At 52.5% G+C, this 69,960-nt stretch overlaps 2 protein-coding genes across 3 annotated transcripts in view; one reads left to right on the top strand and one right to left on the bottom strand.

The window, feature by feature from the left end:
• Positions 1 to 16,453: 16,453 nt before the first annotated feature.
• PDXK (pyridoxal kinase) lies at positions 16,454 to 46,876 on the top strand. Its single transcript, XM_040266986.1, has 11 exons — positions 16,454 to 16,687; positions 29,878 to 29,932; positions 33,494 to 33,598; positions 34,197 to 34,280; positions 34,990 to 35,036; positions 35,859 to 35,944; positions 37,017 to 37,062; positions 39,047 to 39,158; positions 40,050 to 40,186; positions 41,233 to 41,299; positions 41,563 to 46,876. The coding sequence occupies exons 1-11, from the start codon at positions 16,601 to 16,603 to the stop codon at positions 41,673 to 41,675; spliced, it is 939 nt and encodes a 312-aa protein (XP_040122920.1). The 5' UTR covers positions 16,454 to 16,600; the 3' UTR covers positions 41,676 to 46,876.
• Positions 46,877 to 52,970: 6,094 nt separating this feature from the next.
• CSTB (cystatin B) overlaps positions 52,971 to 69,960 on the bottom strand; it is a 26,574-nt gene continuing 9,584 nt past the window's right edge. The window contains exons 1-3 of one of the 2 annotated variants that reach the window (XM_040266972.1): positions 57,088 to 57,350; positions 53,748 to 53,849; positions 52,971 to 53,311 (exon numbers count right to left, since the gene is read on the bottom strand). In XM_040266972.1, the coding sequence (XP_040122906.1) occupies positions 53,183 to 53,311; positions 53,748 to 53,849; positions 57,088 to 57,162 (306 nt within the window). In that variant the 5' untranslated portion in view covers positions 57,163 to 57,350 and the 3' untranslated portion in view covers positions 52,971 to 53,182. Of the gene's footprint in view, positions 53,312 to 53,747; positions 53,850 to 57,087; positions 57,351 to 69,960 lie in introns of those variants that run through there. The other variant, XM_040266962.1, reaches the window with a different exon arrangement.

Below are 69,960 nucleotides of genomic sequence, written 5' to 3'. Positions count from 1 at the left end.
CCCCTCCTCCTGGCTTGTGGATAGGCATCCTCTCCTGGTAGAGGGAGCAGGGATAAGAACACTAATCCATAGGATCAGGGGCTCCACCTTATGATCTCATTTAATCTTACTGTCTCAGTCCGAATACAGAACACTGGGGTTTCAGCACCTCCACATATGGATCTGAGGGACACCGTTCAGTCCACAGCTGTGCTTAGATATAAAACACATTTAGGATCTAGGTTGCGCATGTGTGTGTCCTAAGTCACTTCAGCTGTGTCCAACTCTTTGTGATCCTATGGCTGTAGCCCACCAGGCTCCTCTGTCCATGGGATCTCCAGGCAAGAGTACTGGAGTGGGTTGCCATTTCCGTCTCCAGGGGATCTTCCTGACCCAGGGATTGAACCCAGGTCTCCCACATTGCAGGCGGATTCTTTACCAACTGAGCCACAAGGGAAGCCCAAGAATACTGGAGTGGTAGTCTATCCCTTCTCCAGCGGATCTTCCTGACCCAGGAATTGAGCTGGGGACTCCCACATTGCAGGGGGATTCTTACTGGCTAAGGCACCAGGGAAGTCCTAGGATCTAGGTTATGGTCAAAAGTAAAAGGAATTTGCAGACTTGAAAACATGCCAGGGTCTTGTGTGTGTGTGAGACTACCCTTCATTTTACTAGGTGGAAGCCCTCGAGATGGGGCTGAGCACCACTGTCCACAGGAAGTCAAAGAAGACCCTCTGTTGGGTGGCTGGGATGGGGAGGATTTTTCTAGGGGGGAACCTAGGGATAGTTCCTATTTGTTCTGCCTGGGGATCACCGTGTTTCTTCACTTGATCAGTTGTTGTCTTTTGGAAGCTTCTCAGCTGTTCCCTCCTCTCCAAGTGGGACTCTTAACTCATGCACTAGGCTTCTTACTACCTTCCAAATGTCATTTAACCTCCTCCTTTTTAAAAGCTCTATTTTCTCTGTATGCTTGGCTTGGACATTTCTTGCTAATCTGCCCTTCAGTTCATTCATCCTACCCATGTCTAATCCCGCAACAAACCCATTGCTGAATTCATTTCAGATGTTGCCTTTTTTGCATGATTGTCAGACATAGCTGGTAGGGATTTCCTTGGCACACATTTATACAAGTGTGGTGTGGCAATATCCATCCAGAATCTCAGACATATGCATGCCGTCTAACCCCAAAATCTTACTGCCAGAAATTTGATATCAGATAATACTTAGGAGTATGTGCAAAGTCTGTGCAAGTTTGCCCTCCTAGAGGTGTTCTCATGCAGAGGCTGAGTCTACAGCTTAAACAAAGCTACATGAGTTCAACTACAAGTGCTTAAACAATGACTGAGCAACTTCACTCTCACTTTTCACTTTCATGCATTGGAGAAGGAAATGGCAACCCACTCCAGGGTTCTTGCCTGGAGAATTCCAGGGACGGCGGAGCCTGGTGGGCTGCCGTCTGTGGGGTCGCACAGAGTCGGACACGACTGAAGCGACTTGCAGCAGCAGCTTAAACAAAACCATTCTTGTGAAACAGTAACAACTTAAACTTGTGAAACAGTAACAACTTAAACATTCATTAATTGAGACTAGGATGTGCTGAAGAAAAAAACGAAATATCCATCCATTCAAGTAAAATATAGTCATAAGAAATGATGATATAAAATAATTATTGATATAGAAAGATGCACACCACCAGACATGAGTTTGAGCAGTGTCCGGGAGTTGGTGATGGACAAGAAAGCCTGGCATGCTGCAGTCCATGGGGTTGCAAAGAGTTGAACACGACTGAGTGACTGAACTGAACTGATACATTAGTGAAAATGGCAGGGTATAAAATAGCCTGAGATGGACTTCCCTGGTGGTTCAGTGGCTAAGAAGACTCTGCACTCCCAGTGCTAGAGGCCCAGGTTGGATCCCTGGTCAGGGAACTGGATCCCACATGCCACAGCTAAGGGTTCACATGCTGCAGCTAAATATCCCACATGCCAAAACTAAGACCCGGCACAGCCAGAAATAATAAATAAATATTTAAATAATAGCACAAGAGATCTGACTCTTCTACCCTCTTTATTTTATTTATTTATTTATTTGCCACACCACAAGGCATTTGGGATTTTAGTTCTTGACCAGGGATTGAACCCAGGCCCCTGGCTGTGGGAGAGCAGAGTCCTAACCACTTAGTCCACCAGGGAATCCCCCGACTCTTCTACTCTTAAAAAAAAAAAAAGGAAAAAAACCCATAAAAATTCTAGATTTACATCAAAATATCATCAATGGGTCATAGAACTGCACACAATTTTTATTTATAAGCTTGTTATTTTAATTCATAGAGCTTGCTTGTTTAGAATAGTTCTGACAGTAGAGAGAATTTCTCCGCACTCCCTTGCACATCCAGTTCAGTTCAGTTCAGTTCACTCACTCAGTTGTGTCCCACTCTTTGCGACCCCATGAATCGCAGCACGCCAGGCCTCCCTGTCCATCATCAACTCCCGGAGTTCACCCAGACTCATGTGCATCGAGTCAGTGATGCCATCCAGCCATCTCATCCTCTGTCGTCCCCTTCTCCTCCTGCCCCAGATTCCTCCCATCATCAGGGTCTTTTCTAATGAGTCAATTCTTCGCATGAGATGGCGAAAGTACTGGAGTTTCAGCTTTAGCTTCAGTCCTTCCAATGAACACCCAGGACTGGTCTCCTTTAGGATAGACTGGTTGGATCTCCTTGCAGTCCAAGGGACTCGCAAGAGTCTTCTCCAGCACCACAGTTCAAAAGCATCAATTCTTCGGCGCTCAGCTTTCTTCACAGTCCAACTCTCACATGCATACATGACCACTGCAAAAACCAAGGGTTCCCCTATTATTAACCTCTGGAATTAGTGTAGCACTTTGTTACAATTAATGAACCAGGGTTATAACATTGTTATTAACTAAGTTCTTGGTTTACAATAGGGTTCACTCTTGGCCTTGGACATTCTGTGGATTGCAACAAATTTGTGATGATACACCACTGATAGTCTCATACAGAGTAGTTTCCCTGCCCTAAAACCTCCCTGTATTCTGCCTATTCATCCCTCCCCCTTCCCACCCTTGGTCACCACCAACTTTCTCTTATCACCCTATAGTTTTACCATTGCCAGAACATCATTTAGTTAGAATCATACAGTTTGTAGATTTTCAGATTGGCTCCTTCCACTTAGCAACGTGCATTTAAGTTTCCTCCACGTTTTTTGACTTCTGAATAACAGCCCACTTTGTGGACTGACCTCACTTTGTTTACCCATTCACCTACTGTGGGTGTCTTGGTTGTTCCCATTGCTGACAACTGAAATAATAATTGGAATAAAGCTGTTATGAATGTCTGTGTACAAGTTTTTGTGTGAATGTAAGTTTTCCACTTACTAGGACACGACTGAGTGACTTCACTTTCACTTTTCACTTTCATGCATTGGAGAAGGAAATGGCAACCCACTCTAGTGTTCTTGCCTGGAGAATCCTAGGGATGAGGGAGCCTGGTGGGCTGCCGTCTATGGGGTCGCACAGAGTTGGACACGACTGAAGTGACTTAGCAGCAGCAGCAGCAGCAGCAGGTAAGTATCAAGGAATGCGATTACTACATTATATGGTAAAACTATATGTAGCTTTATTAAGGTTTATTAGCCAAACTGTGTTCCAAAGTGAGTATACCATTTTAATTCCCACCCGCAATGAGTGAGTTCCTATTCTCCACACCCTCATCAGCACTTGGTATTGTCAAGTTTCCGGGCTTTAGCTGTCTTAATAGGTGATATTGTTTTCATTTGTGTTCCCTGATGATGTACAATGTTGAGAAATTTTCACATGCTTATCTGCATATTTTCTTTGGTGAGGTGTCTGTTCAGATCTTTGACCCATTTTTAATTGGAGTGTTTATTTTCTTATTGAGTTTCAAAAACTCTTTGTGTACTTTGGACGCTGGTTCTTTATCTTTGGACGCTGGTGTTTTATAAGGTGTAAAGATTTTATTTGGTGGTGGGACACAACACAGTGACACTCAGACAAATGAAAGACAGGACTCTGTTACTCAGAGCTGCAAACAAGAGACAGCTGCCCTGCAGGGCACACAGATGATGCTCCTGTCTTCATTTCAAGAGGTTGTTTTCAATAGTGCTAGCCACATCAGGAGACTGATGTGACCAAGGAGGGACTCAGTGAACTTGAAGATATGTCAGCAGAGACCGACTCAAATGCATAGAGAAAAAAGAATGAAAAACACTGAACAGAAGAGCCAAGAACTGTAGGACAATTGGATACCTATTGTGGAAATTGTTGGTTTAGTCATGTCCAACTGTTGCGGCCCCATGGACTGTAGCCTGCCAGGCTCCTCTGTCTATGGGATTCTCCAGAAAAGAATACTGGAGTGGGCTGCCATTTCCTCCTCCAGGGGATCATCCTGACCCAGAAATTGAATCCAGGTCTCCTGCATTGCAGGCAGATTCTTTATGGACTGAGCTATGAGGAAAGCCTATATATGGAAATACCAGGAGATGAAAGAAACAGATGAAATGACTGAAATAATGGTGGCTGATAACTTTATAAAATCAATAAGACATCAAACCATAGATCCAAGAAGCTAAGAGAACACCAAACAGTTTAAATGCCAAGAAACCTCTATACCCAGGCATCTCATATTCAAACTGCAGGAGATCAAAGACAGAGAAAACCTTAAAAGAGGACAGAGGAAAAAACCACCTTGCCTAGAGAGGCACAAGGACCGGGATTACATCTGAGTGTCCTCAGGAACCATGGGAACAGGAGAGTGGAATGAAATGTTATTTATTTGTGCATGCATTTCTTTTTGGCTGTGCTGGGTCTTCTTTGCTGTGAGAGCTTCTCTCTAGCTGCAACGAACCAGGAGCTACTGTCCAGTTGCGGCCCACGGGCTTCTCACTGAGGTGGCTTCTCTTGGGGCACACAGGCTCTAGAGCACAGGCTCAGCAGTCGTGATCCATCGGCTTAGTTGCACCTCAGCATGTGGGATCTTCCCGGATCAAGGATCGAACCCGTGTCTCCTGCACTGGCAGGTGGATTCTTTACCACTGAGCCACCAGGGAAGCCCAAGAAATGTTAAGGGAATCAGCTTAGAAGCATTTCTGGATCTTTTCTTCCTCTTCTCACCTGAGACAGCAAGTTGGGGGGCTGCCCTCCCTGTCAGTCAGGCAGGCTCAAGGAAAAAAAAAAGAGAAAGAAAACGTTGTTTTAAAAGAATGACCACCCCTGTGTATCTATTTTCTTCTGTATTTCTCTTTGAAGCATTCAGTTTTCTTCTTTTTGTTTTGCTTTGAATGTCATTTTCTTAAAATTTTTAAAAACCAACTTTATTCACTAAAAAAAAATATTTATTTATTTATTTGGCTGCTGTGGGTCTTAGCTGTGGCATGCAGGATCTTCTCAGTTGCAGCATGTGGGATCTAGTTCCTTGATCAAGGATTGAATCTGGCCCCTTGCACTGGGAGCACAGAATCTTAGCCATTGGACCACTGGTAAAGTCTCTAAAAACAATTATTGAAATATTCACATGATAGAGTTCACCCATTTAAAATGCACATTTTGATAATTTTTAGTGCATTCATAGAACTGGGCAATCCTAGAATAACTCAATTTTAGAAATTTTTGGCATAACCCTCTAAAATCCTGTCCTTATTTGTCATCACTCCCATTCTCCACCCAAACCCCAGCTGTGAGCAACCACTCATCTGCTTGGTGTCTCTAAGGACCTGTAGATTTGCCCATTCTGGATGTTTCACAGGACTGCAGTCCCATAGTGACAGGCACCAGTGCTGTCTGGGGAACAAAACCATCTGCTTCCTGCTTGCTCGGTCTTCTCTGAGGGGCAGGACCTACCTACTCTCAGTCTGCTCGGAGGGGCAGGGCCTGGCTGGCCCAGCTCTGTCTTGGCGTGATGCTCACCCAGAGGCATGATGGCTTGCACACGGCTGCTGAGCTCCTGGTTCCTCCTGGATGGTGTCCAGCCAAACCCGAGAGTCCTGCTCACAGACATGTGGGGCACAGGGGCAACACCAGGTGCTGCCTGCTAATGAGAACAGCCTGCCCAGGAAGCTGTGAGGGTTCCCTGGAGAGCTGGACAGCAAGAGAGTCAGCAGAGGTCAGAGGAGGAAGGTGGAAGGCCGGCGGAGGCCAGGCTGAAGCATCCTCTGAGAGAGGCGGGAAGAGGGTGGGGAAGCCGAAGGGAGGGAGGTTGGGGATGCAGCCCCCATGATGACATCTGGGTGCCCCTCCATCCTGGGGCCTCACAGCAGAGAGACCCTCTGGGGACTAGCTGCCCAAGAGGAGCAGGCACGGCTTTGCGTGGTCCAAGCACCAGGCCACCCCAACTGGGAGCTTCTGGTTGGCGTGGTGTCCTGGCCCCGCTCCACCTGTCCAGCATGTGAGTGAGCCAGAACGCTGGCCACACCTCTTGTTGTGTGTTTTGTTCTCAGTGAACATTATGTTTTACCACCCTTGGCTTGTCACTGTATTTGTTTCGCTAAAATCTGATGTGTCAGCTCCTAGAGTAGGGAATTTGCCTTCATGCTGTTTGATAACACATTGAGTTTGCTTGCCCATTTTTTCCTATGGTAAAATATACAAAATATAAATTTGCCACTTGTAAGTGTCCAACTCAGTGGTATTAAATACAGTCATAATGCTGTGCAGACATCACCACAGTTCCTCTCCATACCTCTTTTCATCTTTTGTTTTTCAATGTTTAATTTTTGGCTGCAGAGTCTCATTTGCAGCATGGGGGATCTCTTCGTTGAGGTGGGAGGGCTTTGCTCTAGGTGTGGCACACTGGCTTATTTGCTCTGAGGCATGTGGGATCTTGGTTCCCCAACCAAGGATCAAACCCAGGTCCTCTGCCTTGGAAGGCAGATTCTTAATCCAGGGGCCACTAGGGAAGTCCCAATTCTTTTCACTTTGTAAACTGGAAACTCTACACCCATTAAATACTAGCTCTCCATTCCCATCCACATAGGTCCTGGCACCCACCGATCCACTTTCTGTCTCTATGATTTTGACTAATCTCAGTACCTCATGTAAGTGGACTCATATAGTATTTGTCCTTTTGTGACAAATACTGAGCATAATGTTCTCGAGTTTCATCCATGTTGTAAATGTCAGGATTTCCTTCCTTTTTAAGGCTGAATAACATTGCATTCTATGTATACACCACATTCAGTTTATACAGTCATGCTTTCATGGATCTTTCCACTGTTTCCACTGTTTTGTTTTTGTTCGGTCACTAAGTCCTGTCTGATTCTTTGCGACCCATGGACTGCAGCATGCCAGGCTTCCCTGTCCATCACCATCTCACAGAGTTTTCTCAAACTCATGTCCAGAGTCAGTGATACCATCCAACCATCTCATCCTTTGTTGCCCTCTTCTCCTCCTGCTCTCAATCTTTCCCAGCATCAGGGTCTTTTCTAATAAGTTGGCTCTTCACATCAGGTGGCCAGAGTATTGGAGCTTCAGCTTCAGCATCAGTCCTTCCAATGAATATTCAGGGTTGATTTCCTATAGGGTGGACTTCCCTGGTGGCTCAGCTGGGAAAGACTCTGCCTGCAATGCGGGAGACCTGGGTTTGATCCCTGGGTTGGGAAGATTCCCTAGAGAAGAGAACGGCTACCCATTCCAGTAATCTGGCCTGGAGAATTCCATGGACTATTCATGGTGTTGCAAAGAGTCAGACATGAATGAGTGACTTTCGCTTTCTTTTCCTTTAGGATTGACTAGTTTGATCTCCTTGCAGTCCAAGGGACTCTCAAGAGTCTTCTCCAGCATCAATTCTTTGGCGCTCATCCTTCTTTATGGTCCAACTCTCACATCTGTACATGACAACTGGAAAAACCATAGCTTTGGCTATACGGACCTTTGTCGGACCTTTTCCACTTTTTGGCTTGCAAATACCTGTTTGAGTCTCTGCTTTTAGTTCTTTGGGGCATGTACCCAGACATGGATTTGCGGGTCATCTGGTAATCCTATGTTTAATTTTTTGAGATTTGCATTTGTTATTACCAGCTGATTGATTTGCCCACCCTTCCCTCCATCTAACACCTGACTACCACTGGCCAGGCACAGTACAGATGCCAGGGTATAGGCTAGCCCTGGCCTCTGCCCTAATGGAGTTACAGTCTAGTGGGAAGAGCTGATTTTACAAACCAGCAGCGTTTATTGTGCCCCATGTGTATAATCTCATGTGCTTGCATGCATCCAGTCACTTCCGTCATGTCCAACTCTGTGCGACCCCATGGACTGTAGCCCACCAGGCTCCTCTGTCCATAGGATTCTCCAGGGAAGAGTACTGGAGTGGGTTGCCATTCCTTTCTCTAGAAGATCGTCCCAGGGATTGAACCTGAGTCCCTTACATCTCCTGTTATATTGGCAGGCGGGTTCTTTACCACTAGTGCCACCTGGGAAGCCAGTCAATATGTTGTGTTAGCTGCTTCCGTTGTGTCCCACTCTTTGTGACACCATGGACTGTATCCCACCAGCCTCCTGTCCATGGGATTCTCCAGGCAAGAATACTGGAGTGAGTAGCTGTTCCCTTCCTCAGGGGATCTTCCAGACCCAGGGATCGAACCCAGGTCTCCTGCATTGCAGGCAGATTGTTTACTGTCTGAGATACCAGGGAGGCTCGGGTGAATGTGATTCCCCTGGAAATATGCCCTCGGGATGCTATTACCCGTGTTTTCCACATGAGGCGCTGCTGAGCTGAGGGTGCACCTTGGCCAGCACAGTCCTTAATAAGCACCGTTAAGTGGGTGTGCCAGCAGCTCTCAGTGGCCTCTCCTCCTGCATGACCAGGTCTGCGTGAGCCCTGGGCTGAGCAGCACTGGCTCGTTTAGTGTGATTATCAGAAGCACCCAGAAGACCAATACATCTTTTTTAAAATTAATTAATTTTTATACACTCAGTTTTGGGTGTGCCCTAGCTTCCTTTACTTGCGGCAAGCAGAGGCCACTCTAGTTGTGGTGCACCAGCTTCTGACTTTCCTGGCTTCTTGGTCATGGAGCAGGGCTCCAGGGCACTCACGCTCAGTACTTGTAGCACACAGGCTTAGTTGCCCTTCAGCATGCGGAATCTTCCCAGACCAGGGATTGAACCCACGTCCTCTGCATTGGCAGGCGGTCCAGTAGTTACTTATAAGGTTATAAGTCCCCTTATACCTCTTGATGACACATTCAAAATCATTAAAAAGCCAAAATGGGTAACTTGATTCAGGCATGCAGGATGGAGCCGGGTGGCCGTGGTGGATGTGACTTCAGACACATTCCTGCATCACCAAGAACCTGTATCTTCTGAACGGTGTCAGACTTGGGGACACTGCAAACCATTTCCAAAACAGTATTTCCCAGCAGCTGCCAATGGCAACCTTGGGGTTTCAAAGCTCCCGCCCCCACTTCTCAACTATATAATCCTTTCGAACCCCAACCAGTTCTTATTTAACAAGCACCCTTAGTTTCACCAGCTCCAGTCCCAGTTCTTGGCAAACAATTTTTGTAATCTTGCAATTTTTTTTTTTTTTGACTTTTCTAAGTCTCCCATTGTACAGTCAGTCCTGCAGGACACAATTCAAGTGCTTCTTGAATCTGGGTCTCCCAGGCTGCAGTCCTAACATGCCCAAAGAAACGCCTCCTCATTTCAACCACGCATCCATTCTTGGAATACTTGGTTAGCACTCTAAAAATTCAGCTTCTACAATAGATCAATTCCTTTTATTTGCATATATAGCTTCTATAAAACTCTAGGGAGAAGTTACACAAGTTCTTATCTAAAAATGTCTCCTGTGGGAATTCCTGGTGGTCCAGTGATTAGAATTCCAGGTTTCCATTGCAGGGGGCATAGATTTGGTCCCTGACCAGGGAACTAAGATCCTGCATGTCATGCAATGCACCCAGAAAAAATCTGGTTTTTTGTTTTCCAGTTTTCAAGCATCTTTTAAAAAGATACTTAGTCCTGACAAGTCTGTGCTAAAAATATTAGTCACTAACAGGAGTGCCAATTACACAATTTCCTAGAGTATACTTTGGCAATATATGTTAGGAATCTAAGATAAACTATCTTTTTGTCTGTCATTCCACTTCAAAGAATCTATGATAAGAAAGGAACGAGACAACAAGTTTCTACTGTAGAGCACAGGTGCCTATATTCAATACTCCGTGACAAACTATAATGGAAAAGAATATGAAAAAGAATATATATACAGGTAGAGCGGGTTCTTAATTTTAATTAAAAGATGCTTGCTCTTGGGAAGGAAACCTATGACAAACCTGGACAGCATATTAAAAAAGCAGAGACATTACTTTGCTAACAAAGGTCCATACAGTCAAAGCTATGGTTTTTTCAGTAGTTATGTATGGATGTGAGAGTTGGACCATAAAGAAAGCTGAGCACCAAAGAATCAAAGCTTTCAAACTGTGCTGCTGGAGAAGACTCCTGAGAGTCCCTTGGACTGCAAGGAAGTCAAACCAGTCTATCCTAAAGGAAATCAACCCTGAATATTCATTGGAAGGACTGATGCTGAAGCTGAAGCTCCAATACTTTGGCCACCTGATGCGAAGAACTGACTTATTGGAAAAGACCCTGATGCTGGGAAAGACTGAAGGCAGGAGGAGAAGGGGACAACAGAGAATGAGATGGTTGGATGGCATCACCAACTAGATGGACATGAGTTTGAGCAAGTTCCAGGAGATGGTGAAGGATGAGGGAGACTGGCATGCTGCAGTCTGTGGGGTAGCAAGGAGTTGGACATGACTTGGGACCTGAACAAGGACAAAAACAAGTCCAGTGAAATATTTTTCACACTGAGAAGCTGGAGACAGACTGATTATCAAATAATAGATGATTAAACAAATTCTTGTAACTCCATGTGATGAAAATACTGTTGTCATGAAATACCACAGAGAAATACTGGAGACAACCTTGAACGTAGGAAAATACAATATTATGTGTACACATAGTACATTAAATCCCAATGTTTAATGTGTCAAACATTAGTACATTTCGTGAGCACTGACCATGTATCAGATACCTTCCAGGTATGGTGTAAAACCAGACAGATGTGCATAGAGTGAAGAAAGCCTCACACTCTCGAGACACTGGGACTCTGATCAGTTTCTGCTTTCTTCTTCCCAATGTTTGTAACCTCCCCCAGCTTTCCACAACACTTGTTTCTCTTACAACTAGAGACTTGGTGAAGGATGTTTAAGAACCTCTGTGGGGCGCTGGGCAGGGAAAGAAAAGCAGTCTACGGCGAAGTCAGACCACTGAGGACGGCAAATCCTGCTCCCAGTTAGACGCCAGGGTGATCCACACGCCCCACGGAAGATAGATTCAGTGAAAGAGAATGCCCTCACGTTTTCTCTTCTCTTTCTTAGTAAATCCTTCGCCCCCAAGAGCCCCCTTGAGGGTCTAAAATTCCTGGCTGTTGGCCCAGATTGTGAATCTGTTCTTAATCCGAGTATCACTGGAGAGAGAGGAAACACTGGCGTGGAGGTGAGCTGGGAACAGAGGGTGAGGCTCGAGGTTATTTCTGTGGGTGGGGACGCCGAGCGGCGATGGCCCCTTGGGGACATGCACTGGAGGTCAGCACACACGTCCATGAACGCTTGCCTGAAAACTCTCCGATGGCCTGCAGCTGTTTTGAGCAGAGCCTCAGAGGCTATCACAAGGATCAGCTCGGTGACCCAAAGACAGCAAAGTGAGTTTCAAACCAGACAAGGGTGTTTGAGGATTAAAATGTCAACTGACACCGACAGCCCAGGAAAGAATCTAGGGCATTTTCTGGTGGGCCAAATTGTTTATCTGTGTGTGTGTGTGTGAAGTCGCTCAGTCGTGTCCGACTCTTTGCAACCCCATGGACTGTAGCCCACCAGGCTCCTCCCTCCATGGGATTCTCCAGGCAAGAGTACTGGAGTGGGTTGCCATTTCCTTCTCCAGGGGATCTTCCCGACCCAGGGATCGAACCCAGGTCTCCAGCATTCCAGGCAAATGCTTTAACCTCTGAGCCACCAGGGAACCCCCAAGGTTCAGAAAATCTTGGCTGTTCCCAAGATTAGGGCTTCCCAGGTGGCACGCTGCTAAAGAATCCACCTGCAAATGCAGCAGACACAGGAGACTCAGGTTCAACCCCCGGGTCAGGAAGATCCTCTGGAGGAGGAAATAGCAATCTACTTCAGTATTCTTGCCTGGGAAATCCCATGGACAGAGAAGACTGGTGGGCTACAGCCCAGAGGGGTGCAAAGGCTCGGACACGACTGAGTGACTGAGCACACACACATTTCCAAGATAAAGCAAAAATAAATAACCTACTTAATTTAAAAAACAAAACAAAATTGGTAATCCAAGTTTCAGGTTTGACTGTTGTCTCTTAAGAAAGACGTTCTGGAACTGGAAAACATCCCAAGCCTGTTCCTCAACAATGGAGCAACTTCTTAAGCATGGAAGGATTCCAAACTAGATTCTTCGTTCATAAAAATGGCACCTGGAGTCCAGTAGTCACGAGAAAAGAGGAATTTTCCACCAACCTCTGTTTCAGCGGGGCAGGGGAACTGGGATTAGTGTCAGAGAAGAGGAAACTCATACTGAACACTCACTCATGCCAGGGGATGTCTTCAGCTGGTGACTCAGCTCAATTCGTTGAATGCCCTTAAACATTTTGAATTTCGATACTAAGATTACATCTCTGCCTGAGGAAATGGGGACACTGAGTCCAAGGGTTGATCTGACTTGCACGGAGAAATGCTGCGGCCATCAGTGAAGCTGGAATCCAACCCAGACTGTGTGACTCTGAAACCACACAATCCAGATTGGGGCTTGAACCCACTGTCCTGGGATTGGATTCACCTGGTGTTAGGATTCAATAAAGTTCAGGTTCTTTATGTCATGTCCCAGAAAGAATTCGGGGAGACAAAGTGAGAGGTAAGAAGTGGTTTAGTTAGAGAAATACATATTCCACACATCAGTCAGTCAGTTCAGTCGCTCAGTTGTGTCCAACTCCTTGCGACCCCATGAATCGCAGCACGCCAGGCCTCCCTGTCCATCACCAACTCCCGGAGTTCACTCAAACTCACATCCATTGAGTCGGTGATGCCATCTAGCCATCTCATCCTCTGTTGTCCCCTTCTCGTGCCCCCAATCCCTCCCAGCATCAGAGTCTTTTCTAATGAGTCAACTCTTTGCATGAGGTGGCCAAAGTATTGGAGCTTCAGCTTTAGCATCATTCCCTTCAAAGAACACCCAGGACTAATCTCCTTTAGAATGGACTGGTTGGATCTCCTTGCAGTCCAGGGGACTCTCAAGAGTCTTCTCCAACACCACAGTTCAAAAGCATCAATTCTTCGGCACTCAGCTTTCTTCACAGTCCAACTCTCACATCCATGCATGATCACAGGAAAAACCATAGCCTTGACTAGACGGACCTTTGTTGGCAAAGTAATGTCTCTGCTTTTGAATATGCTGTCTAGGTTGGTCATAACTTTTCTTCCAAGGAGTAAGCGTCTTTTAATTTCATGGCTGCAGTCACCATCTGCAGTGATTTTGGAGCCCCCAAAAATAAAGTCAGCCACTGTTTCCACTGTTTCCCCATCTACTTGCCATGAAGTGATGGGACCAGATGCCATGATCTTCGTTTTCTGAATGTTGAGCTTTAAGCCAACTTTTTCACTCTCCACTTTCACTTTCCCCAAGAGGCTTTTTAGTTCTTCCTCACTTTCTGCCATAAGAGTGGTGTCATCTGGATATCTGAGGTTATTGATATTTCTCCCAGCAATTTTGATTCCAGCTTGTGCTTCTTCCAGCCCAGTGTTTCTCATGATGTACTCTGCATTCCATACATAGCCATCTCAAAAAGCAAGAAAGACCTTGCGAGAAACATACTCCACAGAGTGTGAGCCATTTCAGAAGGTGAGCAGCCATGAAATATGGGTGTTTAGCTCTTCAGTTCATTTCATTTCAGTCGCTTAGTCATGTCTGACTCTTTTCGACCCCATGGACTGCTGCACACCAGGCTTCCCTGTCCATCACCAGCTCCCAGAGCTTGCTCAACTCATGTCCATCGAGTCAGTGATGCCATCCAACCATCTCATCCTCTGTTGTCCCCTTCTCCTCCCACCTTCCATCTTTCCCAGCATCAGGGTCTTTTCCAATGAGTCACTTCTTTCCATCACGTGGCCAAAGCATTGGAGTTTCAGCTTCAGCATCAGTTCTTCCAAAGAATATTCAGCACTGTTTTCCTTTAGGATTGACTGGTTTGATCTCCTTGCAGTCCAAGAGTCTTGGACAACACCACAGTTCAAAAGCATAAATTCTTCAGTGCTCAGCTTTCTTTACACTCCAACTCTCACATCCATACATGACTACTGGAAAAACCATAGCTTTGACTAGATGGACCTTTGTTGGCAAAATAATGTCTCTGCTTTTTAATATGCTGTCTAAGTTGGTCATAGCTTTTCTTCCAAGGGGCAAGCATCTTTTAATTTCATGGCTGCAGGCACCATCTGCAGTGACTTTGGAGCCCAAAAAAGTAAAGTCTGTCACTGTTTCCACTGTTTCCCCATCTATTTGCCATGAAGTGATGGGACTGGATGCCACGATATTAGTTTTCTGAATGTTGAGTTTTAGGCCAGCTTTTTCACTCTCTTCTTTTACTTTCATCAAGAGGCTCTTTAGCTCCTCTTCGTTTTCTGCCAAAAGGGTGGTGTCATCTGCATATCTGAGGTTATTGGTATTTCTCCTGGCAATCTTGATTCCAGCTTGTCATTTCGCATGATGTACTCTTAAGTTAAATAAGCAGGGTGACAATCTTTGTGCTGCAGTCCGTGGGGTCACAAAGGGTCGGACCCAACTGAAAGACTGAGCTGGATTCTGTGGCGACTGAACCATGTGCTGCTGCAGCTGCTAACCTTCAACACCCTCTGAGGGAGATCAGGGTGGAGAGAGGCACTCTGTGCTCCAGAGAACATGCTGGGACAGGTCTTTAGATAGTTGGGTATTTTCAGGAACAGATTTTGTGATCCCATACCTTGCATCTCCTCGTATCTAGAAAGAACTGAATCCCTTCATGGTGACAGCAGCTCCTCCTGATTAGTGGAAAACTCTTGTAAAGTAAGCACTTAATTGTATTGAACTCCTTCACCAAAATCTTATACATTGACCTTCTCCCACTGCCTCTTTGGAACAGTCTCTCAGAGCTATCTGAGGTGCTGTCTCCTGGGCTGCAGTCCCATTTTGTCCCAAATAAAAGTTGTGAGTTCACTCACAACTCTCAAGTTGTGCATCTTTTTTTAGTCGAAAAAACCATGGAGGAGTTGAGAGTTTTGGGTACCAGAAATGGCAACCCTCTCCAGTATTCTTGCCTGGAGAATCCCATGAACAGAGGAACCTGGTGGGCTATAGTCCATGCGGTTGCAAGAGTCACATAGGACTTAGCAATTAAACCACCACCACCACTCTGTTCTCCTGACTCCGCCCAGCAGTCAACCTTCCTCTGGCCCAAACTAGGACAGGTTTGTTTGACCTCCCTGTGTGTGGCACACATGATCTTACTTGCCTTGGGTAACAGACTAGGCCCCTCACCACATGGTTTTGCCCCTGCCAATAGGTTCTGATGGGGGACATTGCCCAGGGTGGGTGGGGTGGGCACTGGCCATGTGGCTTGGCTCAGCACACCCTGAGGAGAAGGTCAGTCATGTGTCCAAGGTGGGGGAACTGGGCCCTTGGGTCTCCAAAGTTCTCATGATAGTGAAGGCGTCTGCTCCCCAGGCCTCTGCAGGGTAACTTGGCTGTGGATCAGGCGTGCATGCCCTAGGTAGGGGCGCCTGGTTAGCAAGGTGGGCCTGGATCCTTGGTCCTGCCAGAGGGTCGCAGGGCCCGTGCGTCCTGGCGCCGGTCCGCGCGGTGGCTGCAGGGGCGGTGGTCCCGGGCCTTGCAGGGCCTGGAATTGGGGCCAGGCACTGCGCACCACCGGGCCCTGGGGAAGGTGGTTCCAGTAACTCCCAGCCCAACAGCCCACTTGCAGACATCCCTGTCCGTGCCCACTTCCGGGGCGCCTCGCCCGTGCGCGTCCTCCGCCGGGGCCCTTGTCGGTCCGGCTCTTGGTCCTGCCGCGCCGGCAGTGTGCGGCCCCAGGGTCAGAGGCGTGGTGCAGGCCAGGGGGCGGACCTGTGTGGAGTGAACGAAGGATTTGAGGAACCGATGAATGGAGGAAGGCTGGCGCAGCCTGCTGCGGCCCACAGGGTGGAACTGAAAGTGCAAGCCGGCGTTTTGGAGGGTGCCCGCCCACGTGCCGGTAGCCCAGAGATGTGGGTGGGTTGCCCGGGCCTGGGTTGCTGTAGACGATTTGCCCGGGAGGGGCGGGAGTGGGAGGGGACAAGCGGATGCCCCGCCCCCGGTCCGCCCCGGCGCAGCGCGGGACCCGCGGGTTCCTAGCCGCGCTGAGGTCAGAAGGAGGCGGCCTGTCGTCCGAGCCGAGCGCCTGCGCCGATCCGGGCCGCGGCGGAGCGGAGCCCGAGCGTGGCCGAAGCCGAGCTGAGCGCGCGGCGGAGACGCTGACCACCCCCCGGCCCCGCGCCGCCGCGGCAGGCCCGGCATGGAGAAGGAGTGCCGGGTGCTCTCCATTCAGAGCCACGTCGTCCGCGGCTACGTGGGCAACCGGGCAGCCACGTTCCCGCTGCAGGTACGCTTACGTAACCCGGAGGTGTCCCCGCGCCCGGCCGTGCGGACCAGCGAAGGGGTGGCCGCCGTCGGGCCGCGTGACCTTGGCCTGGCAGCCAGGAGGATCTGGAGCGCGGGGTTCCAGACGCGGGCGGGGTAGGCGGGCACTTTCAGGGGCGGGGGCGGGGCCGCACTTGGACCCAGGCGGTGGAATGGGGAGGGGGTGCGGACGCTCGGTTAGAATGTAGACCCCGGGCGAGTGCTGTGAGCACCCGCCAGCCCCCGCCTTTTCCCACCGGCCCGACCCTGGGGAAGGGAAAATGCGGAGCAGCGGCCGGAGACCCATCGAAGGTGGACGCTGGGCAAGCAGGTCTCTGCACTGCTTACCTGGTGGGCGACCTGTCCCCCTCCGTTCCCCGCCCCCTGCGGGTCGGGAGGCTTGCCGTGAGGCCCTGGGCGGCCAGGGTGGGCTCCACCCTGCGACTGCCCGTTGGGGGGCGGTCGCCAGGAGGGGATGGGACGGAGGGAGCCTACCTACCGGTGTTGGCTCCGGAGAAGTAAAGCCTAGAGGGCAGTTCAGGCCGTGCGGGGTCTGGCTCCGGATGCCGCTTCCTACATGTGCCAGCCTTGCCCTACTAAGGTGCCCACGGGCTTCCTCCCGCTCCCTCCACCTGTGCTCCGTGAGGGGCTCAAGGTCTCTAAGTGAGCACCCACTGCTTCCTGTCTCAGCCCCAAGGTTGTGGTTGGGTGGCCCCTTGGAGGGTCAGGATGAGGCCTGGGTGCAATGGGGTGTCAGCCTTGGAGTCACCGTCACTTCCTTGCCCTGTGGGCTAAGCAGGAGCCTGTGCGTCCGGGCTGGTGGCTCTCTTGGACCATGCACCTTTGGCCCATTGTCCCTGGGTCCTATCCTTGAACACAGAGCTTGTGTCTGGCCCCTGCTGTGCACGCTGTACATGAGGGCCCTGTGCTGCACCCTCAAGATCATAAAGGGCCCTCCAGTCACAATGGCCTGTAGGTGCCAGCTGGCTGGAGGGGCCGTGGGAAGGGTTGGAACCCTTCAGTAGAGCTTGAGGGCCGACCTGAGGCTGGCCCGCCCATCTCCCGAGGAGGAGGCAGTGGAACAAAGACTTGAAGGTGGAATGTACAAGGGTTCAAGTCCAACCGACCTGCCCAGCCAGCTGCCTGTGATCTGTGAGCACCCATGGAGATAATGTGAGGTCCTTGGCCCTCCCATTCCCACCAGCGGGGGTGCAGACCGTGGGGGCAGCCAAGGTGCACTCCAGGACTGATCCTGAGGCCCCAGCTCTTGGTCACTGATTGGAGGGACAGTGCTGGGGTTAAAGTGCAGGATCCCTGAAGCAGGGGCAGCCCCAGAAGGTGGAACCAGGAAGTTCCTTACCAGATAGTGGTCCGCCTGCACCCTGCCTGGAAGGAGCCACCCTTGGCAGAAGTGTGCAGAGGTGTGTAGACTCTGCTGCTTCCCTGGGCCTCTGTCTCTCCCTGCTGCCGCTCCTTTATCTTTTCCTGGGTTGTTCCTCTGATCATCTGTTCCTTGATTTCTAGGCACTGACCCTAAACTTGCAGACCAACATGTCCTTTGCCAATTACTTGATGGGATGCTCCTCCAGACCACCCCTCTTGGGAAGGGCCTCTGAAGGACTGAACCTTGGTTCTTACCTGAGGCCTGCTCTCTATCCAGCGTCCTTACCCTGTGGTCTTGAGGGACAGACGTTGGGGGTGCCATCCCCCTTCTGTATCCCCAGGGTGGGGGTAACACCTGGCTCTGACTTAATCCATCCCTGCACTTCCTCTTGTCTGCTTAAAGAAAAACACACAGCAAGGGAGTTGTGAGTTTTAGTCATGGACTTACTGAGGCCTGTAGCCCAGGAGACAGTCTCTCAGACCACTGCTCCAGAGAGGTCAGGGAGAGGCCAGTTTGTACACGAGGTTTTGGGAGCTGGGAAATACTTGCATTCAAGCTTATTTCTGGATAAAAGATTACTGCTAATCACGAAGAACAGATATCTTAAGTTATTGATTTTAGTGTTATTCTAAGTATGGAAAGATGTAGGAATTTGAAATTCTTTCTGAGATATGCATCTAATATCTGTTTACCCAAAGCACTGAGTACCTGCTCCTGTTTTTTTTATCCTGAATTCCTCAGATGGGCCACTACTGTGGCTTAGACTTAACCCTTGTAGAACTGGAAGTGAGCCAGGCTCTTTTGTTATTCTTTATTCACACTCCCCTGGAGGCTCATTCTTAAGCTGGGGATTTACAGAGGCTACCTTCCACATTGAGCTCTCTAGTGCTCAGTTGCCTCATCTGTGGAATGGGCATAGAGCCTGACTCCAAGGACACAATAAGGGTGACTATCCCTGGGAGGTGCCTCGGAGGTGCTGGCTGCTGAGTGAGGTGGCCCCAGTGCCCAGGGTGCTTTTCTTAGTCCTCTCTGCAGAAAGACCAGACAGGGAGGTAGTAGGGCCAGTGGGCAGCCAAATGTGCCTGGAGCATCTAAGGGAGGCCAGGGCCTCCATCAGGCCTGGATCACGTCCTTACCTGTGTCCTTTGCCCTAATCATTTTTTCTTCCTAACGTAGTGTTGGGCGGGTGGAAAAAGCTGAGGAGGGGGAGAAAGCAGAGAGGATGGCTCTCAAAACATGCTCCACCAAACCAAGCCCACCTTGATGGTGTACTTCAGCCTCCAGAGCTATGAGAGAATTGAAAAGTTGTTGCTGAACCACGAAAGATGCCGGGATTCTTGGCCTCCGGAGGAGAAGAATTCAACCCAGGGCCAGAGACGAGGCTTGATCGCTCAGAGCTTTTGTGTGATAAAGTTTTATTAAAGTATAAAAGAGATAGAGAAAGCTTCTGATATAGATATCAGAAGGGGGCAGAAAGAGTGCCCCCCTCACTAGTGTTAGCAATGGAGTTATATACTTCTAATTAGTTATTGGGCTTCCCTGGTGGCTCAGAGGTTAAAGCGGCTGCCTGCAATGCGGGAGACCTGGGTTCGATCCCTGGGTCAGGAAGATCCCCTGGAGAAGGAAATGGCAACCCACTCCAGTGTTCTTGCCTTAATTAGTTGTTACAGTGAATCAAAAGAATGTCTGGAGGTTGTAAAGACCTTACTAGACCCACTCTCATAATTTACATTTTAAGATAACAGGATTAGCCAGAATGGGGGGGTGGGCATCCCAGAAACTGCCCTCAAGCAGGATACATTATTGTTATGTAATCCTAAGGAATGTAGCGGGGGGGGGAGTTTGTCCTTTTCTCTTCCTTGAGAATTCCAGAGCCCTCTCTCCTTGGGACCCCTAGACTTCCTATCAACCTGCCTAGGAATTGACTCTCTCAGAATAATAAACTTTGTTTCAGCCGCGTGAGCACTCACACGGTCCTCGTTTGAGGTCCCACTTGGGACACACAGTTCAGCCCATATGAGAACAATTTCCAGAGATTTTCCTTAGCTCACTGTACACTTTCTCCCCTTGGCCACTTAGTGCTTCCTTGTCCAGAGTCCAGATTCCCCATAAATCTGCGCATGCTTAATTTGGCTAGGTTGCTGAGTTCTTGTAAGGGCTACAGGAGGCTCCGTGGGATCTTCTGCAGGCATTTTGCTCCCCACCCAACATGTGAGCACTGTAGGAGCACAGAGGGGCAGGGCATGGGGCAGGATGGGCTGGGGGTGAGCCGAGCCTGGAAGTGGCCATGCCTTGCATGATTCCAGCAGGTGTCCCCTGACTACCGAGCTGTGCCGAGTTCTGAAAATGTTCTGAATTTTGATGGATGCTGTACAGCTGGAGACACCACAGGTGGGGTTACCCACACAGCTGACTTTGGGAAGAGAGCTTGGAAATGGCAGGAGAAGGTGGGGTCTGGCTGGGCCCCACAAACTTGGGGAGACAGAATATGCACTTGTGCGGGGTGGAGAGGCTGCCGGTGGAGGGTTGCTGACCTGGTGCCCGCATCTTGGAGAAACAGCTCAGGGGCCGGCCATGCCCCCCAGACATTCTCAGCCTCATCTGCACAGTGAGAACAGTCCTGTTAGTGACCACATGGTGCCAAGCTCCCAGGTTCTGCTTGTGGTGGGGTGCAGTGTGGATCCCTGCCCAGGGACCTCCCAGCACTCCCAGGGTTGTCCTAGCTAGATGTCTGCAAGCTAGATGTCTGGGCTTCAGGGCTCTGGTTCTCAAACTGCTTTTTGCCAGGTCCCCACAGCCTTCCCTGATGGCTCAGATGGTATAGAATATGTCTGCAACGCAGGAGACCCGGATTTGTTCCCTGGGTGGGAAAGATCTCCTGAAGAAGGAAATGGCAACCCCCTCCAGTATTCTTGCCTGGAGAATCCCATGCACAGAGGAGCCTAGTGGGCTACAGTCCATGGGGTCGCAAAGAGTTGTACATGATTGAGCGACTATCACTCACAGGCTACAGTCCAAAGGGTCGAAAAGTGTCAGATGCAACTGAGCAATTAACACTTAATATCACAACACACTAGTGGTGGTCTCAGGTGGGTAGCCTGCAGGCAGCTGCCTTCTGTGGGCAGAGAAAAATGTTAACACAGAAGAGAAAGGACCAGAACCCTGACTCTGGTTTTGGATTTGTTTCTGGGCTCAAGTTCATAGTCTGTTTTTATGGCTGAGGAGCACGTGCTGCTGTGACCAGCAATAGCAGGTAGAGCCATGGGCAGGGTGATCCCACATCGGCAGTGAGCGAGGGAAGTGAGAGGGTGGGCTTGTGCCTTCCTGTCCTGTTGCTGGAGGTTTGGGGGCTACAGGTCAAGGGCATCATGCCTAAGATGCTTCTGGGGCCCCTTCCCTGGGCAGACCCTGGGACCTCTCACTGTTCTGACCTTGCTTCTAGGGAGAGAAAAGGGAAGGGGTGGATGGACCCAGTGTGGCCTCCTCCCACCCTGGACTCTGCAGGCTCCTTTCCCCTTGGAAGTAGAAAACCTCATGTTCTTCCTGGCTGGAAGTGTACTTCTTCTGAGCCCCCTCTGTGTAAGGGAAGATAGGCTTGTTGGTCCAGCAGCTCCTCCTGTGTTTTTATAGGTCCCACCCATCCTCTTGGTGGCTCAGACAGTAAAGAATCTGAAGATCCTGTGGAGAAGGGAATGGCTACCCTCCCCAGTATTCTTGCCTGGAGAATTCCATGGACAGAGGAAGTTGGTGGGCTACAATCCATGGGGTCGCAAAGAGTTGGACACAACTGAGCGACTAACTCTTCCACTTCATTCCCATTGTCCACCAGCCCCACAACCCCACTTCTGCCCTATTGCTTTCCTTTTTTTTTTTTCTGGTGAAAACACAGCAGGGGTCTTCCCTGGTTGTCTAGTGGCTAAGCCTCTGGTTTCCCAATATAGGGGGCCTGGGTTTGATCCTGGTCTGGGAAGTAAGATCCTGCATGCCACATGGTACAGTCAAAAAAAGAAAAAGAGAAGCAAAAATACAGCAGGTACATGAGGCCTTAAGCTATGTATGAGTTTCTGGGGGGCGGCCATAACAGAGTACCACAAAGAGGGGCTTAAAGTCATGGATTTATTCTCCCACAGTTCTAGAGGCCAACAGCCTGAAGTTAGGATGTTGACTGGGCCGTGATCCCTCCCCCAGAAGCTGGAGGGGAGGGTCCTTCCTGCCTCTTGCAGCTTCTAGGGGGCCCCAGGTGTCCTTGGCTTGTGGCCACATCACTCCAGTACGTGCATCTTGTTGCATGGCCTGCTCCTGTGTGTCTCAAACAAGCACCTTTGTCATTGGGTGTGGGGTCTACTGATATAATCCAGGGCCATCTTAGCTTGAGATGCTTAACTTGATTGTATCTTGCCAGACCCAATTTCCAGTTCAGTATGTGCATGAATCCTCAGCCAGTATGTATTTCAGGGGCTGCTGTTCAATTCACTGTGAGTTAAAAGGAGCCTGTTGAGAGAGATTTAAAAGCGACACAAATTGGGTGTTTAATTAAAGCCCCAGCATCCAAAAGCTGTCCTTTCTGGGAAGAACAGCACAGGTGGGAGTCAAGCTGCCGTCTCACCCACGACTCCTGTGTCTCCTTCCAGCCGCCAGGCACTTCCCCTGCCAGGGCGGCCAGCACTTGCGATGCCAACAGCCACTCTGCTGGGCAGATGAGTCTTTCTGAGAGTATCCAGGCAGGTGGTAGCTGGCCTCGTGCCGGATGTGTGGTGCGTGCTTCCTTCTGAGGCCGTGTCTGGTTTGGCACAGTAGCCTCGGGCACGCAGGACCTCTGCTGGGGTCACTGGAGGCCCAGGGTGCGGCCTTGAAGGGCCATGCTGGGGGGTGGGGTGCACACAAATAATCCTGTGTCCTTGAGAATCTGATTTGGGACCTTAGCTCAGAACCCATTTCAGTACTGTGTTGCCAAGACTACAGGCAGCCCTGGAAGGTGGGTCAGGGGTTGTCTCATTCAGGGGCCTGTAGAAACCCACCTTGTTCTCTGACTCTCCTGGCCCCTCGGTGCAAAAGCAGAGCCGAGACATCCAGCAGGGCTGGAGACGGTTTCTTGTGCAGGAGCCTCAAAGCCAGGCCTGTTTGCCAGTGGACTAGCTTGGACACCCGGCACAAAGGGATAGGCTGGGGGGCAGCCGACTGTGCAGAGAGGCCCCTGGACTGGAAACCTAGGTTCAGACCCTCCCTGCCTAGTGATGGGGCCACGGGAGCTGAGCAGAGGCTGCAGAGCTGCCCAGCAAGCAAGTGTGGACGGCTCACCCCGGCCTCTCCTAGAGGCTTGTGACTGGTGGTGATGGGGACGCTTCTGGCCATAAGCAGCTTATTTTCCACCTCTCCCCTTTAAGAACCTCCTGAGCTGTAAAGTGGCCTTGTTCAGAGGCTCTCTTGATTCGTCTTAAAACACCTGGTCCTTGGAAAATCTTTATGCTTTTTCCTTAGAATTCCTTGGATAAGAAGGACCTTTTCTGTCAGGACTGAGTTTGAAAGATGCTGGAAGGATGTCACCTGCCCTTTAAAAGATGTAGTGTTTGCCTTTAAGGTTTTCGTGGTGGCACATGCATTGGCAGACAGTGCCAAGGAGTCAATGCCCAAAAGCACACCTTCTTCCTGCCCCTCCTCGGGCCCCCTGCCACTTCCCAGGGGAGCACACCAGGGCTGGAACCCTGTGACCTGGGACGCCTGGGCTCTGCTTGCCTCCCTCTGGAAGTCCCTGTCTCATTCAGTGTGTCCCAACCCTGGAACTTAGGTGTTGCTTCAGCATTTCTCTTGCCTTTTGTACTTTCCTATGAATGTCCAGAATTGCTCAATATCTTGATTTTGTAACCCTTTCTTAGTTTGGGGCTGAGATTTTTGTCATTCCTCTTTGCCTGTTATGTAGAAAAGCAAGAACTTACTGGTCTGTGGGGTGGGGGTATCCCCGTGTGTGTGAGTGTGTTGTGTGTGTGTACATGTGGGCGTGCGTGTGCAGTTGTGTGGTGTGGCACCATGCCTCATGCTGGTGTGACCACCCCTCACAGGGACCTCTCTGGAAGGGTCTGTGCTGAGAGGCCCCTGCCTGGAAACCTGAGCAGGTGTCCATGAGCAGGTGCTTCTGTGACTGTGCACAGAGGGACCCCCTGGCCGTGTGGCTCGTGGGCCTGGATGTCCCTGGAGCTCACCCACATTGAGCTTGTGAAATAAGAGCAGCCAGCTCTGCTCAGAGTGCTCCGGGAGAGTGCCGCCAAGGGTAGAGTAGATGGAGTTTGTCCAGGAGAGAGGAATGTGTGGGGCCACGGCCTTGGGACAGAGTCGTGGGCTCTGCCGAGGAGGGGCAGCCCCTCATGTCTGCTGACCAGAGCTGCCGCCCTGTCCCCCGTCTGTAGCCGGTGCTGCTGGGAGCTTGGGCCAAGACCGCCTCTCTCAGGGCAGTGCCCAGCTGAACCTGACCAGCGAGTGTGCGGGACCTGGCGGCTGGGGTGGGTGCACTGCTCTGGGAGCTGGGCTGGGGCCAGGGTGAGGGGGTCCAGGGCCGGCTGCCCAGGAGACGTGGGGTGAAGGTGGCCTTGGGACTTAAGGCAAGTCTGGTGGGGGTGAGGGGGCGGCAGCACTGCTTGGGGGACACAGGGCTGTTCCCCCTTGGAGCTCCCGTGGGAGACAAGGGGCAGGTGGTTGCGAGTTGGGCTGAGTGGTTGGGCTGACCAGGGGACGGGTGGAGAAAGGGACCCTGGAGTAACCAAGGCTGATCAGTCAGACCACAGGCACATGGCTTTCCTGTGTCCTCTCTTTGCTAATTCTGATTTCCTAGGAGAGTGACTGAAAAGGTCTTGCAAAACAAGCCTCAGTGAAGGTTTTGAAGATGATGAAGTGAGCCCTCTCGCTGCCCAGTCCCTGACCCTCCCGTGGAGGAAGCTGGGTGGCCAGGGCTTCCGGCTGTGTGTTCTGCGTGCTCTCGCTGTCTGTGCCTGGCTGTCAGCGGTGGTGATGACTCAGCATCCAGGCAGGAGCAAGGACGGGGGGCTCAGATGTGGCTTTAGGCCCCTAGCACGTGTAGCTGCCCTTAGGAGGGATGCTGTGCCTAACGGGTGGACTGAGGTCCACGTTGCCGGGACGTGGGGGACTGCGTGGACGTTGTCTTTGATGTCACTGTTCTTTGTGGCGGACGCCCCTGGAGCTTCTGAATGTGCTCTTCCAGGTGGGCGTGCACGCCAGCCGTTGGGGTCTCCCCTGCCCTGGGGGAGAATTGGGAAGCTGGAGCACGGGGTTGAGGAACGGGCACTGTCTGATGCCCGAAGGGCCTGTGTTTTACCTGTGCACCTCGTTGGCCATCTCTGGTCTGAGACTGTGTCCCCAGCGTTAGGCGTGCTCATGTGGCCTCGTGGAGCTAGCTCTCCTCAGCAGCTGAGTGAACTTGAACTGGCATGACCTCGGTGGGCAGCAGACCAGCTGGACGTGGAGCCTCTTGGCCGAGACTCTAGTTCTTTCTGAAGTGGAGCCCGAAGCCTGGCTTTGGCCCCCAGCCTGCATTCAGAGGCGCACAGGGCGATGGGCTCATCCCAGGGGGTCACAGTGGCAGGGAGCCCAAACTCCTAAACCCCCCTGCAAAGCCTGGGTGCTCTAGTGGAGGCTGAGAAGACAAGGTTTCCAACAAGGTCTTGCAGCCAAGGGTCCCTGTTTCAGACTTGGCGGGGGGCTCACAGAGGCATGGAGGCAGAAGGGCTTTGGGGGTTCAGAGAGTGGTGTGGAATTCACAGTCCATGGGACGCACAGTCTGGGGTCTGGGCCTCATCCCACAGGTAGCCCTCTAAGGTTGGTGTCCGCGGGGTGCTTTGGGGGAGCAGGGCAAGACAGCACAGAGGCTCCCTGGATGGGAGCTAGGACTTGAAACAGGCCCGCTTGAGAATTCCAGCAGCACCTTCCCGTGGCTGCAGGGGGCTGGGGAGGGGGGGGGGGGGGGTGGGGGTGGTTAGGCCCGAGATGGTGCTCTTCCTGATCTCTGAAGCCCTCCCCTTTCCTCCCCTCCCCTTCCCATGCCGAACTAGTCAATTCTTCCTCTTTTTTCTTAAAATGAGTCTTATTGCTGGTAAATGGTGAAAAACTGGCGAGGGTGGGGCAGGGCCGACTTCCCTGGTATAATTCCGCCAGCTGACCACCAGCTGCCAGTCTGGGTTGGAAGACAGTCTGAGTGGCCGCTGGAGCCAAGGATGTGGCTGCCGCTGATTGGGTGGGAGCTGGGGCAGGTACCAGACTTACTAGTGCACAGGTCCCTGGAGCTGGGCGAGCTTCGTGGCTGCACGGCGGCCTTGCTTCCTACGCAGCCGTGTGCTCAGGGCCAGCAGGGCGCTGAGTCCTCTCCTTCAGAACACGTGCACATCCTCTTCCGCCCATCAGAGAACTTTGCTTGGCTTGTTTTCAAGTGGAAAAGTAGTTGATTTACGATGCTGGGCTAGTTTCAGGGGTGTAGCACAGTGACCCAGTTAATACATGTGTGTTCTTTTCCGTGATGCTTTATTATAAGATACTGAATATAATTCCTATGTTATAGAGTAAATCCTTGCTGTTTATCTTCTAGATGTATTGACATGTCCCGATATTCCTAACTGATCCCATGCCCCGCTTCCTTTCCCCATAAGTTTGTTTTCTGTGTCTGTGAGTCTGTTTCTGGTTTTGTATTATTTTTTAGTATCCATATATATGTGATATCATATAATATTTATCTTTCTTTGTCTGACTTCACTTGGTATATAATCTCTACATCATCCATGTTGCTGCAAATAGCATTATTTCATTCCCTGTTTATGGCTGAGTACTATTTCATTAGTATCACCAACTCTATGAACATGAATTTGAACAAACTCTGGGAGATGTGAAGGACAAGGAGTCTTCCACCTGTTGGTCACATTGTTTGCAGGTATTTTCTCGCAGCCCATAGATTGTCTTTTTGGTTTGTTTATGGTTTCCTTTGCTGTGGAGAAGCATTCAAATTCGATTAGGTCCCATTTGTTTATTTTTGCTTTTGTTTCTCTTAGGGAAAGAGAACTCTACTCCTAAGGGTGCCTGTGAATAGACTGGACTCCCTGGTGGCTCCAACCCACACTCAGTGGGGTTGTGTAAGGGCAAGCAAGGGGAGAGGGATGAGTGAGGGGAAGTGGAGCTGGGGCTCTTTACATCTGACTGGTTTCCTTTGCTGTTGTTACTCCTCATGCTCAGTAACTGTTTGTCCTGCATTCTTTCGTTCTCTGAAGATCATTAATTACTGAGACCTGTTCAAGGGCAAGCGCTGTGACCAGGCTTGGGTCACAACATGGCTTAGACCAAACGTTTAGACTAGCCACTCCTGGTTCTTTCTCCAGGGACTGCCTCCCCCTGTCTGCTTACAGTCGGGACTTAAAGCTGAGGGAGACGGGATGTTTAGGGCTATGTGATGAGGGTGCTGGGAACAATGGAAAGATCACAGAGTAGGTTCAGCTGCTTCCGGGGACTCCACCTCTGTGGGTAAAGAAAAACAGTGCTGGGGAAGGTGACCAGCAGGGGCAGGACCCTCCATCTCTGGTCTCTCCCCCACCACCCACCACCCTCGTGTCACAGAAGCAGAGGTTTGAGCAGAAGACGAGGTGTTAACAACAGGCACCTCCTTTCTCTGGGGTTCCCCGTTTCCCATCAGGGAGCTGGACCCTGCATCTTGGCTTTTTGCTGCACTTGCCCAACCCTGCACGGGGCTTTTACAGGGCCCCTCACACGAGCTTACCATGCCGACAAATAAGCTGCTGGTGTATGAAATGGAGATGTCAGCCTGGCGCTTAGCGCTATCATTTAAAAACAGAAAATAGCTGCTTTGCGTGTGCTGGCTCTGAAGGACTAATTATCTACGCTTCCAGAAGCAATGGAGCGAGGTATTCTGGCAGGATTTTCAGGATTTGTGTCATAGTTGCTTCAAATCTGTTTCTTTGGAGTTGATTAGAATTTAGGGATCTGAAATACCGTGAGCTCTGTCTGTCTAGGAGGCCCTGAAATCTGGCAAGAAAATTTGCAAATTGCCAGTTTTAACTTTTTAGGTTAAGAAGACTGTGGAATTTTTCCTTGATTTAAGTACTCGTAATACTGGCTTTTTAGAAAGACTTCATAAGTGTACAGTTCAATGAATTCACAAAAGGAGCATGCCTGGTAACCACAGCCCCCATGAAGAGCTGGGGTGTGGCCCACATTCGCACCTAGGGACCCCTAGTCCTGCCCAGACACCCGCAGTAGACAGACACTCTTGTGGCCAGAGAGCTTTGCTTGTTGGGGACACTGAGGTGACACCCGGAAGTTGTTGGTGTTCAGGTGAAGGCAAGGGGGGAGGGTTTGGTAAGTTCCTGGTGGACAGGAAGGGGGGACAGCCAGGGACTGTCTGTCCACTGGACCAGTTATGGCAAGGGGCCTTTGTTCTCATCTTCAGCAGAGGGAGCATGCCCGAAGGTCAGGGGCCACGTCTAACTGGGGTCCCGGCAGTGGGTCCCTGAGGCTCCCTCCCCCCGCCCTAGCCTCGCCTTCCTGCCCCCCTGATCAGCAGTGGCACCTCCTCCCCCATCTGCAGTGGAGCTCAGGGACAAGCACCCGACTCCCGGGGCCCCTCACACTGTCTGCCACACTGCCCACCCTGCAGGGCGCCATCTTCTCGCTTCCCCCGGTGTGGCTTCTTTGCTGGGGTTGCTGGTGGAAGTGAACCTCCCAGCTGAGACCTGGCTGGGCATAGGGAGGGGACTGGGGACCGGGGCTGGGGTGCAGAGTGAGGGGCTCATGAGAGTGTCATGAGTGGTGTGTCTGGTGAACACGTGACCCCTTATCAGACCCTGCTCTGTGCTGCCAGCCCCAGAGCATGGGGTCTCGACCGCCTGTAGAAGGGGGGTAGGGAGAGAGGGGGCATAGAGGGGGGTCAGGTGAGCCCAGGAGAGGAGGAGGCTGCACAGGGTCTTGACCTCCTGTGTGTAGGGGCGGCATAGAGGGGGGTCAGGCGAGTCCAGGAGAGGAGGAGGGAGCCTGGGATCTCGACCTCCTGTAGAAGGTAGGGAGCATAGAGGGCAGTCAGGCAAGTCCAGGAGAGGAGGAGGGACCTTCCAGGCAGACAGGCGGTCCCTCTGACCTTATGCGGGCGGGTGCCAGGCACCAGAACCCACCCTCGCCTCCCTTACCCGCTGTGCCCCCAGAGCTCTGGAGGGGCTGGTGACGCAGATGGGCGTCCAAGCCCCAGCAGTGGCCGGGTGACCTGAGCTGGGGCCAGTGAGGCTGGCCCAGTGGGGTGGGGTCCCTGTTGTCTGGGAGCAGGTCTGTGGCTGAATTGTCTCTGGATCTTGGGACCCAGCCGGGCGCCTTTCTCCGCAGCTGACCTGCAGAATGCAGAGGCTACAAGCCAGGCTCCCGGGGAGGGAGTGGAAGCCCTCGGCCTTGTCCCCCCATCCAGGTGGGGGCCTCAGCAGAGAGGGCTTGACTGCCCTCTTTGTGTTTAAACAGATGGATCCCGTGCTGGTCTCTGAGCATTTTCATCTGGTGGCAGTTCCAGCAGGTGGGCCGTGGCCTCTGAGCCTCGGCCTTTCTGGATGGCTGCTCCCCACCCTCCCTGTCACCTCCATGCTCATCCCTGCAGTTGTGGGTGCCGAGGCTGCCCTGGGGAGACCCTCCTCCTGTTCTCCAGGTCGGAGACCCTCCTGCCTGCCCCAGGCCGCGTCAGGCACCTGCTGTGTGTCAGTGCATGCCCGCCAGCTCTTATGCCCGCTCTTTCTCTGTCCATCTTGCAGGTTTTGGGGTTTGAGGTCGATGCGGTGAACTCTGTCCAGTTTTCAAACCACACAGGTAAGGCGTTGGTCTCAGCCATCCTGGCAGAGCCGGGTGTGGGCATGGGAAGTGGTCCCTTAGATTCGGGGGGCTGCCCCTCTCATCTTACAGACAGGAAATAGAGCATGAGGTGGGGTGAGTTTGCCAGCTCCATGTTTAAATCAGCTCAGCTGGTTTGGTGGCTGGACGACCCAGGCAGGTGATGTGCCGTCTAGTCCCCAGTTTCCTCCTTGAGTTGAGGTTGGTGATCCAGGCACCTGCTCAGAGGAGCCCCCCACTTGGGTGACACTGTGGGCTGGAGCACTGCCGCAAGCTCAGCTTCTCTGAACATCGGTGCCGAATCAAACCTCAGAGATAGTTCTGAGTGAAGTAGAAAAGGAGAGCTTTATTGCTTTGCCAGGCAAAGGAGCACACAGTGGGCTCATGCCCTCAAAACCCAGTGTCCCAACTTGGGGAAGACAGTGACAAGTTTCATAGTAAAAGAGGGAGCGATCAGCTCGACAGTCTTCTGAGGGGTGGGTGGTGAGGTACGTAGGAGCCAACATCATCACCCTTCAGGTGCAGCTGGTCTGGGGTCTACTTGCTTGTGGGCAGCATACCACGGTTAATTGCTAACTTTTCCCACCTGGAGTGGCTTTCAGTGTCTGCAAAACAGCTCGGAGACATTGTTGTGTGTACTCTGCGATGGAGAAACAGGACCTTGCCCAAGGCTGCTCTTGACTGTTTCTTCCTGGTCTCGCATCCCCTCCCTTCCGTAATGTGAACAACTGGTTGAGTCTGCCCATTGGAACTCAGAAGGTCATGGAGGCTGAGTGAAGGCTGTTTTCTATAATCAAAGAGATAGGGGCAGCGAAAGGCCTTGTGCCCAGGAACCCCACCGGGCCCCGATGGTATTAGGAGGAGAGAAGATTCTGGCTTTCTCTATTAAGACCCCGAGCCTCGGGGAGCCCATGTGAGTGTGTCTCTTTGTGTACGGGGACACAAGGACAGCCCGTGGGGTTGCTGGCTCAGGTTCGTGAGGTCTCGGCCCTTGGAAAGCCCCTGAGACATCAGGTGAGGGCCCTGTGGCCTCGGAGCCACCCTGCCCTAAGTTAATGGCGTCAGGGGGACAAAGCCTCTCAGTTCTTGGAAATGTCGCCACGTCCCTTCTTTGAAGTTACTATGAACCCAGACGGAATCTCAGAGCACAGAACGTCCCAGAAGCTCTGGCAGGTGGCCCAGCATCAGATATGCGGAAAGGTGCCTGGTTCTTGGTGGGAGGGGGTAACAGACATCTATGGAGGAGGAACCATGCCGGGTTCAGATGGAGAACATACCGCTTTGAGTAAAAAGCCTTTCCTGCCCTTGCTTCCCCCAGTGTACTGGGCACAGTGACATTTGGACGCGTCCCCAGAAGTTGTCAGTCCAGTGAACCTCCCCAGAGCTTATAGGTTTTCCGCCCTCTTTTTTGCTTTTTTCTTTTTGTTTGTTTTTAAAGTAAAAGAGCCAGTTTGGCTTAGACTTTAAGCCTCCCCTCCAGGGCAGCCCCTGCCTGCGGCCAGCATTCTCTGGTTGCTCCTTCAGCAGGGGTTTCCTGTTACGTGCTATCCTAGCCCTTGGGCCGCGGCTGGAAGGAACTGGACGGGGCTGGAGGTTGGTGGGTGAGGCAGGCCAGCCGTCCAGCACGTAGAGTTCAGAGTGTGATTGTGGTTGTAATCCGCTGCCAGCCTGGTGGTATCCCCCCCTGGGGGGCAGGATCAGGTGCTCAGGGCGGAGCTGGGACCCTTGGGGTCAGCCTCTGCGGTTTCTTTCATTTGTAAATTGTAAGTTGAGTGGGATGGATGGAGGACCCCAGTGCCCATCTTTCAGAAGGGTCTGAAGGGTCTCCTGAGTTAGGAGGGGAGGGATAGGGGCTGTGGCAGGAGGCGGGGTTGTGGAGGGTGGGAGGGATGCCTTCTGAATGTTGTGAGCCTGAACCTTCTCGTCTCGTTAGGAAGCTGGCCTCCCGGGTGGGAGTAAGGGGTGTTTGAGACCCTGCAGGGGCTGACTTGCGTGTCACAGACTGCAGTGTGTCCCCTCAATTCACCTGTCAAGGTCCTGACTCCTGGAACCTCAAATGTGACTGTTTAGAGATGAGGCCTTTAAAGAGGTAGTTAAAGGTAAGTGGGGTCACTGGGGTGGCCCTGCTCCCATCTGAGTGGTGTCCTTGAGATCAGGACACAGACACACACACAGATGACCACGTGAGGATGCAGGAGGAGCCGGCCCTGCAACACCTCGATCCTGCATTCTGGCCTCGAGGACCGCAGGGGCCTGTGGTTCTCGATCACAGCAGTCCTCGGACAAGAATGCGGTACACATGCTGTGGGGTCAAGCCCCACGATGTCGGGAATTCCCTGGTGGTCCACTGGTTAGGATTTCGTGCTTTCACTGCCAAGTGTCCGGGTTCAGTCCCTAGTTTGGGACCTGAGATCCCATAAGATCTGCACAACAAGAACCACAACAAACAACCCACCCTGTCTGGAAGGATGTTCGGAAAACCACGGGTCGGGAGTGACTGTGGTTCCTCCCACCCGGACCATGGAATTTTGTGGCAGCAACACCTGTCGGGATCCAGCCAGGGCTGCTGGCTCTTAGCAGAACCAGAACCTGTGGGGACAGCCTGGTGAGGGATGGGTCACCTTGTCTCAGGACCCTCCCTGCTCCTTCCCCTCCTGACCCGTGAATGGGGATCCACCAGAGGCCGTGCTTTCCTGGAGAACAGCTGATGGGTCGTCGGGCGTTTCCCTATGTGCTTTTTCAGAGGCTGCTCTGCAGTGGCCAGGGCCTCCCCCGACGCACACACAGAGAGCCCTGCAGCCCCTTCGCCAGGCCCACAGCTGGTCCTGTACTTATGGTCTGCCTCTTGTGGTCGGTACTCAACTCTGTTCTTGCAGAAATCAGGCCTCCCGAGGCTCTACCTTATGTCTTTAGAAACTCATCCATTCAAGGGGTACCTCTTGGCATTAGGGCTGCCAGGGACAAACTTGCCATGGGTGGACTGCGGGGTGTCCTTGGTGGGTGACCAGGTGAGGGCCCACTGCCTGCCTGGGTAGCAGCTTCACCTGGGTGCCTGTCAGGCCAAGAACCCAGGCTGCAGCCTCTTTCCAGTTCATGTCTGACTCTCAGTCAGGATTTGGCCTGAGACTTGGATAGGTTTCAGCTCACCTTGGATGGGAGCAGGGATGTAAGAAGTTCCTACCTGCCAGGGTGCCCAGGTGACTGTTCAGGCCACTTGGCCTGGATAGGAGACGCACACAGCAGAGTCTGGCAACGCTGGGGACCGTGACTTGTGGGGCCGCCCCCAGGTGCCCCACTGAAGGACGGGCAGAAATCACGCAGCCCTGCGTCCCACCTGTCAGTGCGACGCAGGCAGCACAGGTGTCCTTAGGGGCTGCTGAGTGGTCCTCACTGCACTGGAAGGGCAGGTGGGCCCTCGACTCAGTGATAACCCCAGGATGTGCTTTGTGGGGGGACCTGCCGAGTCTCTGTGCCCTGGTGACCTCACGCAGCATTGGGGCCTCACGTGGTCTGCTCTGCCCCCTACCCCACCCCCACCAGGCTACTCACACTGGAAGGGCCAAGTGCTGAATTCAGACGAGCTCCAGGAGCTGTACGACGGGCTGAAGCTGAATAGCGTGAATCAGTATGACTACGTGCTCACGGGTGAGCCCAGGGGCATGGACAGGGAACCAGGCCTGCCTCCCGCCCAGGTGGGCTGGTGGGAGACCCAGAGCACCCCAACCCAGCTGCTCCCTCTCCTGCCACCCGCAAGGAGGGATGGTCATGCCTCCAGGAGGAGCTCAGTGGGGCCCTCGTGACTGCCACATCCGGGTAGTGACCTTGGGGGTCCTGGCTGTGCCACATCTCCACACCGGGATCCCCGTGCCCATGGCTGGGGACAAGTACAGTGTTGGGAAAGGGTCAGAGGTGAAAACACTCCTGTGAGCGACGTGCTGGCATCTGGTGTGTAATCCCACGTAGTTGCGTTTATTTATACACGTGGTGAGATGTGAACATGCTTATTCTGTAAAGTGGAGGGGAGGAAGGAAAGTGCTGCTCCTTCAACCCATGGGTTCTTCCTCTCCTGTAAAAGTTAGCATGTCTCCCAGGAAATGGCCCATGTCCCCTGGGTGCCTGCAGTTGGGACGCTTGTCTCGGCGGCAGATCTGGGCTCTGCCTACCACTCTCCAGGCAGGTAGGTGTGATGGCGCTGGGTCTCCTCTGCCGTGGTTGGTGACAAGAGTCTGTGTCCCTCCCTAAGGCTACACACGGGACAAGTCCTTCCTGGCCATGGTGGTGGACATCGTGCAAGAGCTGAAGCAGCAGAACCCCAGGCTCGTGTATGGTAGGCGCTGGGGTCCTCTTCCTTCCGGGTGCCCCCAGCTGGGCCTCCAGAGACAGGAGCCTGAAAGGCATCTTCACCATGAATCTGGTGTCGGTCTGGGGCGCATGAGAGAGGCTGTGATCAATGTCAGGTTGGGTGGGTATGTGAGACCACCCTGTCCCTGGGGGGTTAGGATGAGAGACTCCCCCGGTGGGGCCCCGACAGAAAATGTAAAATGCCAGGTAAAGAGGAAAATGAGGATGGGGGTGCTATGTTTTTCCCGTTTTATTTTTTTAAATATGTATTTGTGTTTGGCAGTGCCAGGCCGTCACTGCGCCTAGGCTCTCTCTAGTTGCAGCACATGGGGGCTGCTGGTTGCGCTGCTCAGGCTTCTCATTGCGGTGGGCTTGTGTTGTGGAGCACGGGCTGTAAGGCCCTCGGGCTTCAGTAGTTGAGGCACGTGGGCTCAGTAGCTTCGCTCCCGGGCTCTGGAGCACAGGCTCTGTAGTTGTGGTGCAGAGGCTTCGTTGCTCCACAGCATGTGGGATCTTCCTGGACCAGGGGTTGAACCCATGTCTCCTGCACTGGCAGGCAGATTCTTAACCACCGGGCCTCCAGGGAAGTGCACTTTTCCTGTTTTAGCTGCGTGAGTGGAACTTAACCAAACAAGCCTGGGGGCCCCTCTGGACAGCCGCAGGTTTGCTGCTAAGGTGCACTTTTGTGTCCACAGTGTGCGACCCCGTGATGGGAGACCAGCGCAATGGAGAAGGCGCCATGGTTAGTGCGTCCTCGCGTGTTCAGGGGAGGTCAGCGGGGCTGGGCACCAGGGCCTTCTCGGTGTCTACCTGGGTGAGATGCTGCTTGCAGACCTGAAGGCTGCCCTGTCAGGAAGGAGCAGCGGGGCTGGCAGAGGGGGTTCTGTGGAGGCCCGAGAGCAGGGGTTTTAGGGCCATGCGTCCTTGTTGTAGCTCAAGCAGCCACAGATAATTTGCAAAAGGATGAATGTGGCTGTTTTCTAATCAGATTTTAGGTGTGGACACTTGAGCTTAAATTTGCTCTAGTTTTCATGTGTCACAAAATGTTGTTCAGTCACTAAGTTGTGTCCGACTCTTTGCGACCCTATGGACTGCAGCACGCCAGGCTTCCCTGTCCGTTACCATCTCTTGGAGTTTGCTCAGACTCGTGTCCATTGAGTCAGTAATGCTGACTAATCATCTCACTTTGTGCTGCCCCCTTCTTTTGCCTTCAGTCACGAAGTACTGGTTTCCTTTTGACTCCCTGCCACCCCCCGCAACCATTTAAAACCATAGAAGTCACTTTAGCCCACCAATGACACGCCAGCTGGCAATGGGCCTGGGCTCCGGCCCCTGACCAGGGGTAGAGTGGGTGGTGTCCTCATGGAGATGGGGTGGAGAGCCGCCGGTGGGGACCTGACCTGGATCATCAGGATGGAAGGGCTCTCCCAGCCCTGCCTTGGGGTCCCTGCAGCACGAGCCCCCTAAGTTGTCCTGCCCCCACCCCCATGGGTCAGCCTGCCCCCCTCACCCCAGGTCCCGCCCCTGCTCCCACGGATCAGCCTGCTCTGTCTTCTCCCCACAGTACGTCCCCGATGACCTCCTCCCCGTTTACAGAGAGAAGGTGGTACCCGTCGCAGACATCATCACCCCCAACCAGTTTGAGGCTGAGTAAGTCCCCGGAACCAGCCCGGGGCCATCAGGCCCCTACCCCTTGGGGAGAGTGACAGGGACCGAGCCGGAGCGGTCCCAGTGTGCGGGGCAGGTCCTCCCATGTCGGGGAGCCACCGGCCCAACTGAGCGCTAGGGCGGGTGCCACTCATCAGCCGCAGTGGTTAGTCTTCTCACCCTGACTCCCTGAGGTCATGCTGACCCCCAGCCATGTTCCCGAACAGCAGGCGCCTCTTGGGGACAGGAAGGGACAGAGGTGCCCTGAAGAGCCTGACAACAGCCTACGGGATGGAGAGCCCACAGCAGCTGATGCAGGCTCCCCCCTGGAGCTTTGAAGCCCGTGTCCTAAATCTCTACATGAGGTTCAAAGGACTGTGCCGACTCCCTGCCCAGTGTCCTGTGTCCAGGGGTCTTCCTTGGATGTCCCACCCTGCTACCCCCGATGACTGGGGGAGCCAGGTGCCCAGGGAGTGACAAGTAGGCTCCTGGCCTGTGGGGCCTGGCTAAGCGCTTCAGTGAGTGGGTTCCCATAGTGTCCAGCTCTGTTGGACCATCAGCCACAGCCCCTCGGGCTCCGAGACCGCCCCTTAAAGTAGGGATGGGGCTCCTGGATTCTTGGGGACTGGGGTTCCCTGACCAGGACCAGCCGATCCTGAGGGATGGCGGCTCGCTCAGCTGTCCCTGGTGGTTGGTGGCTCGTGTGAATGTAGCAAACCAAGGTTACAGCTGTTTGACTGTGTGGACGCTGGCCACCCTCACGGGCACTCTGCTGTGACCATGCCTGGCTGCCATTCCTCATTGTTAACATGCAGTCATCAACCATAATCTGGGATTTCACCACCCCCTGTGACTTATGAGTCCCCTTTTTTTTTTTTTTTAATGAGTCCCTTTTAAAGCTGACTCAGTAATATGAGTCAAACCCCAGACATGGTATCCACCTGATCCTTGATGGCTGGCAGATGCCAAGTCAGTTCCCAGTGGGCAGGAGGGGTCACCAGTGCACCAGAGCCCCAGACTCTTACAGGTGGGCTCCGGGGAAGCAGTGGCTCACCTGTGCCTGCCTGTCTTCCAGGTTGCTGACTGGGAGAAAGATCCACAGCCAGGAAGAAGCTTTGGAGGTAAGGAGACCTTCCTGAACCTGGCATGGGATGGATAGCCCTGCTTGTGGTGGGGTGGACAGCCACCTGCCCTCAGGCATGGGAGATGGGCGCCCTCATGGCCAGCATCCAGCTTCCCATCAGCCAGCCAGGGACACGTTGTAAATGCTGTTTCAGCCACTTGTTGGTCATGGGCAGCCTAGTGTCTATTGGCTCTGGGTGCCTCCACTGCTCATCACAGCTGTCCCCATAGGAGGGTCCAGGGCAGCCGTCCCGAAGTGCTGCAGAAAGGGTGCCTTAGAAGGACAGAAGTTTGCTCTGACTTCTGGGTCAGAAGAACACGGTGGGCTGGCCGTGTTCTGTCTGTTCTGCAGGAGAACCCCTTCCAGCCTGTCCCCTACCCTCTGGAGGTGACTAGCAGTCTTCGGCATCCCCAGGCTTGTGAGCATCACCCCAGTCTCTGTGTGTATCTACAGGGTGTGTCCCATCTGTGTGCACTTGGTGAGAGTGCGTGGAGGTGTGTGCACACAATGAGGGTGAAGATTTTTTGCACAGAGTGGATTTGTCCCTCGGGGGCTGGCTGGGGTTTCTGGAGTCCGCAGTTGGGAGTCCAGACAGGAAGTGGGGGCTGGGCTTCCCTGCAGCCCTGGGTGAGATTTCTTCAGAGTTCTTTTCAACCTTCCCTCAGGACTTGCTCAGGTCCATAGGTCTCCTGCCAGGATTCTGCTTTAGGTGGGGCTTACCACCCCTGGGCTGAGTGTGCAGAGCACCAGGGCCTCCAGGGCCTCACACCTTCCACTCTGGGCCTTTTCAGAGGCTGTGCTCACTTCACAGCCCAGGAAACACGCTCAAAGGAGCCAGGGCCCTGGGCCAGAGCTGGTGGCGGCCAGTCGTGGTCACACCTGGACCCGTGGCTGTGTGTGTGTTTCCCCGATAGGCAGAGGGCTCGCTGGTGCAGGAGAGCGGGGCGGAAGGAACCCCTTCGCTGCTTTGAGAGTCTTGTTTTGAGTGGCCAGGGGTGTCAGGATGACCCCATCTCACTGGCCTGCCTTGGGAACTAGAGGACATTTCTGGTACCAGGGGCAGGGGTGCTGTGTTGACGGCATGGCCCCTTGCGGTGCTGTGATTCTGTGCGTGCCTTCAGGGTGTGTACGCGTAGTGTATGGGGAGAGTATGCGTACATTTGGGGTATGTGCATGTGTTGTGTGTCTGAGAGTATAGTGTGTAGGTGCATGCAGATGGGTGTGCTCTGGGTGCACAGGTGTGTGTGTGTGGCAGAGGACTCATCTCCCAGAGTCTGCTTGGCCAGGCCCCCACCCGCGGGCTAACCCATGCTGCACTGAGGCATTGGCATGGGGAAGACAGGATGTCCATTCCTCATTAGGACACGACCCTCTGGCTGGCGGCCTCCCCTGCCGCAGGCCCTGCTGGGTCAGTAGTGGTCGCTTCCTCCCACCTGGCATGAGCCCTGCCCGCTCCCCTCCATCCACTCTGGCTTAGCTGCACTTTGCTGCACGGTGCCCCCAGTGCGTGTGCTGCTGGGGAGGAAGGGCGTATGTGTCTGTTGAATGAGTAGAAGATGAGTTTGAAGCTTCCCAGGACGGACGGGGTGGAATCTCTTGTTGCCTGGAGGTTGCCAGGCATGGCTTCTGCCACCCCAGAGCCCTGGTGAGGGAAGATGGGAGGACCATGGCCTGGCGGGTTGGCTCCCTCCAGGGTTTGGGCACAGGTTGGGTGCAGGGTGGGGGCTGACAGGCGTGCACCCTTGGACTTGAAGCTCGGGGTGGGGGTGGGGAACTGGGATACCGCTATGACCTGGCCAAGCGGTCAGTACGGGGTACTGGGAGTGTCGGGGGCATTGGGCGAGGCCATGGTGTGGCTCGCACATTCTCAGCCTCTGCCTCCCTCCCACCCAGACTCTAAGTCTGAAGGGTATGAGGGGGCGGTGGGGGCAGCTCCCTGGCTGCGGCTGGGGCGTGGCTAATGCGCTCCCTGTGTCTGGCAGGTGATGGACATGCTGCACTCCATGGGCCCGGACACGGTGGTCATCACCAGTTCGGACCTGCTGTCCCCGAGGGGCAGTGACTACCTGATGGCGCTGGGGAGCCAGAGGACACGTAGGTCCCCACCCGGCGCTGCGCTCCCTCCTGCTGCAGGTCCCTGGAGGCTTCCGAGGCTGGGTTCTGTGGAGAGAAAATCCTGCCTGACTCGGCACTGGCCAGCTTTCTCTTCCCAACACCTTTCTTCTTCCAAGACCAGATGGGAAACAGAATCAGGAGAGGTTTCTGTGATTGGGATCCAGTGAGCGTGGGGTGCTGACCGCTTCCCCAGGGTCACCACGCAGTGCTCCGTGTCCATTGCCAAGCTGGTAGCACAGTATTGGATAGCGTCCCCTCTTAACAGACTCCAGGGTCACGGGGACCAGCCAGCTGGAGCCCAGCTGCTAGGGAAACCAGGCATCTCCCCACCCTCACCCCACCTGACCTCGGAGCTGGTCCTGGTGTTGACATCACTGGGAGTTCGTCTCACACTCTGCCGTGTCGGTATTTTAATTACGCTGCCACAGCGTAAAACGACAGAAGCCTGTGGTCACCTCACTGGCCCAGAGAGCAGTCCCACACGCATGGCTTTCTGTCTGTGCGAAAGGACACTTACACTCGCAGACGCGCATGCACACACGCCCGCACACGCAGCCCTACTCCAGCCAGTCCACGTGGTCCCTACAGCTCTGAATCTCCCGCGGCTCCTGCTGCACCAGCCCGGCATGTGCTGGCCCCTCGTCTTCAGGCTGCGCACTGTCCCCCACAGGCCGCTCTGACTGTGTAGCCCTCTGGGGCTCCACTCCCTCACTTTCTCACTTGGGAGGGGCGGTCATTGGGGAGCGTGGGGATCCAGGCGGGCTGAGCCCCCGACACTGTGCAGGGGCAGGCTGGCCAGTTCCCAGGCCACACTGCGGGGCCTCTGCCGGCGGAGGATCTGGGGCCCCAGATGCTGGACTCTCCCCCCAGGGGCTCCTGACGGCTCTGTGGTGACGCAGCGCATCCGCATGGAGACGCACAAGGTGGACGCGGTCTTCGTGGGGACTGGGGACCTCTTCGCTGCCATGCTCTTGGCGTGGACACACAAGCACCCCAACAACCTCAAGGTCAGCGGGGCACAAAGGGGACAGGACGTTAAGATGCTGGAGTTGGCCGGGTCAACTCACGGGGGGTCCTGAGCCCAGTGAAATCTCAGGGCTTCGTGGGGACACAGGAGTTGCGGCCTGAGCAACTCAAGGTCCACAAGCATCCCAGGGAGGGAAATCCAGGGGCAGGGCATCCCAGAACACAGTCCCTGCGGTCAGACCTGCTGGAGACCCATCTCTTCCTACGGAATGTCCCCTGTCTGTCCCTCCACCAACTTGGTGTGTGAATGTCTGCAGTGCCTCTGTGTGCTAGCCAGGCAAGCAATTGCAAGACTGGGTTGGTAACCTGGGGGATGGCATCCTTGCTGTGTGCTGCGTGGTCAGGCAGAGGCGTCACAACTGTGTCCTTTGACCTCCGTCTGCACTGCCCTCCTTCACTGGGGGCATGTGTGTACCCTCCCTGGTGGTCAGCATGGCTGGGTGCCCCGGTTGGTGTTGTGACATACAGGGCCCTTCCCATCACCTGCAAGGCTTGGGTGAGTGCGGTGACTCCAAGCCAACATTCTTCTGTTCCTCTTCCTCCTTCCTCCCTGGAGGGCAGAGGGTGAGCTCAGACCCTGCCTCACTGCCCGCTGGAAGCCCGATGCCTAGACCGAGGCCTCATGGGGCTGCCCCCTGCCGAGCCTGAGTTCAGCTCAGCCCAGATCCCACTGTCAGGGAGGGAGTCTGCTTGCCTACCTGGTACTGCTGAGCCCTGTCTTTAACTGTGAAAGGCCAGCACGCAGGGACTCTGGCCAGCCTGGGGCAGGGGCTCTTTCCTGTGTACATTCTTTATAACAGATTCATTCTCAAAATGCTTATTAAGCACCTACTACGTGCCAGGCAGTCCTGACACTTGCCTGCGGCCTGTTTAGCGCACAGTCCTCTCTGCTCTGCTCTCTTGGTGGGGGAAGTGTGTGATCGTGGAGCTAGCGCCCTGTTGGTGGGCAGTGTCCATCCGGGCAGCATGGGGGTTGGGGGCAGAGCGCCCTGTGTGGGCAGGGCTCAGTGTCCTCCCCTCCCTGCAGGTAGCCTGTGAGAAGACCGTGTCAGCTATGCACCACGTTCTGCAGCGGACCATCAAGTATGCAAAAGGTAGGCCTGGCAGGCCGGCGGGAGGGCAAGGTGTGGGGCAGCGTCATGCAGGGCCGAGGCTCCCGCTGTCTCCCTGGCCAGGGCCTTCAGGGCTAGGGAGGGGCAGCATGGTGGAGCAGCATGTCCATCCCTGCTGAGATGGACATTCAGGGATGAGCCTTGGGGGCTCACCCCAAAGGCAAAGGGAAGGAAGAGAGAAGTTCGGAATGACACTCCCCCTGCCCCGCCCTGGCCCTGTCCTCAATGCTCCGCTTGTCCTGCAGCCAAGTCTGGGGAAGGAGTGAAACCCAGCCCCGCCCAGCTGGAGCTGAGGATGGTGCAGAGCAAGAAGGACATTGAGAGCCCCGAGATCGTCGTCCAGGCCACGGTGCTGTGAGAGCCACGCGAACCCGCCTCCGTCACGCCCAGTGTTAGGTGTCTCCGTTTCCGCCCTTGTGAAAAATGTAACGTCTGCCTTAGAGGTGTGACTGAAACTTGGTATTTTTTTTCTTTCGTGAGTGTCCAGCATTCACTGGTCTTAATTGTGAAAATGTGCCAGTTGTGCTTTTTAAAAATAACAAAATGATCACAGAGATTTGTAATTTGGGACCCCCAGTTCCCCTCCTCCAAGGTTCCTGGAAAACCAGCTCCATGTTCAGGTCTCTGGGCCCCGGGCTGGCTTGGGGCACATGGCGTGTCCCCTTCCTGAGCACGGGGCCCAGGGAGACCACAGGGTCCGCCTCTCGCAGCGAGTCAGGAGTTAGTGTTCATGTCCAGAAAAATGATGTAAATGTCTTTATCCTTGCTCTGAGCTCACCTCTGTGTTCCCTGTTCAGAATGTTTTGCCTCTTGCTTTGCTGCAGGGCAGCCCCCGGGGGTTTCAGGGTCTCCGCTTCTGTTCTTGGTATGAACGAGTTCCTGAAGCCCGGACGCACAAACGCTGCACAGTCACTTTGGCAGGGACCTTCCCAAGACCCCGGACATCTGCACATCTCTCGTGTTTCAGGAAGGGGGGCGGCCGTGTAACTCAGCATCCCTAGGCGCCCCCGTGGGACAGAGGCTGGTGTGTGGCTGAGGGCGCCTGTGGGTCTTCAGGCTCCTTATGGTCAAGCCGGTCAGTCGCATGCTGTGTGTGTACTTGCCGCCCACTGCTGGTGACAGATGTGTCCAGGGGCAGAGGTGGGCACCTGCCCCGCCCCCCGCTGGTGTGTGCAACTCCACCCCCAGTTCTCTTCTCCCCCTGCCCTCGCTCTCCTGTGCCCTCCGGGTGCCAGGAAGCAAGGCGCAGCTCCGCCCCTCCCCACTGTGGGTGGGGCACAAGCCCTGACACCAGTCCCCTCGTCCCCTGCTTGGGTCACCTCCCCAGCTCCCGCCCAGAACTTTGAGGACCCTCCCCCAGCGTGGATCCTGGCAGGGTGTCCCCATGCTCAGAGCCCACCCCCAACTCTGGGGCCTGTGGGGTTTGCATCTCTCGGAAGCCCACAGCCTGGAGGGAAACAGAGAGACCACAGGATGTCGGGGCCCAGATAGGCATCCCTGGGGAAGCAGGCTCTCCTAGGGCAGCCCCGGCCCCACAGGCAGGACCTCTCCTGAGGCTGGGCCTCTGTCTCCAGGATGCTCACCGCCTCAGGGGCCACCTTATTCCCTGTGTTGAAGATGCCCCCGGGTGAAGGCAGGCTGGTCTCCCCTGGACTCTGTACCCTCTCTCATCTTTCTTCCCAGCTCCGCTCATGTTCTGAATGTTGTAACTCGGGCATTAGTTCTGTGTACAGGGTCAGGGTTCTCAGCTCCCTGCAGTGGCCAGTGGGTCAGTGGGTCAGGGCATGTGTCCCTGTCCTGGTTCCTGGTCCCTGCAGCACCCACTGGCCTAGGAGGAGCAGGAAGACCTGGTGAGGGACAGCCCCCCAGTAGGGCAGCCAGGGACCCACCATAGTCCCACAGGGCTCTGGCCTTCACGGAGCCTTTCGTGGAAAAGACAGTCCCTGCCAACTAGAGCTCGGAGATGGCCACACTGCCAGCCCATGGGAAATCTTTTTTTCTTTCTTTCTTTTTGTTTCCTGTTTTTTTTTTTAAAAAAAAGAAAAAAAAAAAAAACTTAGGGAGAGCAAGTGTAAGATGACATACACTTGTAAGCAAGAAACTTGATATCTCAACAAGATGGTGAAAACCCTCCCCCAAAATATGGTGTTGGGGGTAGCAGCTTGTTTTGTGTGCACCGTGAAGTTAAAGAAAAATGCAGTTGGCAAACAGTGTGCTTGTTGGTCCTGGCCCCCACTGTGGGTTTAGCTCTTAATTCTCAGGATCATGCACAGAACAATCAGAACTGTTCCACCGGTAAAACCGTGAGCTCTTCTGTCTGCTGGAACTATGAAGCCACAGCTGGGAGGAGAGCCGGGGCACTAGAAGAAGGAAACTGGGGCTCCCGGGAGTGTCTGGGCACTCGGGACCCACAGGGAGACCCTTAGCTTCTGGGAGAACCACCTCCAACCTCCCCACGCAAGCACATTGTGCTCTTTGCCGTGATGTTGCTGAACCTGGGTATCACAGGCGCCTTTCCCTGGGAACCTAGTCCATCTGTCACAACAACAGCAGAGGTCCTGGCTGTCTCATCAGAATTTCCCATCCAGAACTTACCTGTGCCCGGCGGCAGTGGGTTCTGATACAGTTTGGGTCCAAGTTAGATTAACCTTTTAATTTTTTTTACTTTCTATAGTTGAGTAACATAGAAAATAGTAATTTAAGATGAGAGCTCTATTGGCCCTGAAAGGCTTGCTTATTATTCCCAGGGTGTTGATTTCAAACCTTCTCCTGGAGACCTTAGAGACAGATTACAAAACATGGTCCTTCTTCTTCAGCCAGCCTTGAATCAGTGCCAAGTCCTGCAGAGGTAGCCAGCCTAGTCTGCACTGTTTTTGTGAGAAGTGTCAGCGATGGTAGAAAACGATGCTCTGTTATCCTTGAATCTGTCAGACCCAGTCTTCAGAGTATGCTTAAGTTCACAGTGGCTGAGCCTGTCTTGGGCTCCTGACCTTCTCATTGCTGGGACCTCCTGTTCACTCATCAGCTCCCACCGTAGAGGAGCGGACACTGTTCTTTCTGGAGGCCCCTGGGCCGCACTGTGCACACGCCCTCTCGGGACCACCTGCGTGGGGCGGCGGGGCCCGTGCCTGTGACCACAGAACTGGGCTGTGCTCCATGCCAGAATAACCCGCCCTGGCTGCCTGCCTGGTCTCAGGTTCCCCTCTGCGGGAGGGGTCTGCTCAGGACCACCAGCACCTGCCTGGGCCAGAAGGAGAGGAGCACGTTGAGCAGAGTGGTATGTGCCCACAGGGCCGCTGCCACATGGTCCTGGCTTTCTGAGTCTGAGTGGCAGCCACGCGGCCCCCAGACTCAGTTCTGAGATCCCAGGCCCACCCATTTCGGGTCCACACCACCTCCCGCTGCCTGGCTGGTGGCGGCTTCCCTTCTCATCAACCCGAGTAGCTGTCTGCATCCGGACTCCCTGGAGAGCTGACTCCCGTGTTTCCTGAGGGAGGCTGCAGGTGGATGTGCCCGTGGGCACTCAGAGAGACCCCTGGCCCTCGAGAAGGCAGGCCTTCTCCCCTCTGGGAGCCCAGGTCTATGGCTTGAGGCCAGGAAGCCTTGAACTTGGGCCTGCTTGGTCAGGATGCATGTCTTCTCCCCAGAAGAATCCGCCCCCCTCCTGCAATGTTCTCCAGGTCTGCCCATGAGAGCCAGTCAGGCTGGTCCCCTACCAAGCAGGGATCGAGCGACTGCACACGTGTGGCCTTGCAGCCTTGTGCAGAGCTGCCACACCTGAGTCTGTGTCAGCTTCTGCAGCCAAGAGCATCCTGAGCAGGAGCCTGCTTTTGTAGACAGCTCTGTTGTTTTCAGAGGGCTTCCCAGGTGGCGCTAGTGGTAAATAGCCCGCCTGCCGGTGCAGGAGATGTAAGAGATGCAGGTTCGATCCCTGGGTTGGGAAGATCCCCTGGAGAAGGGCTTGGCAACCCACTCCAGTGTTCTTGCCTGGAGAATCCCATGGAGAGAGGAGCCTGGTGGGTTGCAGTCCATGGTGTCGCACAGAGTCACTACTAAAGCGACTTAACACTCTGGTTTGAGTCCTGCCTTCCTTCCGGTCTCTGCCAGCAGGGGGCAGTGAGGGCACAGGTCCTGCAGCACACTCCCTCCGCCCCCGCCCGCCACCCTGTGATGCAACACAGCTGCCACCCTCTAGGGATGTTTCTTCAGGGGCTCTCCTGTCTGGCGATCAGAACCAGGATTTGTAGTCTGTTCACTGCATGGGGAGGGGGGCCCTGAGTGAGTCTGCCACATGGCCCAGGGTCTCAGTTATATAAAACCTTGAGCTCTCCTTAGCTCCTGTCTTCCCCTGGACTCCAGCAGTTCATCCTTGGTGCAAGACATCTTGTTCTTAATGTGCAAAGACACCGATCAAGAAATGTTTTCTTACAAGGTACATTCCTGCCTTTCACTAGAGGTCTTTGCTCACAACAGGGTGTGTTCGTTTGGTCATTTGGCAAGTAATTTTAGGTCTGGCTTAGAGAATATTTTAAAACTTTCTATGAATGGAAAGTTCTTTTAAGAATTTTCTTTTTAACTCCTGGCAGAGTAAACAGGCGTTTTTAAAGCTCTCCACTGTCAGAGCTGAGCAGAGCCCTGTGCTCAGAGAGGGGCCCTAAGCTCCAGGGTTGCAGTGAAGGATGCTCCTGGCCCCTCAGCAGCCCAACTTTCTGCAGCAGGAAACATGCTTGGAAGGACATGCCATGAGCCACTCAGCCTGGCCGGGGGCAGCACTGTCCTGCGAGAGCCGCCCTCCGCCCAGCATGATCAGGCAGACAGAGGGGGCACACTGCCCTCGGGCCCTTTGCTCAGGAGCCCCCCAGACAGGGGCCTTCATCCTTGTGCAGCCAAGGATACAGAGCTGGGTCAGCGGGTTCTGGACCACTGTTGCTTTCTCACCCAGCCCCCAGCTTCCGGCACAAGGAAGGTGAGTGGGGTCATGACCAGGATGGAGGAGGGACAGACAAAGGGAATGGATGAGCCTGGCAGCAGTGCCCTCAGTGTGCCCCAAAGAGTGAAGAGGGGATAGAGGCAATTTGTGCATTTCTGAAAAATACCTGGGACCATTGTCTTGGTGATGGGAGACGTCAGTGTTGATGCTGGGGAGGTGGAAGTGAATTCCTACTTCACTCCACGCAGCCCTTGAGGGATAAGGCGTGTGTGGGTGGCGTGTTGAATGTTTTTGGCTTCAAAGCTGCATACTTCTAGAATTTTACTCGGGATTTCCCGCAACGGTTACAAACCTGGACCCGCAGGAGGACTGAGGCTCTGACTCAGGCCAGTTGGTGCCGACCCTGTCCTTCCAGAATCTGGGGGAAATGATACAACCCTGGGACCAGAGGGGCTCCCTGCGCTTCCGGCGATGGTTTCACTAGCCCTGTGCTCTACTTGCCAGCCCCACCTACTGTGCGCCTGTGGATGTGTTTTAAACATAAACCCCTTGCAGCGCTGTCGAGGCTGTGTCTGTCTGTTCTGGTCTTACTGACTTATGATTATCACAAATAAATATTTTCATGGTGATGCTGTTGAAGTGTGGTTTCTTTTTCCCAGAGGAACTTAGTTCCCCTGTGGCCAGACGTCCTATCCATCTCACCCTCTCTGTCTTCTGCCCTGGAAGTGGGGGTGGGGATTGTATGGATGCTCCAGGCAGTGGGCTCCAGGCCCTTCGGCTTCCCCCGGGATTGGGCTGGGGATCAGAGGGTGCAGGTCCCTTTCCTGACCCCTCCTGCCTGCTTCTGAGGAGCAGCTCTGGTCACTGGCCAAGCCTCACGCTCCTTCCGGCCTCCTTCACGTCTCGTTGGTGACAGCGCTGGTCTTGTGAGCCTGGCCGGTACCTGCTCTCCCTGCCATCTACTGACACCTTTATAAATAAGTCCGAGGGTCATTTCCAGGCAGCACCAGGCTCCATCGGACGGGCAGGGAGAAGGTGGGCAAGAATGCGGGGTCTTGTCTGAAGCACTTCTGACTCCACCTCTCAAATCCCCTTCTACCAGCCCAGTGCGGCCCTTGAGGCTGGGACACCGATCCTGTGGCTGCTGTAACACATTCCTACCAATTGAGGGGCTTACAGCAACACAGATTTATCCTTTCACAGCCTGGAGGTCAGATGTCTGAAAATGGGTGGGCGGCTCTGGTTCCTTCTTGGGGATCCAGAGAGAATCTCTGACTTGCCTTTTCCATCTTTCTAGAGGCGCCTGCGCCCCTTGGCTCATGGCTCCTTCAGAGCCAGCAGCATAGCCTCTTCAGCCTCCCTCACACTAACCTTCCTGCCTCCCTCTCATGGAGACCCTGTGATGACACTGGGCCCACCTGGCTGCTCCAAGACCAACTCCTCATTTTAAGACGCATCTGCAAAGTCCCTTTTGCTGTGTAGGGTACATCCGTAGGAATCAGGTATTAGGGAGTGCATTGCAAGGAGCTTTCCCAGGGCTCTGGGGTCATAGCCACAGAGTCTCATCCTGTCTGAAACTCTGCCCAATTACAGCATTGACTAAATTCCCCATGAGGTGCAGACTCAGTCTGGCCCCTGCAGCAGGGTCTTAGCCAGCACAAGGCTGGCCCCGGCCCCTTCTGTCTTGTTGCTCTGCTTTCCCTGGGGTGTGGCCCTTGTGTGTGACCTTGGAGGTGGGGGAGAGGGAGAGGAGAGAAGGCACTTTACCCTCCCTCCATCCATCCCTCACCCCGCTTTCTTCCTAAAGTTTCATGGAGATCAATTCACATTTCAGTTTGCCCACTTTGAGTGTAGAATTCGGGGTCTTGTTATGAAGGTAGCAACCCTGGAAAGGATGTTTACGTTTAGCTTTGACAGCTGTCTCTCCCAGCTCAATGGTGTCCTCCAAAAAGGTCCGCCAGAACCTCAGAGTGTGACATTTGGAAACACGGTCTTTGCAGATGTACTAGTTAAGATGAGGTCACACTGCAGCAGGGTGGGGCTCAATCTGGTACCTGGTATCCTGACGAGATGCTGAGGGAAGCAACACGTGATGCGGACACCTAGGGCCTGGCAGCCCTGCCTGGAAACTAAGACTGTGGATTGCATGGGAAGTCGATTGTTGTTGGATAGCATGGAAAGTTGATTGTTGTTAAGTCGCTCAGTCATGTCTGACTCTCTGCAACCCCATGGACTCTAGCCCACCAGGCTCCTCTGTCCATGGGATTCTCCAGGCAAGAATACTGAAGTGGGTTGTTGTTTCCTTTGCCAGGGGATCTTCCTGACCCAGGAACTGAATCTGCATCTCCCTCACATCCTGCATTGGCAGGCAGGCTCTTTACCACTGAGCCACCTGGGAAGCCCGGTGCATTGACAGTAGGGTCCTCCTAGGGGAGGAGAGGGCCTCGAAGCCTGAGATAGGGATGCTTGAAGGATGCACCTGAGGATCTTGACAACCCCTAATTCATCCGGATGCCCCACGCTGCGGCAGGTCACTACCCTTGCCTTTGCTGAAACTCAGCCCCCTCATCTGGAGACCAAGCAACAGTCACACACCTGAGGCAGGTGCTGATGCTTGTTCCTTTCAGGTGGGCCTCCACTGCCTCCTTTGCTCCAGGCCTGTCACCAAGCAGGTTTCAGCCAAGTGGAGAAGGAAGCACAGCCTGGGCTGCTAGGAAGGCCCTACACACCCTGGGAGCACAGGACCAGCTCCTGGGTGCCAGCAGACATGGGGAGCACCAGGTGGGCGGGAGTCTCGGGGTGGGAGATAGGGCTGGGTGCAATGCGTTAGCTACAACAGAAGAACATCTGCTGATGTGGGCCGTCTGTGACTTCAGCTGTGGGTTGATTGTGTCCCCTAACTGCTGCCCCCCACCCGCCCCAGCCCCCTGCCCTGGCTGTGAATGCAGCCTTATTTGGAAATAGGGTCTTTGCAGATACAGTTCAGTTGAATGAGGTCACCCTGGGATAGGGGGCCCTAAGACCTCAGACTCAGGGAAGAAGCCCACGAGAAGACACAGGTGGGGACTGGAGAGCTGCCTCTATAAGCCAAGGTCCCAGCACTGCTGAGAGGCTCCCTGAAACAGACTGGCCACTGGCCCAAAGCAAAGGGGTCAGGGCTGGAGCCCAGCCTCCCCACTACGTGGCCAGGTATGCGGCTCCAACCCGACTGTGTCCTCTAGGGCCTCCAGGGCTAGCCCTGCCAGGTCTCAACCCCTCTGCCCTTCAGGTCTCAGGCCTACTCCGACCCGCACAATCAGCTGAGTGCCCCTCTCCCCTCCCACAGCACTCCAGTCCAGATAGAAGCTGTGCCTCTCCACCCAGGGAGGTGGCCAGACTGCTCATCCCCCAAGCTTCACCCTCTTAAATCTCTGGCTGCCCCCTCACCCTGCCACCTCCCCCAGCTCCCCCGTCCAAACAAAGACCTTCTGGGGCAAACACTGCCCGGAACTGCTGAGCTGGCGGCTGGTGGGTCACCCAGCAGTGCCCTGGCCTGGGCCTGGTCTGGGCTCCTGGGGGCGTATGTTGTGTCCGAGCCCCTGGCCTGCTTCCCCTGGCAAAGCCCATCAGGCCCTCACCCAAGACCCTGTCAGGCATACTTGCTCAATGGCCAGGAGGCCACCATATCCAGACAGCTGTGTACTGGGTGGGGTTGCAATTCTTCCTTCTCTGAGTGCTCAGGGCCACATGTGGCCTGAGGGCCTGGGCAGGCCAGCCACCAGGCAGCCCTTCCCGTGTGTGCTCCTTGATGATTTATCCTTAAAGGCGGCAAAGGTGAGCACTCACATGGGGAAGAGTGAGGAGAAGGAGAGCAGACGTGGTCAGGTTCCACCAAAGGGGCCCAGCAATTCTGCTCCTCCCCACCCGCCTCGCCAGGGCAGGCACCAGGCTCCTGAGGAGCCATGTCCTCTAGTTGGCCCTCAGGACCTCCCCCTACCCCAGTGGACCTACATGCCGGTCCCTGTGGTCACACAGCTTCCTGGGAGAGGAGTTCTAGGAAAGCATGGCAGCTGCTGCAGACTCTGGCCCTGTGGCAGCCCCTTGATCAGGCTGTGCCTGAGTCCCACCTGCTTGTGTGACCACGCCTGCTGCAAAGGAGTCTGGGAAGCGTGGGTTTTCATGTGTCCCAATTATACAGCCCCCCTTTCCTCAGGGCAGGTGGGAAGGTCAGATCTAGGTGGGAAGCCATCAGTGTCTGGTCACCCACGACATCATAAGCTCCCTTAGAGAGGGGCCCCGATTGCCCTGCTGTCCACTCTTGCCCCTGCCAGTAGGGGGTCTGGCACACAAACACTCAGCTCAGCAGAGTCCCTCACAGCTGTGCCCAGACAAGACTCCTGACCAGGTTGTGCTGTGGAGGGGGTTGAGAAGCAGGAAGCTCTGAAGCCCTGGAGCCCCTCACTTAGGGCCCCCTGGACACTCCAGCTGGATGAGGCAGATGGCCACGGCCTCAGGTATCTGCAGGGCACAAGCCCCAGCAGCCATACCTGCCAGACCTCATCTGTCGGCGGAGACCCCGCATTCCCAGGGCACTCAGAGAGCCTGTGCCAGCGGGCAGCTCTCTTCTGAGCTGAGCCTGGAGGGCCCCACACTCCCCTCCGCCCACCCCCCCAGCAGGGACACAGCCTCCACATCACAAAGGGGCTGGCCACTCAGCAATATTGGGACCTGGGCAGCAGAACCTCCAAGCACTGCCCCAAAATTCTAGGCACAGGGGAGAAAGAAGCCCCCAAGGGCTGCTGAGAGAGGATGGGGTGGGCGAGGGGAAGGTGCCTGCCCACCCAGAGGGGCTCCTCCCTGGCTGGAGAGCTTGAGGACTGGGGTGCTGGCTGGTGGGAGTGGGGTGGGCCACTGTGTCTGTGTCTCCCCAGTGCACAAACCTCAGTCTGGTCTGGGAAACAGAGGGTACTCAGGGTGGGTGACCTGCGGGGCCTTTTGCAAGTGTGCAGAGAGGGACCAGGCAGATTCTCTTCCCTGTGGGGGACCGTTGGGGGCTGGGGCTGAGTGAGAGACTGGCTAGAGAGGATATCCTTGGAGCAGGCAGGGCCCAGGTGTCCCTGAGGGTCCCTGAAGAAGGTGCTGGGGGCCAGAGAGCAGAGGTATCCACTAGGTCAGCACCCACAGCTGGTGGGGGCACTGGGTCTGGGGGCAATGAGAGAGCACCCCCAGCAGTCCCTGAAACCCACTGCCACCCTGCCCCAGACTGCCTCTGGTGTCCTGTTGGCATTTTAGTCGATTTCTTACCGAGGTGTGATTCACACAACATACACTTTACCACTGTATGTATTTCTCACACAGCATACACTTAACCATTGTATTTATTCTTTTTATTTCATTTATTTTTTAAAGTAGGTTCCCTCTTTTTTAAAAAAATTTAATTGACTTAGTTTTGGCAGCCCTGTGTGACATGCGGGAACTTGGTTCCCTGACCAGGAATCAAACCTGTGGTCCCTACAGTAGGAGTGTGGGGTCCAAGCCTATGGACTGGCAGGAAGTCTGTTCACCATTTGGCAGTGTTCACTTCAGTGTGTCTAGTGCATTCCAATGGTTTACAACCACCACCTCTTCTGGTGTCAAAACATCACTCCCAGGACACACCTGGGGGACCCTGGGTCTGAACCCGGTGGTCACACCTGCCTCCGTCCCTGTGCTCCATGCTCCCTGCTATGAGATGTGAGCTGTCGGCCCTGTCCAGGCACCTACATAGCATCCCCCATCCCCTCCCCCCACCTTCACTGGAAGTTTCCACGTGGAAATACAGCTGATCTTCAAGTCGATGCAAATGTGATCACTGGCTTCTGTTTTCCCAGAACAAGAGCCCAAGGTGCAAGTTTTCTGTCCTAGAGCTCAGGAGAGAGCAGGACACACATAGCTCCTGACTCAGAGTCTCCTGCACTCACAGGTCTGTTTGCTCCCCAAGGAGTGTTTACCTGCTCTGCATTCAGCCCTCATGATCTGCACCTCCAATTCATCAGCAGCAGGCCTGACACAAAACAAAGTGGAGGCAGGAAGGGGACCGACTCTGACCCTCAGGAGCAGGCTGTCTACCTGGACCCTGAGACACATAGAACTGTCCCCAGCGTTTAGTCTTACAACGCAGGGTGCATTTTCTATACTACTGCACACGAATACACACACACACGGCAAACACACCACTGGACTGACTTCACTAACGGTAGTAACCGGCTGCTGAAACCAGGAAGCCTTGAGACAGACCCAGCACATATCCCAGGCAGTCAGTGGGTAGTTGGGGCCGGACTCGCAGGACATGGCACTCAGCGGGCCCTGCGGGTCACTGCCTCCCTGCACACACCCGTGCATCTCTACCCCAGCAGAAATGCATGAATGTATCTGAGTCCATCTAGAACTAATGCTCTAGGGTCAGATTTTCTCAACCCCTCTTACTGTACTGGGTGGGGTGGGGGGTTCTGAGACCTGGAGGCACGACACAGTCACCATGATGGCGTGGGGAGCTGTGGTTAGAGCACAGGTTCCCCGACCCCTGGGTGTTCCACCTGCCCACTGTCACCTGGGCCACCCTCTCCCCTCCGCGGCTCCTCAGGGAAGGGGGCTCAGGTGGCAGGAGGCCCAGCGGGGCTTCCACCCAGGACACCTCTCACCTGCTGACACTTCTCTACTGTGATTACAGCTTCAGATGAAGAAAAAAAACCCCAGCAGAGACAATTTGTGAAAACAGAAAGCACATGTTTATTTAAAGATAACACAAGCCCCCCCTCGAAAGAAATTTCGTTAAAATCATGGATTGGGAGAAAAAAATGAACACAGTGAAAGCAAGGAACAGAGACACCACCCCACCCTGAGGGGCACCACGTCTGGTCCCAGACAGGTCTGCAGAGGAGAGACCCATGTGGGTGACAGACTCTGCAAAATCGGGCCTAGAAGTAGGTCAGCTCGTCATGCCTGCCTTTGTTGGTCTGATAGCTGGTCAAGGCAACGGGCTTGTTCTCGTGCGGGAGGCTTTCAAACACTTGGATGTGCACAAAGTCATCCTCGTCCACTTGAACCTGAAAGGAGAGTCCAGTGAGGGGCAGGTGTGGCCTCTGACCCCAAGTCCCCCTGCTCTGCTGGACTTGGCTGGACAGGCAGGTGGGCCCTGGATGCCCGGAGGCTGTGTCCCTTCGTGTCCCCAGAGACTGGGCTGAGGACATTCCTACCCTCCTCCTTCAATGCAAGGGATGCCCTCGGTGCCCAGCCAGCACCACTCACTCCAGCAGAGCCCTTGGTCACCCAAAAGGCTAGGTCCTCTTCTCCAAGGAGGCCGCAGCACACACGTGCACACACACACATGCACACACACATGCTTGCACACGCATGCTCATTTTAGACAGCCACCAAACCCCTGAAGCTGAAGGCTGCCACAGAACCCTGCTGAGCACTCCTGCCCTGGACCCCTGTGAGCTCCCACTTCAGCCGGACTCTCCCAAGAGGCTGACACCCCACCTTGATCAAGTAGTTCATCCCGGCGACCACCTGGCTCCTGAATTCCACAGCCTTGAAGACCGGGAACTTCTTCTTCTCCTTCTCCTCCAGCTGGGACTTCACCTGGGGAAGGGGAGAAGGGAGAGACAGGTGAGCTCACCTGTATTAGACGTCACCCCTGAACTCTTATGCCTGAGCACCGCACACTTTCTACACCTCATCTGCCCTTCACAGCTGAGCAGACACACTCAGCTGTCGACTCTGATGATAAAGGACAGAAAAATGTTCTCTGTATCGTTTCTCTTTTCTTTTTCAAGGATATTTTCACCATCAAGACCATGTGTATAAGTTCACACCCTGTTTTGCCTTTTACTTAGTTCTTTTGAAAGAGTACATACCATTTTTTAGCTACTCTTTTAAAAGTGAAAATTAAAATATTTTAAAGAATTAAACTAAACTGAACGTTAAAGATAATTTTCCAGGGACTTCCTCAGTGGTCTAGTGGGTAAGACTCAGTGACAACAACGCAAGGGGCCCGGGTTCCATTCCTGGTCAGTGAACTGTATCCTATATGCTGCAAGGAAGACCCACTTGCTGCAAGTAACTAAGTGGCACAGCCAAAGTAAAATGAATAAATATTTGTTGAAAATTCAGTCTTCCATCTTCTGTTGTTAAAGTTCAATTGCTAAGTCACGTCTGACTCTTTGTGACCCCACGGATTGTGGCACACCAGGCTCCTCTGTTCTCCAGTCTCCCAGAGTTTGCTCAGATTCATCTCCATTGAGTCAGTGATGCTATCCAACAGTCTCATCCTCTGCTGATGCCTTCTCCTCCTGCCCTCGAGTTTTCCCAGCATCAGGGTCTTTTCTGATGAGTCAGCTCTTCCCAGCAGCTGGCCTAAGGACTGGAGCTTCAGCTCCATCATCAGTCCTTCCAGTGAATATTCAGGGTTGACTTCCTTTAGGACTGGTTTGATCTTATAGAGGTGCCTTAATTCTCTTGGGGAAAAAAAGTGAAAGTGACAATATTAGACGCTCAGTGGTGTCCAACTCTTTGCCACCCCGTAGAGCCTGCCTGGCTCCTCTGTTCATGGAATTCTCCAGGCAAGAATACTGGAATGAGTTGTCATTTCTTTTCCAGGGTTCTCTTAAGAATCTCAGTTTCTTCTGTGACAGATAAAGCACTATTACAATTTTAAAAAATGCTTCTCTACTTTAATTTTTTATTTATTTTTAGTTTTTATTTTTTAAACATGCCATAACTCTGGGTTTTCCATTGTTAACTTTTAGTTACTTATTCTTTTTTTTTTTTTTTTTGGCTGTCTTAGGTCTTTGAGGCTGCATGCCAGCTTTCTCCGGTTTCAAAGAGTGGAGGCTTCTGTTGAGAGCACAGGCTCTAGGCATGGGGGCTTCAGTAGTCTCAGCTCCCTGGCTCTAGAGCTTGGGCTCAAGAATTGTGGCACTCGGGCTTACTTGCTTATCCCTATGTGGTATCATCCCGGACCAGGGATGGATCCCAGGTCCCCTGCACTGGCATGTGGGTTCTTCTCCCCTGGGCCACCAGGGTAGTCTTTTGCTGCCTTTTTAGATGGTCTCCCTAGGATGCAAGGCCTTTCGGCAGAGGCTGTTTCTGATCTTTGGTGTCAGATGTTAATGATACCCTTGGATCAGTCAGGTTTTCTAGGGTCTTGGCCTTTAGGGAACTGAGCTTTGTTATGGAGGAAGGGAGAGCAGGTTGCTTTGTCTTGACTTTAAGATCTAATCTGGTTTCTGAGTGCTCAGCAGCCACAGGCGTTCATTGCGCTGAAGTCCCCAGACCAGTTCTGGGGGCCAGAGGAGCTTGGTGAAGCCCAAGCGCCTGCTGCTTGGGGAACCAAGGGCATCACCATTATGCATGCCAGTGAGTCACCTGGCAAGGGCCTGCAGGGAGGGGCACAAATTTATCTCTATTGAGTCAGTGATGCTATCTAACGATCTCATCCTCTGCTGATGCCTTCTCCTCCTGCCCTCGAGTTTTCCCAGCATCCGGGTCTTTAGGTGGGGTAAAGGACAGGAGGAGGGAGGGTCAGGTAGTGAGAAGGTGGGCTACCTGCTCTTCCATGAGGCTGCCACGGCTCTCAGGGTGGTCAGTGTGGGTGTGTCCCCCTGGGCCAGTGCCCACCCTTGTCTCAACACTCACCTGTGCAACCCTTCTTCACGGAGCTGTAGGGAACTGACCCTCAGACCATTTACCCAGCCCAGGGGTGAGTGATGCCCACAGACCCTCCTGGGGGCCTGGGATGAAATCATCTCTCTGTCTGTCTCAGGAATGGAAGCAGGAAAGCCCTGTGCAAGGATGGCTGGATGTGGCTGTCTCTGGCCTCACTTCTCCTTATAGGTTCACAAAACTTCAGTACAAAAGGCCACCAGATGGTGCCCCTGCCCCCCAAAGAGCCCACCTGGCACACAGGTGGCCACCTCGCTCCCAGGGGCAGTGAGGACGGTGCACTGACACGTGACTCTCAAGGGATAGACCCCAAATGCAGCCCCCAGAGACAGAAACCCTTGTCTCCCAAGGCAGCTCACCCTCATGCAAAGCTCACGTGGCCGGCGGGGATTCTCAGGCCTGGAGACCCAGGAAGAGGCGGGGAGGGCTGGGCTGAGCGGCCATGGAGGGAGAGAACAGGGAACACCCTTCTGCCTGGCTCTCACTGGCTGTCCCCCAGATCCCTCCGTGTCTAAGGTCTCACAAGGCTGACTCACCCCTTCCATGACTGCTGTCAGATGGCCCCAAAGGTAGGATCAAGGACGCGGCGGAGCGCATGCCCTGGGATGTAGGAGGCAGTGGAGTGGGGAGGGAGGCAGCGGTGGGCAGGAAGATAAGGGACCCAGACGTCTGTCTCAAGTTTCCTCTTCTCATCAGAACTCGAATACCCCACCCCAGGCCCTGAACTTGTCTCCCTTGTGAGGACGGGGGGACAGGCCCCAACCCCACACGACCCTCGGGTGCAAGAGTTTTCCTTGAAAAGGGGCTGGACCGCTGCCCAGGGTCTGATCCAGGCTCTGCCTACTTGACCCAGCTGCTTTCAGTTTCTAAACGTTTCACTGGAGAGCATTTCAAACCTACACGAAAGTGCTAGAATAACAGCCTGAGTCTAGGAGGCCTGGGACCCTGCCTTACTCATGATGACCTCACCCCAGGCTGTGCCCTTTGCTCTCCGTGTGCTTTCCCCAGCAGTCACCTTGCCTCCCCTCCAACTCCTCTGCCCCCTCTCTCTTCTCAAGAGAGAATGGGATGTGCTAGGGTGCAGTGCCTCTTTCCCAGAGGTGATAACTGCTGACCACCATGGTCCCAGGACCCCTTCTGCCCGCAGCAGCCCTACCTGGTCAGCGATGGCCTGGATCTCGGCTGTGACAGCCTGAGGATCTGAGAATCCACCGGCCTGTGGCCCCCACATCTCAGCAGTCGGCAGGCAGGACGGGTGAGCTGTAGGAGCTGCTGACACTCCCAGGACGGGTGAGCTAATGGGAAACTGGCAGACTTGGAGGGATGGTCCTGTGATGCATGGGTGGGGCCAGGAGAGGTGCCTAGGTTGAGGGACAGGGAACAGGGAGGGGAAGTCCTGGTCCCATTCAGAAACATGCTCTGACATGGCGGGGGTGGGACTTCGGTATATTCCTCTGGGTGGCAGAGTCACAAGGCGGGGGTGGGAGCTCCCTGCAGGATGGGCGTGGTTAGTGGGGGGCGGCACCGACAGAATCTCCAGAGAGGGGGGTCCACTCGGGTGGGAGGATGATGGGGGTCACCAACCCTTTGGGTTCCATAGGGGTCTGGAGACATGGGAGCAGCAGGACCTGAGAGCTGCCAAGGGCGGACAGAAGAGAAGTCCCCACCAGCTCAGAACCTGGAGGAGCTGCAGGAGAGGGGCAGGGGCCACCTGGGCCTCAGTGCGACCTGCCTGTGCCCGCCTGGAGCCTCTCATCGCCCAGCCAGGCCCAGCGCCCTGCCCGTTCTGGCCTGGCCTGTGGGCTGCTGTGCAATCGTGGACATGTGACCGGTGACACAGGAAGGGCTGACGTGGGCAGAAGAGCCACAGAGGAGTTCAGGGGTGGGAGGCGGTGACTCCAGGGCCTCAGATGGCATGGGGGTCAGACGGATGGTGTTCCCAGGACTTGGTTCTCATGGGTGCGGGATAGGATTTAGAGTAGGTTCAACTATTACCCAGGCTGGGGGCGGGGGTGGGGACAAGCTTCTAGGGTCCAAGCCTGGGCTCTTGTGTAACATTGGGAAACCAATTATCTGAGGACACACATCTAGTTAGAAACAAGGCCGAGGCCTTGGTGGGGAAGGGGCACCTGGGAGGTGGGCAGCAGAGTCAGGGGAACCCAGGAGAACGGCTCTGCCCTGTGGGCAGCCCAGTCTTGGGTTGGATACTGGTGCGGTTAGCTTTCTAGATTGTCTTCAGTCAGTCATCTTTCTTGTGCCCAGGTTTGGTCTGAGGCCCTTCCTGGTGACACACACATCTCCCAGGCAACATGGTTTCCAGCAGGAGAGTTTCTGGGAAGTTGGCAGGACATAGTATAGGCTGGCCTCACCCGCCTCCTTCTGGCCCCCCAGAAGTCTCCAGTTAGATTTTGGCAGTAGCTTCTCAGTACACACCTTACAGGGAACTCCTATTTTGAGACAACTCAGGCAAGTGCTTATTATTGTGTTTTTACTGGCGGGGAGGTCGGGGAGGTTTCAGGCAACGGTTCTCTAAAAATTCTGTCCCCTCCTCCCACCCTGAGACACTTCAGACTTGAGATAATTCTTGCGTAATTGGAGTGGAAATCAGATTGATTATATTCTTTGCAGCCAAAGATGGAAAAACTCTATACAGTCATCAAAAACAATTCTGGGAGCTGACTGTGACTCCGATCATGAACTCCTTATTGTAAAATTCAGACTTAAACTGAAGAAAGGAGGGACAACCACTAGACCATTCTGGTATGACCTAAATCAAATCTCTTATGATTATACAGTAGAAGTGACAAATAGATTCAAGGGATTAGATCTGATAGACAGAGTTCCTGAAGAACAATGGATGAGATTTCTAACATTGCACAGGATGCTGTGGTCAAAACCATCTCCAAGAAAAAGAAATGTAAAAAGGCAAAATTATTGTCTAAGGAGGGCTTACAAATAGCTGATAAAAGAAGAGACGTGAACGACAAAGGAGAAAAGAAAGATATATCCATCTGAATGCAGAGTTCCAAAGAATAGCAGGGACATATAAGAAAGCGATCCTAAGTTCAGTTCAGTTCAGTAGCTCAGTCACGTCCGACACTGTGACCCCATGAATCGCAGCACGCCAGGCCTCCCTGTCCATCACCATCTCCCGGAGTTCACTCAGACTCACGTCCATCAAGTCCGTGATGCCATCCAGCCATCTCATCCTTGGTTGTGCCCTTCTCCTCCTGCCCCCAACCCCTCCCAGCATCAGAGTCTTTTCCAATGAGTCAACTCTTTGCATGAGGTGGCCAAAGTACTGGAGCTTCAGCTTTTTAGCACCATTCCTTCCAAAGAAATCCCAGGGTTGATCTCCTTCAGAATGGACTGGTTGGATCTCCTTGTAGTCCAAGAGACTCTCAAGAGTCTTCTCCAACACCACAGTTCAAAAGCATCAATTCTTCGGCGCTCAGCCTTCTTCACAGTCCAACTCCGACATCCATACATGTCCACAGGAAAAACCATAGCCTTGACTAGACGGACCTTAGTCGGCAAAGTAATGTCTCTGCTTTTGAATACACTATCTAGGTTGGTCATAACTTTCCTTCCAAGGAGTAAGCGTCTTTTAATTTCATGGCTGCAGTCACCATCTGCAGTGATTTTGGAGCCCAAAAAAATAAAGTCTGACACTGTTTCCACTGTTTCCCCATCTATTTCCCATGAAGTGATGGGACCGGATGCCATGATCTTTGTTTTCTGAATGTTGAGCTTTAAGCCAACTTTTTTTGCTCTCCTCTTTCACTTTCATCAAGAGGCTTTTTAGCTCCTCTTCACTTTATGCCATAAGGGTGGTGTCATCTGCATATCTGAGGTTATTGATATTTCTCCCAGCAATCTTGATTCCAGCTTGTGTTTCTTCCAGTCCAGCGTTTCTCATGATGTACTCTGCATATAAGTTAAATAAGCACGGTGACAATATACAGCCTTGACGTACTTCTATTTGGAACCAGTCTGTTGTTCCATGTCCAGTTCTAACTGTTGCTTCCTGACCTGCATACAGATTTCTTAAGAGGCAGGATCAGTGCAAAGACATAGAGGAAAACAATAGAGTGAGAAAGACTAGAGATCTTTTCAAGAAAATCAGAAATGTACCAAGGGAACATTTCATGCAAAGATTGACCTAATAAAGGACAGAAATAGTATGGACCATACAGAAGCAGAAGATACTAAGAAGAGGTGGCAAGAATACCACAGAAGAACTATATAAAAACAATCTTAATTACCCAGATAACCACAATGGTGTGATCACCTAGAGCCAGACATCTTAGGGTGTGAAGCCAAGTGGGCCTCAGGAAGCATCACTACAAATAAAGCTAGTGGAGGTGATGAAATTCCAGTTGACCTATTTCAAACCCAAAAAGATGAGGCTGTGAGAGTGCTGCACTCAATATGCCAGCAAATTTGGGAAACTCAGCAGTGGCCACAGGACTAGAAAATGTCAGGGTTCATTCCAATCCCAAAGAAAGTCAATGCCAAAGAATGATCAAGATACTACAGAGTTGCACTCATCTCACATGCTAGCAAAGTAATGCTCAAAATTCTCCAAGCTAGGCTTCAACAGTACATGAACTGAGAACTTCCTGATGTTCAGATGCTGGATTTACAAAAGGCAGAGGAACAAGAGATCAAATTGCCAACATCCATTGGATCATAGAAAAAGCAAGAGAATTCCAGAAAAACATCTACTTCTGCTTCATTCACTACACTAAAATCTTTGACTGTGTGGATCTGAACAAACTCTGGAAAATTCCTCAAGAGATAGGAATACCAGACCACCTTACCTGCTTCCTGAGAAATTTGTATGCAGGTCAAGAAGCAACAGTTCAAACCAGACATGGAACAATGGACTGGTTCCAAATTGGGAAAGGAGTACATCAAGGCTGTATATTGTCACCCTGCTTATTTAACTTCCATGCAGAGTACATCATGTGAAATGCTGGCTGGAAGAAGCACAAGCTGGAATCAAGATTGCTGGGAGAAATATCAATAACCTCAGATATGATAATGTTACCACCCTTATGGCAGAAAGCAAAGAGGAACTAAAGAGCCCCTTGATGAAACTAAGAGGAGAGTGAAAAAGTTGCCTTAAAAGTCAGCTTTCAGAAAAAAGATCATGGCATCAGGTTCTATCACTTCATGGCAAATAGATGGGGAAACAATGGAAACAGTGACAGACTTTCTTTCCTTGGTCTCCAAAGTCACTGCAGATGGTGACTGCAGCCATGAAATTAAAAGACACTTGCCCCTTGGAAGAAAAGCTATGACCAACCCAGACAACATGTTAAAGAGCAGAGACATTACTTAGCCAACTATGGTCCGTCTAGGCAGAACTATGGTTTTTCTAGTAGTCATATACAGATGTGAGAGTTGGACCTTAAAGAAAGCTTACCGCCAAAGAACTGATGCTTTTGAACTATGGTGTTGGAGAAGACTCATTTTGTTCTCCAAGGCCAAAGTTACCTGTTTCCCCAGGTATCTCTTATCTTTCTACCTTTGCATTCTAATCCCCAAAGATGAATAGAACATCTGTTTTATGTGTTAGTTCTAGGAGGTCTTCTAGGTCTTCATAGAACTGAACAAGGTGTCCAATCAGCAACTGAGGAAGAGCAGAGGAGGAGTATTAATAGCCCCAGAAAGAATGAAGTGGCTGGGCCAAAGCAGAAATGACACTCAGTTGTAGATTGTCTGGTCATGAAAGTAAAATCCAGTTCTGCATAGAACAGTATTGCATAGGAACCTGGAATGTCAGTACCGTGAGTCAAGGTAAATTGGACATGTTCAAGCAGAAGATGGGAAGAATAAACATCCACATCATAGGAATTAGTGAGCTAAAATGGACTGCGATGGGTGAATTTAACTCAGATGGCCATTACATCTACTACTGTGGGCAAGAATCCCATAGAAGAAACAGAGTAGCCCTCACAGTCGACAAAAGAGTCCAAACACAGGACTTGAGTGCAGCCTCAAAACTGACAGAATGATCTCAGTTCATTTCCAAGGCAAACCATTCAACATCACAGTAATCCAAGTCTATGCCCCTACCACCAATGCCGAAGAAGCTGAAGTTGATCAGTTCTATGAAGACCTAGAAGACGTCCCAAAACTAACACCTAAAACAGATGTTTTATTCATCTTTAGGGATTGGAATGCAAAAGTGGAAAGTCAAGGGATACCTGGAGTAACACGCAAGTTTGACCTTGGGGGAAAAAATGAGGCATGGCAAAGGCTAACTGAATTCTGCCAAGAGAATGTAACAATCATAGCAAATACCCTTTTTCAACAGCAAAAGAGATGGCTTTCCACATGGACATCACCAAGTGGTCAATACCAAAATCAAGTGGGTTACATTCTTTGTAGCTGAAGATGGAGAACCTAAACACAGTCAGCAAAAACAAGACCTGAAACTCTCTGTGGCTCAGACCAGCAGCTTCTCAGCAAATTTCATGCTTATACTAAGGGGAATGAAAGGTTGTTGCTGAACTACTAAAGACGCCAGGATTCTTGGCCTCCAGAGGAGAAGAATTCAATCCGGGGCCAGAGACGAGGCTTGATTGCTCAGAGCTTTTGTGTAATAAAGTTTTATTCAAGTATAAAAGGGATAGAGAAAGCTTCTGACATAGACATCAGAAGGCGGCAGAAAGAGTGCCCGCCTGCTAGTTTTTAGCTGGATGTTATAGAGTTACCAGCAGTCTGTTAATAAAAGAAAGAAATGTCTCAAAACTCAGAGAATGGCACCAGGCCCCTCACCCACAAGATGCATTTTCAGATAATCTTGGCATCAAGTGAGTCATCTTGGGCATAAAACGACTGACTTGAATCTTGAAGAAAGGCAGATTACTACACAAATAGTTTCGTTTACATAGATCAGGAGAACAATGTATGAGTATAACATACTGGTTTGTCAAGTCAGTTCTGAGCCTAAATCTGAGCTCTCAGGCAGAACTGACTTGAAGACAGAGTTTAGGGTACATGTATAGTACATTAACATAGCTTAAGACAAACATTTCCATAAGAAAAATGTGTTGGTTAGCTCAAGATTTGAGAAAAGTTAAGTTCAGGTGGAACCAGGTGTCATGGCAACACAGTGTTTTAAGAGAAACCTCTTTTAAATTTGTGTAGAGAAGGGGAAAAAATATAACACTAGTTTGTTTCTTCCTGCCGCTTAAGAGAGAGGAGAAAAAAAAATGTCTGACACTTGCAGCCTATTTCCTCCGTTTGGAGACCCCTGGCCTTCTTGCCTGTTACTCTCTCAGGAATAAGTGGGGAGTGCGGAATAAGGGGAAAGTGGGGAAAATCTCTAGGCGAGCCAGGTATGACTAAATCCAACTCCCTATGAATATGCAGTGGAGGTGACAAGTAGATCAAAGGACTAGATCCAGCAAAGATTGTGACTGAAGAACTATGTGCTGCTGCTGCTGCTGCTAAGTCACTTCAGGCGTGTCCGACTCTGTGCGACCCCATAGACGGCAGCCCACCAGGCTCCCCCGCCCCTGGGATTCTCCAGGCAAGAACACTGGAGTGGGTTGCCATTTCCTTCTCCAATGTGTGAAAGTGAACAGTGAAAGTGAAGTCGCTCAGTCGTGTCTGACTCTTAGCGACCCCAAGGACTGCGGCTCACCAGGCTCCTCCGTCCATGGGATTTTCCAGGCAAGAGTTCTGGAGTGGGGTGCCATCGCCTTCTCCGGAACTATGTACAGAGGTCCATAATATTGTACAGGAGGAAGCGAACAAAACCATCCCAGAGAAAAAGAAATGTGTTGGGTAGTTTGAATAGGAAACAGGAGTCCAAAATGGCAGTGGCTAAAGGACAAGGAAGGGAAAAGCCCGCGAAAATAGAACAAAGGAAGGTCCAAGGACCAGAGTGAGGACCTTAGGTAGAACAAACAGCACTCCTGGCTAGCCCAGTTTACATAGGGCATGCCCAATGAGGGAGCGGCAAACATATAAAAAGAGGAGCCAAGAGGCCAGGTCTATGTCTTTTTTCCACGCGCACACTCTCTGTCTCTATGTCTCTCTCTCTCTCTTCACGACTTTGGGTAGGCACACCCTCACCCTATGAGGATGTATTTTCTTGCTATTTTCTAAATAAAACTGAGCTATAACACAGAGCTGTAACACTGATCTAAGAGCTATAACAAGGTCTGTTTGAGACTCAAGAGCTATAACACGATCTGTCCAAGAGCTGTGACGTGCCGACGGCTTTGATGTCTGTCGCTTCAAATTTTTGTTGAGATGAGACAGAACCGAGGAGACTACATTCGCCTGACATCTATGGTGCCGTGACTCGGATTTAACCTGGCTGAAACAACCTCTGCAAGGCCCCCACCAGGAGGAGGCCAAGCACAGCAGGAGCCCAACTCTGTGAAGCTCCCGCAGTAGAAGCAGAACACCAAGAAAACCCAGCGCAGGGGAAGTGACAAGAAGCCCAGTGTGCTAGAAACCGGGACAGCGAAAAACGAACTCAGCAGAAAGCTCAGGCATCTCAGTCTCAGATTCCAGAAGACCTCCATTTAAGATAGGAGGTCCTCACTCCTATGACTGGAGGGACATATGCCTAATGAAATCTTAATTCATTTACAATCTTTTGTTTCTTATTTCCTCGAACCCCTGGGGAACAGGCGGGTGGCAGTGGGTGCAACTGAGGGACTCTGGAGAGGTTACTCCTCAGCATGTCCCAAAGGCTCCACTATCTGCTGAGACCCAGTAGCTGTTGCCCAAGCCAGTGGGGGTTCTTCTGTCCTTAATCTTCTTTGTTCCAAGGATCAGGCCAATGAAAACTGTGAGCACAGGTCAGGTATTTAGCAGATTTTCATAGCAGGCTATGAAGGGGATTCCTTGGCACGTTTTTCCCACTGCTTTTCCCTCCTGTCCTTCAATTGTCTCTCCCGGGCCTCGAACCTGGGCAAAACCCATGAAGCTCAGGCTCTGATGTCTCATTGCAAAAATTCAATGAGAGACAAACCGATAGGTAAGAGGTGGATTTGTTAGGATTCAGAGAGAAACACACTCTGCAGGGTATGGGCCATTGCAGAGGGCAAGGGCTCAGGCCACGGAATGAGGCCTGGCTAGGTTTTGCTAGTGGGGTGAATTCATATGCTAATGAGTGAGAGGATCATCCCAGCCTTTGGGGAACCACCCACTCCTCTGGCTTTTGACAGTGCCTTGGAGCTGTCCTGCCATCTCTGGGTGTGTCTTTTGGGTTACAGATTGGGGATTAAGGTTTACTTGAATTTGACTTGTTATCTTGGACCCAACTGATTTTATTTGATTTACATTATGCTGTGCTTTCAAAGGTTGTGCCCTGCCCCTTTCCCTACTGTTTCATGCTCCTTTCCTGAACCCCGTCCAGGCCCATATGTTTCCTCTACAATCTGCTGGAGGGACAACCAGAGAATAGATGGCCCTTGGGAGGCAAATACTGTATAATATCCAATTCCTCTAGATATTCAGGCCTTCATCTTCCATGTTTCCTACAACATGTGCAACATTAGCATCTCTCAGTGAACCCGCTAGGGCGGGCGACAGGCACACAATGCCTGCTGGAAGTCCATCGGCTGGCATCCCTTCAAAGATGATTGGGCTCCCAGGGATAAAGTTTGCCACTTTGGGAGTTAGCTCTGCTGGCCGTTTGGGCCCAAACCCTTAGCACCCTTCTCCTAAAGTTACAAACATATCCCTGGATCAAATCTCCCCTCCACTTTTATGGAACATCTGGTCTGTTGCCTCTTAACTAACTTGTTCTTAAGCCAATTACTAACTCCTACAGTCAGGACCCTGCCCCCTTGTAGGCTCCACCTAGTCTATTAAAATACCTTAATACCCCTAACAGGGTCAGATAACCGACTCCGACTCCTTTGTTACTCCTTCTGTTATTACCTAAAGTGGGTCTATGACAACGAAATGCTTCCCATTGGAGACACCCCAACCTGCTCTTACAGAGGATGGGGAAGAAATCAATGACTTAAATCCCTTAGAGCAGTAAGAGGATAAGGCTTATGACTGTTACACTGTTTCCCAGTCTCAAGGCACAGGCTTGGATTGCTTTACATCAGGGTATCTATTCCCATCTGCAGTGAACAAACTGGCAATGAGTTAAGATTAAAACCCCTTAATCCTACCCAGCACTGGTCATGCTGGAGACCTTGGGGACACCCAACTCCAGTCCAGGGGTCCAGGAGGTCAACCTGCCTTGACCCGACTAGGGATCTGGTCCTTGAAAACTTGTCACACTTCAACCTGTTTGGAGATCTGCCAGTCCAGGAGTCCCAGGAGGTCGTCACGTCTCAACCTGCCCAGGGACCCAATTCTTGGAAGGCCGACCTGCCTTGACCTGCCCAGGGATTTGATCTTCAGGAGGCTGTCAATGTCTCAGCCTGCCTGGGGACCTGCACCCTGACCTGGGGACGCCGGTTGCAACAGTACTGGGTAGGATAAGCTTCAGAAAGACTCACCCCTAAGGAAGTCCACCCATGGAGACTGAAGGAGGCCTATTCGTTTTTCTTTTTCTTTTCCTCCCTGTCATGACTGTCTTTCAGATGGGAAATGATGAATCCACTTCCCAGCAGGTGCCCTTGAGATGCATCCTTGATAACTGGAAGATGTTCGATCCTCTGACTCTAAGGAGAAGTCGCTTAAAATTCTTTTGTGCCACTGCGTGGCCACAGTATCCACTGGGGGACGAGGAACACTGCCCTGAGGATGAGAGTTTAAATTACAATACCCTCCAGCAGCTAGAATTATTCTGCAAAAGACAAGGGAAATGGACAGAGACCCCCTATGTCCAAATTTTCTTATGACTAAGAGATATGAAGGAACTCTGTCTTAAGTACGGGATTGTTTACGCCCTAAAAGTGAGCCTGCTAGGCAAATGGTGTTAGGCACAGGCAACCAAGAGAAGAACCGCCCATGAGGGCTCACCTCCCATGCCCCCAAAGAGACTGGAGCCTCCCACAGCTCCTGTGTTGCCCGGTGCTTCTTCCTTGTATCCAAATGTGCCCCCACATCCAGGAGCATGCCCTCCACAAAAGCCAGCTCGAGTATGTCCCTTAGTTGAAGCTGGAGGAGAATTCAGACCAATCCGGGTCCATAAGCCCTTCTCCCTCTTAGAACTAACACAGATCAAACAAGAGCTGGAAAGCTATACAAATGACCCAGGCAAATATATAGATACATTCCAACATATTACCTTGGCCTTTGACTTGACGTGAAGGACATCATGGTCATATTTAGTCAAACTTTATCTGACCGTAAGCATACTAGGGTCTTAAAGGAAGCCCGAAGGTATGCAACGGGGCTTCACACGTCAAGTGACAAATACCCAGCAGGGAAAACTGCAGTCCCCTCCTCTGATCCTAACTGGAACTATAATGACCCTGAACACATCTGGGAAAGGGATCATTTTCTAATCTGTGTGAAGGCAGGACTGAAAGCAGCCCAGCAAAAAATAATCAGTTATGCCGGGTCTCAGCAATAACTCAGGAGTACAATGAGAACTCCATTGCCTTTCTGAAAAGACTAAAAGAGACCCTCCAAAAGTTTACCAACCTGGACTTAGACTCTTACATGGGACAGGTGATTTTAAAGACAAATTCCTGTCCCAATGTGCATCAGATATCAGAATTAAGTTGCAACAGCTACAGCAGTGGGACCCTGCTTCCTCTTTAGATGAGATGGTCCAGACTGCCACCAGTACCTTTTATAACAGAGAATAGGAGAAGGAGGCCAAGGCCCAGGAGTGGGAGAGAAGGAGAGAGCAGACATGCGCAGATGCTGGCCGCCCTCCAGGGAAGCCCTATGGCAAACCCTGAGTCCTTGAAGGACAAGGCACGAGGCAAATGCCTAATCAGACTAGGGCTACCTAGTCTGTCCTGACCTCCTACTCCGGAGCCTTCTCCTCCCAAAACTGTACCATTTTGGGTGCTACAGGAAAAACAACTACTAAAAGATTCACCTGAACACTTCTTTGTTGCTGGGATGGACAAATATTTTCCCGCCAGTTTCTGGTGGTCCTTAAGTGTCCTACTCCCTTACTGGGAAGAGAAATACTCACTAAACTGGGGACCACGCTCGTGATGGGAAGCTTTTCAGCCCCTAGAGCCCTACAGTTCCTGGTTACTACTGAAGAACCCATTACACTCTCTCTAATAGAGAGGGACCAAAAACTATGGGAAGACAAAATTAACCCCTAGGTGTGGGACCAGAGGACTCCCGGATGAGCCCACCAAGCTGAACCCAACATCATTGTCCTCTGAGATCCCACTCAGTTTCCTGACCGAAAAGAATATCCCCTCAAAAGAGAGGCTCAGGAGGGATTACAGCCTTTAGTAAACAAATTCCTTGCTTGTGGGCTATTGGTCCCCACCTATTCGCCATGTAACACCCCAATCCTCTCAGTAAAGAAAAAGGACGGAACATGGCAAATGGTCCAAGATCTCTGGATCATAAATGAAGCTGTTCAGTTCAGTTCAGTTCAGTTGCTCAGTCATGTCCAACTCTTTGCGACCCCATGAAACTGCAGCACACCAGGCCTCCCTGTCCATCACCAACTCCCGGAGTTCACCCAAACCCATGTCCATTGAGTCGGTGATGCCATCCAACCATCTCATCCTCTGTCATCCCCTTCTCCTCCGACCCTCAATCTTTCCCAGAATCACGGTCTTTTCCAATGAGTCAGCTCTTCACATCAGGTGGCCAAAGGATTGAAGTTTCAGCTTCCACATCAGTCCTTCCAATGCACATCCAGGACTGATCTCCTTTAGGATGGACTGGTTGGGTCTCCTTGCAGTCCAAGGGACTCTCAAGAGTCTTCTCCAACACAACAGTTCAAAAGCATCAATTTTTCAGTGCTCAGCTTTCTTTAGAGTCCAACTCTCACATCGATACATGACCACTGGAAAAACCATAGTCTTGACTAGATGGAACTTTGTTGGCAAAGTAATGTCTCTGCTTTTTAATATGCTGTCTAGGTTGGTCATAACTTTCCTTCCAAGGAATAAGCATCTTTTAATTTCATGGCTGCAATCACCATCTGCAGTGATTTTGGAGCCCAGAAAAATAAAGTCAGCCATTGATTCTACTGTTTCCCCATCTATTTGCCATGAAGTGACGGGACCAGATGCCATGATGTTAGTTTTCTGAATGTTGAGCTTTAAGCCAACTTTTTCACTCTCCTCTTTCACTTTCATCAAGAGCTGTAGTCCCCCTCCATCCCACAGTACCTAATCCCTATGTAATCCTGGGAGAAATCCCACCCAGTGCCAAGTGGTTTACAGTCTTGGGTCTCAAAGATGCATTTTTTTGCATACCACTGCCTAAAGAATCCCAATATCTTTTTGCCTTTGAGTGGGAGGCCCCAGGAGAAAAACACCAACCGATGACTTGGACAGTATTACCTCAGGGCTTCAGAGATAGTCCCCACCTATTTGGACAGGCCCTTAGCTGGGATCTCCTAGATCTAGACCTGGGACCTAATGGGAAAATATTACAATATGTAGATGACCTACTAATCTGCTCTCCAGATGAGAAAAATGCCCAACAAGATGCAATTCAGGTTCTAAACGTCTTGGCAGAAAGGGGATATAAAGTCTCCCGTGCTAAGGCGCAGATGGTCAAGACAAAGGTCACTTACCTGGGAGTTCAGATTGCACACGAGTCCAGGAGGCTGTCCTCTGATCAGGTACAAGGAATCCTCCAGTTGCCCTCCAGCACGACTTGAAAACAATTGCGAGCCTTCCTGGGGCGAACTTGGTATTGTAGAATCTGGATACCCAAGTATAGTCTAATTGCCCAACCCTTATATGAAAGCTTAAAGGGACAGGACGATTCAATCCCACTGATGTGGGGAACTCCTCAAAAGAAGGCAGAGGCTACACCAAAACAGGCCTGAACTCAGGTTGCCTTGAGGTTGCCAGACCCAGAAAAAGCGTTCCAACTTTATGTCCACGAAAGAGAGGGAATAGCCTTGGGAGTGTTAACTCCGAGGTTGGGA

Source organism: Oryx dammah, unplaced genomic scaffold (assembly GCF_014754425.2).
Source record: "Oryx dammah isolate SB20612 unplaced genomic scaffold, SCBI_Odam_1.1 HiC_scaffold_2, whole genome shotgun sequence".
In the NCBI taxonomy this organism is placed as follows: domain Eukaryota; kingdom Metazoa; phylum Chordata; class Mammalia; order Artiodactyla; family Bovidae; genus Oryx; species Oryx dammah.
The sequence above is the reverse complement of the archived record's forward strand: the minus strand, read 5'-3'. Positions and strand labels throughout refer to the sequence as shown.

Excerpts from the sequence above, each read along its gene's own strand:
- PDXK (XM_040266986.1), top strand. The coding sequence starts at position 16,601 with ATGGAGAAGGAGTGCCGGGTGCTCTCCATTCAGAGCCACGTCGTCCGC. Across the intron at positions 34,281-34,989 it reads GAACCCCAGGCTCGTGTATG|TGTGCGACCCCGTGATGGGA; the intron begins GTAGGCGCTGGG and ends TTGTGTCCACAG. Across the intron at positions 41,300-41,562 it reads GACCATCAAGTATGCAAAAG|CCAAGTCTGGGGAAGGAGTG; the intron begins GTAGGCCTGGCA and ends CTTGTCCTGCAG.